Genomic DNA, 72,089 nt, shown 5'->3' with positions numbered 1-72,089 from the left:
ATGAAATAATTGTTTTGCATCTCAGCTCAGTGGTATTAGTCTTTGGTTGGGGATTTTCCCCATTCCCCCACTCACTCATCTCCTCGCTCATCTGGTTTACCTATCACCTGCCAGCTTGTACTCCTTACTGGTCTCTCGCATTCATATTTTGACTTCTTCCCCCCTTCCTTTCCTGTCTTGATGAAGGGTCTCAGCCCAAAACTTTGACTGTTTCTTCCCCTCTAAAGGTGCTGTCTGACCTGCTGAGTTCCATGGGCATTTTGTGTGTGTTCTTCGCATTTACACCTTGGTCCACAACGAGGTGAAGCTGTATCAGAGCTGTGTTCAGTCCACACACTTGTACGGGTCAGAAAGCTGGTGCGTGACTGAGAATGACCTTGCCAAGCTGCCGTCATTCCACACCTTGAGCCTCCTGACTATCCTCCATATTTTCTGGCCAAGGAAGATCTCCAACCACGCCCTACTCCTTCAGTGTCATCAAGAGGACATGGCCACAATCATCATGGGGGAAATGTTAGAGATGGATTGGGCCAGTGATGAGAAGAGGGGCCAACGCCATCATTACGACAGCACTTTATTGGACCCCTGAAGGGCGTAAGAAACATGGCAGACCAAAGACAACTTGGCATCATACCATAAAGGCAGTAAAGATGACCCTTAACCACACCTGGGGCACAATAAAGAAGATAGCCAAGGACAGGCAGAGGTGGAGGACCTTCATTATTGTTCTAAGTGCCAGCAGCATCACGGGCAGTAAGTAAATAAGTCTGGATTTTAGCATCTGCAGGATCTCTTGAGTTTATGGAAGAGTCTGCAGTTTTGATATTGACCTCCTCATTCAGCTAAGGTCACATAAAACTAGACTTCACTTGGGGGTAGTTTCTCATCAGCTTCAGAGTGCCCAGACCATGAGGTAAAGTGGAAATTCTTAATTTTGCCACTGTCGAGGTCAACCAAGCTTTCTACAAACAATCTTCTAGGGTGTTGCTTTTTTTCTAACTTACTAGAATAAATAATAACCACTAACATTGAGAAAATGGTAGGGATAAAAAATTGACATTAAAAAAAGACTTGTAAGCTTTTTCATTTAAACCACATGATGGTTAAGGCTTTGTGGCTCTTTCAGATTTCCTCAAAGTCTTTCCAAATGGAATTTAACAACATTGGCAAATGTCTACAATGGAAAGCTCTGCATCTATCAGAATTCCTCTTTAATCAGATTGATGTTGACCTGACTCTTCCATTGGTGCATTGGCATGCTTGTTCCATTTCCTCGTGGCCACCTCCTCCTTTTGGTTGAGGTACAACTTTCCCCAAGTCATAGAGTTAGAGAGTTTTACAACAACCCCTTGGTCCACTTTGTCCAAGCTAACCCCCTTTCCCATCAGCATTAATACCGTTTCTTTACCTCAGGAATGTATCTTTCTATGCCTTGCCTGTTGAACTATATGTCTAAAGACCAAATTGTCAAAAGTGAGGTGTTGATATGGCAGCTGTTCCTCAATGTAATTGCTTACATTTATATTGTTCTCTATTGTAGCTGGTGCTCTCAATGCGACCTCCTCTTCATTGGTGAGACCTGTTATAGATTGGGGGACCACTTTGTCGAGCACCGCTGCTCTATCCACCATCGGCAGGACTTTCCAGTAGCCAAACATTTTAATTCCCATTCCCAACCACATTCCAAAATGTCGGCCCATGGCCTCCTCTTGTGCCAAGATGAGGGCACCCTCAGGGTGGAGATCAACACCTTATATTCCATCTGGGATGGCATGGATTTCGGTTTCTCCTTCTGGTAAACAAATTCAACACCCCTCCCCGTCCTTTACTCCCCACTCCGACCTTTTACTTTTTCTTACCTGCCCATGACTTCCTCCTTCCCTTTCTCCTATGATCTACTCTCCTCTCCTATTAGATTCTATCATTTCCAGCTCTTGACCTTTCCCTCTCACCTGGCTTCACTTATCACCTCCAGCTAGCCCTTTCCCCTCCCCCCATCTTTTTTATTCTGGTATCTTCCTCCTTTTCTTCTCAGTCCTGAAGAAGGGTCTCATCATGAAATTTTGGCCGTTTATTCTTTTCCATAGATGCTGTCTGACCTGCTAAGTTCCTCCAGCATTTTGTGTGCATTGCTTTGGATTTCCAGCATTCCGAGACTTTGTCATGTTTATATTTATATTATAGCTTTCACACAGACAGCCATCTGAAGGTTCTTCAGAAACAGTGTCCTGACCAAAGGAGAAGAAAGAATTAAGTGGACACAGCCTAAAGGCTCTGCAGTCAAGACTGGTAAAACAAGCAAAGTTGAAAGTAGGGAGACATAAAGCAAGTTTATACAGTGTCATTGGTATCAGAGCAGAAAAGGAAGAATGATTTGATTACAAGCAGAGAGCAAGGTATGAGAATACTTCAAGAAGGAGAGGAATTTTAGGCCAAGATTGAGATGGAGACTGTAATTATACATAGGATCTTCTTGATATTTCTGTTTGATAAAGGCAAGTAACAAGGAGAAAGCTTCCTACCAAGCATCTCTTACTGATGGCAAGCAACACATAATTACAGAAGTGTCTGTTACAGAGAGATGTATCATAAGTCAAACCACTTAATTCACAAAGGTCTTTGTGGTTTTACATACTTAATAAATCACAGTGCTTTCAATTTTAAAAAGTAAGACATTTTAAGGAAGAAAAATTGTGCCATAATTGTTAACCCCAAACTTAACATGGACCAGGACATTGTTTAACTTCTGCAGTAATAATCGTTCATTGTTTCTAGAATATTCCCAATAACTGTGGTTAGGAAGGCATACAGTGTATTGGCCTTCATTAATCGTGGAATTGAATTTAGGAGCCAAGAGGTAATGTTGCAGCTAGATAGGACCCTGGTCAGACCCCACTTGCAGTACTGTGCTCAGTTCTGGTCGCCTCACTACAGGAAGGATGTGGAAGCCATAGAAAGGGTGCAGAGGAGATTTACAAGGATGTTGCCTGGATTGGGGAGCATGTCTTATGAGAATAGGTTGAGTGAACTTGGCCTTTTTTCCTTGGAGCAACGGAGGATGAAAGATGACCTGAAAGAGGTGTATAAGATGATGAGAGGCATTAATCGTGTGGATAGTCAGAGGCTTTTTCGCAGGGCTGAAATAGTTGCCACAAGAGGACACAGGTTTAAGGTGCTGGGGAGTAGGTACACAGGAGATGTCAGGGGTACTTTTTTACTCAGAGAGTGGTGAGTGCGTAGATTGGGATGCCGGCAACGGTGGTGGAGGCTGATACGATAGGGTCTTTTAAGAGACTTTTGGATAGGTACATGGAGCTTAGAAAAATAGAGGGCTATAGGTAAGCCTAGTAATTTCTAAGTTAGGGACATGTTCGGCACAACTTTGTGGGCTGAAGGGCCTGTATTGTGCTGTAGGTTTTCTATGTTTCTATGTTTCTAAGTAAAAGAAGTTAAAGAAGTAGTTTCATGGACTGTCTGGAAACATTCAGCAGGTCAGGAGGTAGCGATATCTGTGTTGTACTTAGGTTTTCTATGTTTCTATGTAACCATAAACCCAGTAATAGCAACTCCAGCTTCTCTGATGTTTCCCATCTGCTTGCCTTCACACCTTCACAGGACCTTACCACAACATCTATTTACCAATTCCCCTGCTTGCGAAGTCTGGACATTTCATTTTCTCTGCTTACTCTTAAAGCTAAGAAGTCATTGTCTTCAGCTTCCCCCCTCTGCTGTCTTCCAGAGCACATAGCATCACTGTCCTTGAGTGTGCTTGGCTAACATTAGTAAGTCCAGGCCTGAGATGTACCATTCATGGAATCCTCAGACTCTTTAAATTGTCTCCTCAAAGCTAAACAAGAGAGTCTGGTTCACGCTATCTAAATTTTGGACAGAGATGAGGAGGAACTGCTTTTCCCAAAGTGTGGTGAATCGGTGAAATTCTCTGCCCAATGACGCAGTGGACGTTATCTCAGTAAATATATTTAACGCAATGTGGGATAGATTTTTGCATAGTTGGGGTTATGGGGAAAAGGCAGGTAGGTGGAAATTAGTCCATGGTCAGATCAGCTCAGTAGGCTAGATGGCCTACTCCTGCTTCTATTTCTTATGTTCTTATGTTCCATGAACAACAGAAATCTCATTGCCATTTCAACTTCTTCCAAGCCCTACACTACTCTTTCCACCACTGTGCCATTACCCAGCTTGACTGAAATTATCTCACCTCAGACACAATGCTTGAGCTCTCACTTTGCTTCATTACGTAACGCCCTGGGAAAGGTTTCACTGCTAATGTAATGGCTTCTCTGTAGCTGCAGTGTTTGGGTTATGACTAGAGATAACGGGGGCTTTGGAATGTGCAGCGTCCAATTAGGGGAGTGTTTTTCTTTCTTGTGTGCCTGAGAGCGAGGGATTCGCAGTCTTTTGTTCGGCGGAAGATGGAGAGAGAAGATGCCAGAACAGAGAAGTTGTAAACTGCAGACGGAGTGGATGTGGAATGGGGCCGGGAGTCGACACCACCCAGGGGAAATCGATGGGGAACTAACGGATGGAAAAACCGTGAGCTGCAACGTGCACATTAGACCGTTCCATTAAAATGGGCCCTTTTCCTTTTGCTTTTCTTTACTAATCCTCTAGTCAAATTAAGAATTATAAAGCTAAATCCTTTAATTGCATATGGTGTACTGTTTGTTATTTCATGGTGCTGATTTGTAACAGGGGAAACATCACGCAGCATCCACACAAACGAGACTTCACGAGTTTGGCGGGGCCGGAGACTGTCTTTCCCTAGATTAGCGCCGCCGGCGGAACATGACGGTTACACTTACAATGATTCTGGCAATGGTACAGATCTGACACTGTGGTGAGACACAGTTAGCACAACGCTCTTACAGCTCACAGCATCGGAATTCGGAGTTCAGTTTTGGTGCCACCTGAAAGGAGTTTGTGCGTTCTCCCCATGACTGCGCGCATTTCCTCCCACATTCCGAAGACGTACCGGTTAATAGGTTAATTGGTCTTTGTAAAATTGTCCTGTGGGACAATAGATGGGCTGCTGAGTGGCACGGTTTGTTGAGCTGGAAGGGCCTGCTACATCTCTAAATAAAACAAAATAAATATAATTTAAATCAATCGCCAAGTCCAGTTCCAGGCTGGTTGTTGCTGACGATTATGGATACTCTCATTGTTGAGAGGAAGTAAAATCACTCTATTCATTGTATTCTAACTTTGAAATGGTCAACAAGGACTCTTCGCTCCAGGGCAGTGCTCACTGACATGTAGTTCTTGCTGTCTTGATGCTGTGTAACTTCTGCTTTGCTCCACATGGTGGCCTCCACAAAGACTTACACAGCGGGCACCTTTCACCCGGGATTTGCTGCCATCGTACTGTGGTGCTCGCATTACTCTGCACAAGCACAAGTGCACCTCTTGCTGGCAACCACGTGAATAATTGATAGTACAAATCCCTAGGTTTTTTAAAAAAGATACTATTACAACTCTCTTAATGTTGTGGGATGTCTGGATGTAGGGCGAAGAGAACCAAAGTATCTTTGTCACTGAAGGCGGAAGTCCAGCCCAGAGAGCTCAAATTCAAGTGCATTCTATATATACACAGGTTATAAATGTCATGAAGCTAGCTTCTTGCACAGCAGCACAGTACATCGCAAGACAAACATAAGTTCACATAAACTTACATTAGCATACATAATTTACACATGTGCAAAATATGACTATTGTACTCATGTTCAACCCAGTATGTGGATGTGCTGACGGTCCTGTTCAGCTACACTGAGGAAATTGTATCAATGCCAACAGTCGCTGTAGGATCTGGACAAGGAAACGTGAAGTCAAAGTCAAACTGAAGGTCAATGAGAAAGGAGCTATTGCCCATCTACCTTCTGTTTTCACAATCGGAGGAAATTGTGATGACATTGTTTCTGCAGGACAGCCTGTTGGTGCTGTAACTGCAGTAAACCTGGACACAGGGCATGTAAGTTGTAATGCATTCATCTGTAAAAGTTGCCAGCGGTGAAGCCATCAGATCAACCACTGCAAGGAGACTGCAGCCTGTGAGGGGAAGTAGGCCACCTCCACAGGGATTGGAACACATATTCTTGCAGATAAAAAAATAGAAGGGGGAGATGGCAACTCATCTGCTTAGCCATGGCTCCATGGAGAACATGCCCAGGGAAAAGAGTGAAGTCCAGCCACTGCAAGCTGCCTAGATCACTATCTCTGCTGAAGAGGAGCAGGATAGGAGTGTTGCATTAGCACTGTGCTTTGCAGTGCCAGCTGTAAGAGTGGGGTTCAATTCCTCTGCTGTCTATAGAAAGATGGTACCCCTGTGACCACATGGTTTTCTTCTGGGCGTTCCAGTTTTCTCCCATGTTCTGAAGACATCCGGGCTTGGAGTAGCGAGCTGTGGACGTGCTAATTTGGTGCTGGAAGTGTGGAAACACTTGCAGGCTAATCCCAAAACAATCCTCGGATGGTGTCGCTCTTAGACGCAAATGGCACATTTCACTGAGTCCTTTATTGTTTCAATATTTATGTGACACGTAAAGCTAATCTTTATTCTTTAATGCCAATTTCTACAGGTGACTCATAACTTGGGAATGCACTGCGTTGTGTGGATTTATATTTAAGCCCTCCGTTAGATAGGCTTTTGCATGGCAATGGGATTAAGGGTTGCGGGGAAACGGCAGGTAGGTGGAGCTGAGTCCATGCCAGATTAGCGATGATCTTGTTGAATGGTAGAACAGTCTCGGAAGACCAGATGGCCTGTTTCTGCTCCTGCTTCTTTCTTTATGACTTGAAGGAGATGCAAAAGGCAGGTAGAGGACAGGTGAAGTTTAATGCAGAGTGTGCTAACCAAACCTCAACAACTATCGGAGGTGGGGGTGATGATGGTCACATGGGTTATTGATAAACTTGGGAGTAATGATTGCTTTGTGACTTGCCAGGGTAGGACACATCTTGGTATGAGGAGGTGACTTCATCATCATTGAACTCAAGGAGCTGATTAATGATTCTCTCCTGGTGGCAGATTTAATGACATACTCCGCTCTGGCTAATCAATATCTGTGTGCTCTGCACCCAAGGAACAAGAGCTAGCTATCCTTCCAATGCTGCTGGCAACTTCCCCATCAACGTAGCTGGACATACAGCCCAGGGCTGATGATGATTGTTTCTATGGAGGTCACCTTTCAGAGATCTGACGGAAGTGGCAAAAAGAAATGCTAAAATGACAATAACAGAAGAGATAGGACTAAGTGTTGGAGAATGTGGCAGTACCACCTGGAAGGGGAGGTGAAAGAGAAGTTTGTTTCAGAAATTTGACGGCAGTGGGGAAGAAGCTATGCTTGAGCTGGTCATCCAGGCTGCCAAGCTCCTGTGCCTTCTCCGAGAAGGTAGAAGAGAGAAAAGTGAATGGCTAGGGTGGCAGGCATCCTTGATGATACAGTTAACCTTCCTGGTGCAACACACCATGAAGATGGATTGGATGGAAGGAAGTGATGATCCTCTGATGGACTGGGCAGAGTTTACCATTCCTTGTAGGCTCTGACAGAGCAGAACAGTTGCCATATCCGGCTGAGATGCAGCCCATCAGGATTCTTTCTATAGCATACTTCTAGACATTTGGGAGAATCCTCATGCACAAGCCAAATCTTCTCAGACACCTAAATATGTACATTTTCTCATGTGCTTTCTCAATCACGGTATCAGTATGGAGGGACCAGAGAAGGTGCTGATGGCATTGATGCCCAGGAACTTGAAGCTGTTGACTGCCTCCATAGCAGTTCCATTGATGAGAGCAGGGTTGTGCTCACCTAATAGATGGGCCAAACAGCCAGCTTCTCTGCACTGCTCGATGACTCCATGAGAAGGATATAGTCTCATCCATGGTACTGATGTGGAGCCTCTCTCCAGGTCTCCCTTGGCCATGATTCAGAGAGTTTTAGTGCCCCAATTTAAAGGTGAGAGTGGTGCAAGTGTGGAATGAGCTGCCAGTGGAAGTGGTGGATGTGGGTTTGTTTTCAACATTTAAGTACATGGATTGGAGAGGAATGGAGGGCTATGGTCTAGGTGCAGGTGGATGGTAGTAGGCAGAATAATAATTTGGCAGGGACTAGATGGGCTGAGAGGCCGGTTTCTATGCTGTAGTGCTCTATGACTTTATAACATCCTTAGGTCAACAACCAGCTCTTTCATCTAGCTGATATTAAGGGCTAAGATGTTCGGACACCATGACACAAAGTCTGCGATCACTTTATGGGTAAGGCCTGTTTGCATTCCATTGTGGGAAGGGAAGAGATAGAGGGACAGGTATTGCCTTGATTAAGACAGGAAGTGGTTGGCGAAGATGGAAGAGCAGACCTGAGCTTTTCATAGGGAGCGGTCTTGTCAAGCTGCTGAAAGAAGCAATGGAGTACACAGATGATATCTTCTTCTAGGTTCAAAATACTAGAGGGCGCACATGTGTGTGTGTGTGTGTGGGGGGGGGGGGTGTTGATAGTTTAAAGGAGATGTGTGGAGATATGTATGGTGATTGTTTTTTTATACGGAGTTTGGTGAGTGTGTGGAATCTGCTGCCCAAGGTAGTGGTGGAGTTAGATAAAATAGAAGCTCTTAGATTGGCACATGGTTATGTAGACAGCGGAAGTATGTAGAATATGTGCAGGCAGAAAGGATTAGTTTAATTGGGCCTTATTAGCTTAAGTAGCTTGGGGCACTTTGTCATGGGCTGAAAGGCCTGTTCCTGAGCTGTACTGTTCTTTGTTTGAAAAGCGGATGGTGATCAAGATTCAAGATTGTTAACATTGTGGCGCTCTGGTGAGGGCAGTGGGGTTGCACGGTCGACAGCTCTGTGGCGCTCTGGTGAGGGCAGTGGGGTTGCATGGTCGACAGCCCGCCCCGGCATGTCTAGTGACCAGTGCTATTTATTGTTCTTGTGTTAAAATGCTTTCATGGGATTATGGTGGGATGTTCAAGTTCATTTTTTGTTACATTTTAGCTCGGGATATACGGTTATTCACATGTGTGTTTGTGGGTCACCCTGACTGTAACTGCGGTGTGTGATAATCACCTCCCGCCTCTGTATGAGACTGGGCTGTTCTCTCCCCAGGTCATAGCATCTGGTCTGTTTTTGTGTTTATCACAATAAAAGGGCTTGTTGAGTTAATTGAGCTTCCTCGCTTGTCATTATGGACCAAATGCTCGCCACAATATCATTTCCAGCGCACAATTGTAAAGGAGAATGGAACATTTGTTATTCGGAATCCAATGCAGCACAAAAAAAAACACAATAAGATAAAGAACAGACTAATAATAAAACACAATAAATATAAATACATAAGATAGCTTGTATACATAAATTGATGGCATGTCCATAAAGTGACTCTAGGTGCAGAAGTGTCTGTACATGACGTAACTGGCAGGAAATGATAAAGTAGTGGTGGTTGGGGGTGTGGAGGGGTGGGTTAGAGGGTGGAGGTGTTGATCAGCCTTCCTGTTTGGGGATAGTCTTCCTGTTTTTCAGTCTGCTGGCCCTTTTCTGGCACCTTTCAGTATATATGTCCTTGACGGTGGGTAGGCTGATGCTGGTGATGCTTTGGGAGTTTTGACTACCCATTGTAAAGTCTTGCTGTCTGCTGCAGTGCAGTTTCTGTACCATGCTGTGATGCAGCTTATCAGGATACTCTCTCATACATCTGTAGAATGATGTGAGTATAGATGTGCGTAATCCAGTTCTCTTCAGCGGTGGAGGAATCTTGATGAGTTTGGTAGAAAATACAAAGGAAGATCCCCATTGAATGCAGAGGCGTGGGGATGGAAGTTAAGGATCAGGCAAACTCTGTTCTCGAGCAGTCCAGGATAGGGAGGCAGACAGCAGAAATGTAGGAAGTAGATGAGATGTGGCCAAGGGTCAAAGTCAAGGTTAGGTGAGCAAATTCTCCCTTGATAGAGATGGCCATTACTTGGCAATGTTGTGCAGTGAATGCATTTGCCACTTATCTTGCTGCCCAGATCTTGTTGCATTCAGACATGGACTGATCCATGAGATGAGGAACTTCTAACAGAATTGAACATTCAGTGAACAGACCCTCTTATTGTGGAAGGAAGGAACGTAGCTGAAAACGGGCAGCAAGTTCAGAAGCCGGAGGTGCAAAGGGACTTGGGAGTCCTTGTGCAGGATACCCTAAAGTCAACTTGCAGATTGAGTCAGTGGTAAGGAAGACAGATGCAATGTTAGCACTAATTTCAAGAGGACTAGAATGTAAAAGCAAGGATGTAATGCTGAGGTTTTATCTGGTATTGGTCAGATCACTTTTTGGAGTATTGTGAGCAGTTTTGGACCCCTTTGAGAGAAAGGATGTGCTGGCATTGGAGAGGGTCTAGAGGAGGTTCACGAGAATGATACCAGTAATGAAAAGTTATTGTATGAGGAGCATTTGATGGCTCTGGGCCTATACTCGCTGGAGTTGGAAACTATCAAATGTTGAAAGGCGTCGATAGTATGGATGACGAGAGGATGTTTCCTCTAGTATTTTTGAGCATACTTAAAGCAGAGGTTGTTAGATTCTTGATTAGTAAGGTTGTCAAAGGTAATGGAAAGAAGGCAGGAGAATGAGGTTGAGAGAGCTAATAAGTCAGTGTGAATGACCTAATTCCAATGCCTCCTATGCCTTATGGTTACATGGTCTAAGTGTGTTGAGTCCAAGGCATTGCCCTATAGATAAATCCAGGGGCTGGGATAACTTATTTCCAACCACGCCGACTATCTTTTGTAGGAGGGATGGGAGTTTTGGACTGTTCTCTGCTTGATACCCATTGATTTCAGTTTGGCCAGGGCTTCTCAATGCTGCATTTAAGGGAGTCATTCTTATCTTAACTCTGCATTTTAGCTCTTTAGCCCATGGTTAGATCTCTAGTTTAATAAAGTCTGGAAACTGAGTCACCCTGGAAAACCCAAATTGGACCTTGGTAAGTGTCTTATTGATGAGTAATTACTGTGTGTTGACAACACCTTCCATCACGTCACTGCTGATTAAGAACAGGCTAATAGGGCAGTAGGTAACCACATTTTTCCCTGCTCTTCATGAACAGAGCACGACTGAGCAGTTTTCTACATTGTCAAATGGATGCCAGTGTTGTAACGCTGGTGGAACAGTTTAGCTGGAGGTACAAGTCTTCATTACCACCAGGGCTTTCACTTCTGCAGAATGTCCCCTTACACTAGTGAAATACTTCTGTGGTCACCATAGCAATGAGAGAACCATGACAGCCAATTAGCACACAGCAAGCTTCCACACACAAAAATGTGATGACAGCCAGATAATCTAGTATTTCATTTTGTGCTTTCGATTGAGTTATATGTATTGGAGAAGAAACTGGGAATAACTCAGTGTTCTAGCCAAAATTGATTCACAGACAGATAGGACTTCATGATCATCTCACTCAAAGGACTTTTGCAATGTACCCTGAATACTGAGGTGTGAACAACATCTCTCCATAGCTATCATAGGAGTGGGCAAGAATTGAGAGCCCAGTCACCATCCACAGCACTGCTCCCGTCATTGCCTGACATTTGATTTTTGCTTTTGTGAAGCACTTTGCATTTCTACGACACCCAGAGGTGCTAAATAAATGCAGGTTGCAGTTTAGAAAGAGCAATCATCAATTCTGTGTCTTACAACTTTCCTTGGCATACAGATCAATCTTTCTGGGAATGGAAGGAGATTGTCTGCAAAATGGGAACTCTGATCTATTTTAATTGTAGAAATAATTGGATTCTAGTTAACATTGAACTGTTAAGTCAGAAAAGGAAGCTTGTATTTTACACTTTAGATTTTACTGATAAAGACTACACACTGCACTTTACAGACATAATTAACATCCTTGCACACCACAGTCTTTTCACACTTTACAACTATGAGGTAGATGTCAGTCAAATAATCATGAGGCATTGGTGGAAGTCTTAGATAGTTTCAATGTAGATAGAGTTGTTTTTGTCTTCTGTTATATTAATTTCACACATCATCTGAGTAATTTTGTTGACTATTTGTTGCAGATTCATTGTATGAAGGAACATAAACGCAGGTAATGAGATTAGTGTTTATTATTCAAATCAAATTATACGTGTAAATGTGCTGCCTGAGGCAAGTATGAGTCCTGTCAGGGAGATTTGCCTTTCTTTGGAATGAAGAACGAACTGATGGAGATGGTTGCCATGGGAACAGAGCACTCAGGGTGAGTGTGTCATGCCTGGGGAGCAACTTTGCTGGGTGCACATGGAAGTCAATAACAGCATGACTGAAATGCACTGCACCAAAACTTATCAAATAATCAGTTTTATTTTTGTTTCGTTCAACTAGAATCTAATACTCAAAGGAGAAAAGAGAAATATTTGTTGGAAGAAATGTGATTCATTCAATTCTCTTACCTAGCCATGACCAAGGAGAATAATGAGCCTACATGATTTTCTTACTCTGATTTCATCTCTTCTTCCATGTGTTTCACTCGGTCCTTATTTATGTCACCTATATTGTGTAATTATTATTGCTATATGTACTGAGGTACAGTGCAAAGCTTTGTTTGCATGCCATCCAGGCAGATCATCCCATGCATAAGTACATCAAGGTTGTACAAAAGGGAAAACAAGAACAGGTTGCAGATTTTAGTGATGCAGTTCCAGTTCCAGAGAAAAGTCAATGCAGAGTGACAAATAAGGTTCAAGGGACATGGTGAGGTAGTTTGAGAGAGCAAAAATTCACTGGTTCGATGGTTCCATTTAATATCAGAGAATGTATACAGTATACAACCTGAAATTCTTACTCTTCACAGCCATCCACAAAACAGAAGGAAACCCCAAAGAATGACTGTCAGAAAAATGTTAGAACCCCAAAGCTCCCCGTCCCCTTCCGATGTAAAAAACAGCAGCAAAGCATCAACCCTGCCCTCTACCCCCCCCATCCCACTTGTTCCAGCAGGAAGCATCAACCCACCACCCCCACCACCATCTTCAAGCAAGCAATAGCAAAGCCCCGAAAGAGACCATGAAAATGTCTATCAAAAACTACAGTCCATAACCCAGCATTTTGACATGCCACAGGCTCGCTCTCTCACTAACGAGGGAGAAAAGTTTCGCCTCTTTCACAACGAGAAGGGAGACCAACAAAGAGTTTGCGGTTTCAATGTTTGCAGCTTCACTTTATTCTGAGTTTCTCTGACTCGAGTATCGGCAGCAAACTCTCTCTCACCAGCGAGAGAGAGAGAGAGAGAAAGAGAGAGAGAGATTACTCGAGACTAGAGACCTCCAACAGCTGCACCCACTGTTTTGATGTTCTGATCTCCCATGATGCTTCAGCTGCCGACACCAGTGAGGAATCAAGTCCACAGGGGCTGCGCAAGGTCACAATCTAAAGCTTACGTCTTCTAGGCCACACCTAACAATATCATAAAATGGCCGATCGGCAAGCTCCAGGAGCTGGAACCCACCACCTTGAAGAACCACAGTTTGAGTGCAGCTGGAGATCACAAACTCTGACAGAACCCCAGCCACCTTGAAAAGGGGAAAAAGAAACAATAAAGAGAGGAATTTAAGCTGTTTTGCTGAAGAGCTCGAAGAAGTCGCCTTCTGGCATCATTTTAGCTCCTCCCAATATTTTAATGGTCTGTTCAAGAATATGATAACAGCAGTGGTGGTTGTCCATTGTGTCCGATGATGATAGGAAACCTGTACAGGAGAATTTTTAAAGTGGAAAAGCCATTGCACTGGGTCAGTTCTGGTCTCTCAAACTCAGAAGTCACAAACTGGGGCCTTCCTTGGTTGCAGTGGATAACCATGACTTTGCGCCTTTTCATCCCCTTCACACTCCATGGAGCGTTGCAGCATTGCCTTCTTGGCAGTTGGATATCATCTGCCCAAACTGCCAGGGCTTACTTCACATGCTAGGGCAGTCGTGCCCCTATCTCACCAGGCTATGAGGCCACCTGGTTTAGTCCGCCTGTTGAAGCAGTTTATCAGGGCTTGGCCACTGTCACATGCTGCTTGGAGCCACAGGTGAGGTTGAGTGTCTGGTGGGGACCAGATATGAGTGAGCTGCCCTGGCATGGACATGACAACCCCCTTCCCAGGACACTCCATTCACCCCGAAAACAGCAGTAAAATGCAATGTGAGGGGAATTTGTCAGAGAATTTCCTTGTTTGTTGGTATTTTTTCATTGATTCTGTTGTTTTTGTTCTACTGCAAATATCTGCAAGAAAATGAATCTCAGATCATATATAGACACCTCACCCTGCAAAAACTCATTTCAGGGAGGAGGTACCATCAATTTGCAGGAGACTCCCGGAACTTCTGGGAGAGGTGGGATGTCTACAATAGAGTAGCTCCTAAGCAGCTAGCCAGCTAGTTTAAATAATGTTAGCTATGCTAATGAACGAATGACACCTGTTAAACTCATCTCAACATGTCTTTTACATTTTAACTCACCACGGGCAAAAGAAAAGTCACTGTTGCAAACAGCGCAGTGAGCAACACTGTCATTATTTTTGACCCCTATTAGGCAGGGGTACACTTCAGGGTAGTCTGGGGGTGACGTACATTTTATATTTTCTTTTTTTGGAACACTCTGCCACGGCTCTCTTGCGCTCTCTCTCTCTCTCGCGCTCTCTCGCGCTCTCTCGTTGTCTCTCACGCTCTCGCTCTCGTGCTCTCTCTTGCTTTCTCTCTCTCGCTCTCGCGCTTGCTCTCAAAAAAATTGATTTCCGTGATATTGTATATATTTGCGGGCATCAGGGAAAAACTTTTAATATGCAGGAGACTCCCGGAACTTCCGGGAGAGGTGGAATGTCTGCATATATGATGACTTATATGTACTTTGAAAATAAACATACTTGGAACTTTGTTAGGTCTGCTCTTGGGTCTGGTTTAAAAAGCTTTTGTCTGCATGCCATCCAGACAGATCAGTCCATGCATACGTGTGGTAGTACCAAAGGAAAGAAAACCAGAACGCAGAATATAATGTTAAACGCAATCCAGACTGAACCAAGGTTGAGCTGATGGTTGAGCCCTGAACCTGAGTTCAGGTGCTCTTTAAATGTCCAAAACATGGACATCCATTAGCGGAGCGGGCCTGAATCCTTAACGGGACGGACCGGTTATCTATACTCCAAAGAATCGGAGTGCCTAAACCCTGGAGACTGGTGCGGTTGGGTGCATACTGTGACATTCATAGAGAAAGACAAATAAGTCTCTGGGAGAAGAGGAGGGAGGAGAAGATGGCAGCGCAGCGCGCGCGGCCGTTCCGAACGATATCGTAGCTGTGAAATAGGATGCCGTGCACAATCCTGATTTGATAGAGACGTGAAGAAGCACGGAGGAACATCTGGAGAAACTTCTGAAATGCCCGCTTCGCTGCCGCTGCTACTGTGCGATCGAGAATCTCCGGAGGGGAAGGCCCCAGATCCTCGGCTTTGCCTATTGCCTGTTGCCGGGGCTGGGAACGAAGCGCTCGGCAGAGATGGTGCTCGGTGTTTGGTGTCGAAGAGCTGGTCAGAGGCTTGGAGTTTTCAGACGGCCTCGGAGTCGGACTGTGGCCGGATGCTTCCGGGATGCTGCATCGGCAGTTTGCGGTGCTGGAGGTTTACCGTCTGCGTGAGATGATGGGACTTTCGAGAGACTTATTTTACCATGCCCATGGTCTGTTATTATCAAATTACGGTATTGCTTTGCACTGTTGTAACTATATGTTATAATTATGTGGTTTTTGTCAGTTTTTCAGTCTTGGTTTGTCATGTGATATCATTCTGGAAAAACTGTATCATTTCTTAATGCATGCATTACTAAATGACAATAAAAGAGGACTGCGTGTCCTCATAATCTAATCTAATTTAATCTAAAATTGCAAGGGCCTCAACGAGGAAGATTAAATATGTGTGTAGACCTCGAACATATGAAGGAAGTAGGTATTATTTTTTAAATTTTGTCTCCATCCGGGCATTAGTCAAACTCAGCAGTAGTGTGGACTTAGAGGGTAAAGTCCTTCAGTATGCCTTTCCTCAGCTGTACTTTAAAAAAAAATCCACGCTTATATTGGAAGAAGAGAAAGTTCTCTTGGGTAAGATATAGCATTCTTCCTCCCACCCATTAAACATGTTAATCATCGGACGATGAGAACAAGTAGACTGCTGGTTTCCCCCAGTGCAACAATGACTGCACTATTCAAATCACCCCCTGTGCTTCAATTGCATTTAGGAGCTCCAGAGGATAAAGCTGTGATGTTCCTCTTTGTCACTGATGATCCAGATGGGGCCAACAGCAGTCAGGAATGAGAACATCAGAAACTTTCTCCCACTCTCTCCTTCAGGGCCCACACAGTCAGGAAATGTGATGCTCCTGCCCATCCTTAGCCTGTTACGTCAATCATCTTCTGTGCAAAGATGGTGTGACTCTAATTGCCAATGTCTTTCCAGTCTGTCAGAAGAAACTGCATGAGTGAACTGCCAAAGAACCACAATGACTTGAAGTTGCTGCAATATCATGGAAGCAACAGACTTTACGAATGATTTCACCCTGAGCGTTCCTCTGAGGAAATCTTCACTGACGAGGAGTGAAAGCCTCTCATTGCCATTTCACACTTCAGGCTTTGTCTTTTGGAAGGCATACGTGAAAGCATCAGTGAGAGGAGCAGTACTTTCTTGGGAGCTAGGCCAGAGAGAATTATCAAATGACAAAGCTAATAAAAAAAGCAGAGAAAAGACTGATTTCTGTTTAATATGCCAGCAATCCATTATGGATTCCTCCATCTGAGGTGGGCGTTGGTAACAAGCCTAGCGTAGAAGCCATGTACCTGTTGTCTATCTGCTTTGTATTCCGTGTTGTGAGGTTTATTAAGCTTATTATGGTAACTTGGCTCATGAGCGAAGGGAATAAGTTATGTATTCTTAGCAACACACACAAAATGCTGGAGGAACTCAGCAGGCCGGGCAGCATCTACGGAAAAGAGTACAGTCGATGTTTTGGGCCGAGAGCCTTCAGCAGGACTGGAGAAAAAAAGATGAAGAGTCAAAGTTAGAAGGTGGGGGGAGGGGAGGGGAAAACAGAAGGTGAAAGGTGAATCCGGGAGGCCGAGGAGGGGTGAAGTAAAGAGCTGGGAAGTTGATTGGTGAAAGAGATACAGGGCTGAAGAAGGGGGAATCTAATAGGAGAGGACAGAAGGTCATGGAAGAAAGAAAAGGGGGAGGAGCACCAGAGGGAGGTGATGGGCAGGCAGAAAAGGTGAGAGAGAGAAAAGGGGATGGGGAATGGTAGGGGACTTATTAACAGAAGTTCGAGAAATCACTGTTTGTGCCATCAGGTTGGAGGCTACCCAGATAGAATATAAGGTATCGCTCCTCCAACCTGAGGGTGGCCTCATTGCAATGGTAGAGGAGGCCATAGATTGACATGTCGGAATGGAAATGGGAAGTGGAATTAAAATGGGTGGGCACTGGGAGATCCCGCTGTTTCTGGTGGTTGGAGTGTAGGTGCTCAGCGAAGTGGTCTTCCAATCTACATCGGGTCTCACCGATGCCACACTGGGAGCACCTGATACAGTAGGTGACCCCAACCGACTCACAGGTGAAGTGTTTTCTCACCGGGCAGGACTGTTTGGGGCCCTGAATGGTAGTGAGGGAGGAGGTGTTGGGGCAGGTGTAGCACTAATTTCACTTCCAAGGATAAGTACCAGGAGGGAGATCAGTGGGGAGTTCACCAATCAACTTCCCAGCTCTTCATTTCACCCCTGCCCCCTTCCCAGTTTCACCAATCACCTTGTGTTTCTCCCTCCTCTTCCCTCACCTTCTAACTCTGACTCCTCACCAGTCCTGCCGAAGGGTTTCAGCCTGAAATGTCGACTGTACTCTTTTCCATAGATGCTGCCTGGCCTGCTGAGTTCCTCCAGTGCTTTGTGTGTGTTGCTTAGATTTCCAGTACCTGCAGATTTTCTCTTGTTTGTGATTAAGTTACGTACTCTTGCTTGTTTTGTGGCAATTTGTGGCTTGGGTCTGGCGGAAATTATATCTTTGCTGATCACTTAATAACGCTTCAAGATTGTATGTTTGCTAGTTGCTAATAAAGGATTGAAATAAGAAATTCTTTGGAACAATCGTTTCATTGGAGCTGAGGGTGCATCATGCAAATATAACAAACCCCGTGCGGTCGCAAGCTAGCGGTCATTGTTTTGATTTTGGATTCATTGCTCGCCACTGCACCGAGCATCACTGGTTGCTTTCGAGAAGATAGTTGTGAGCTTTCTATATGAACGAGTGAAGCCTGTGTAGTGAAGCAACTCCCAGCAGTAGATAAAACATCAAGACCTGATGGCCAGGCCAGAACCAAGCCATGCCCAGAAATCTTCTTATTGTTCTTTGCTGTGTTCGTCAGCAGTTTGCTGGGAACCTGCTCCACTTAAATTGTGAATTTATGAGGTATGTTTCTGATCAAAGTGTGCATGCTGTATGCAACTCTGAGATCTGTCTTTTTGTAGGAAGCCATGAAACATGTACCAATGTATAGTGAAAAACTTGTATACTGTCCATACACATCATTTCATTACAATGGTACGTTGAAGTAGAACAAGGTTAAACAATGGCAGAATGCAGAATAAAGTGTTACCTTGAGATTCATTTAAAAAAATTTATTTTATTAGGATTTTATTGAGATACAGTGTGGAGAAAGCCCTTCTGGCCATATGAGCCACGCCACCCGCGATTTAACCCTAGTCTAATCATGGGACAATTTGCAATGACCAATTAGCCTAACAACCAGCATGTCTGTGGACTGTGGGAGGAAACCAGAGCACCTGGACAAAATCCACGCAGTCATGGGAAGAACATACAAGTTTCTTACAGGCAGCAGTGGGAAATGAACCTGGGTCGGTAATATGATACAATAGAAATCGGTAATACAATACAATACAATACAAAAGAAATACAATAGAATCCCTTCCTTGCCCTCCATCTACCATCCACACCTCCACATACCAACTTCTATCACCCCAGTCTTCACTTCCCCCAGCCCCCATCTTCCATCAACTACCCCATCATCGTGGACTCACCTTCACGACTGAGCAGGTGAGACGGGCTCTGGGGGAACTCTCAGACACCGCAGAGCATCGGGACCTGATGGTGTGAACCCCAAGGTCTAGAAGGAGTGTGCTGAGCGGTTGTGTGGAGTTCTCCTGTGCACTTTCTATCTTTGTCTCAGCCTGGACAGGGTCCCCGACTGTGTGGAAAGCATCATGTGTGGTCACAGTACCCAAGAAGGGACAACCGAAAGTCTTGAATGACTACTGTCCAGTGGCCCTGACCTCACATATGATGAAGTCTCCAGAGAGGTTGGTCCTGGTCCACCTCAGATCACCCCTCCATCCCCTGCCTACTAGGAGTATATTGGAGTCAACGATGCTGTCATCTACCTGCTGAAAAGAGCTTAGTTCCATTTGGATAAGCAGGGCAGCACTGTGAAGATCATGTTCTTTGATTTCTCCAGTGCCTTCAATACCATACAGCCCTCATTTCTGGGGGATAAACTCTTTTCAATGCAGGTTGGCACTTCCATTGTATCCATTGTATCAGACATGGCTATAAGCAGCACCGGGGCCCCACAAGGGACTGTATTGGCTCCCTTCCTGTTTACCCTGTATACCTCAGACTTCAGTTACAACACTGAGTCATGTCATGTGCAGAAATTCTCTGATGACTCAGCAATAGTTGGGTGTATAAAGGGAGGATGGGAGGATGAATACAGGCCCCTGGTGGAGGACTTTGTCAAATGGGACAAGCGGAATCTTCTGCAGCTCAACGTGAGGAAGACAAAGGAGATGGTGATAGACTTTAGGAAGACTAAGCCTGCATTGCTCCGTCACTATTGATGGTGAGGACATGGATATGGTGAGGATCTACAAGTACCTGGGGGTGCAGCTGGATGACAGACTTGAGTGGAGCACCAACACAGAGGCTGTGTACAAGCAAGGCCAGAGTCGGGCCCCTTCCTGAGGGAGACTGAGGTTCTTCAGAGTATGCAGGTCTATCCTTCACATGCTCTATCAGTCTGTTGTCGCCAGTACAATCGCCTATGTGATGGTGTGCTGGGACAATGGCATCAACACGGGTGATGCCAACAGGCTCAATAAACTGATTAGAAAGGCTGGCTCTGTTATAGGAGTCAAACTGGACACACTGGAGGCTGTGGTAGAACAAAGGACCCGACAGAAAATCCTGGCAATTCTGGACAATGTTTCTCACCCTCTGCATGCCACCTTGGCTAAACAGAAGTGCACTTTTAGTAACAGGCTAAGACAACTGCGCTACTCCAAAGAGTGCTGTATGAGGTCATTCTTACACTCGGCCATTAACTCTATAAATGAGTCAACCTGCAGCCGGGAAAATGATGACCCCCCCCCTCCTATTAGACTGTTCGTGGTAACTGATTTTTTAAAAATTCTTTCTTACCCTCTTCTAATATTTACATCAGTGCACTTGTGATGCTACCGTGACACTGTAACTTCCTCTGGGATCAATAAATTATCTATCTAAAAACCACACTCAAGAGAAGACTGACAAACAGCCTATGTGCAAAGGAAGACAAACGGTACAAATAAATAAATAAGCAAGCAAGCAAAACAAAAACTAGACAGATGGATAAATAAATAAATAATGAGAATGGACATTGTGGGCTGTGGAATCAGTACAGATTTGTTGAGAGTGCAGTTACTTAAATAAATGATTTTGAAAACTATGGGTGGTCAAATGTTTTTGCTGTTGTTCCCTCACTGACAGCTTTGGAAAATCTACCATTAAATTTTGCAGATGGCTTGAAATTGCAGTAACAATATAGCATTTCAGAAGGAGTGATAGAGTAACTGCTGAGAAGTTGTCACAAAGACAGAGGAAGGCACAGCATGGGAACAGGCTCTATGATCTACTGAGTCCATGCTAGGCATAAACATCTTTCCCACATTTCCACTGAATGTTCCAGATGTTACCACTCACTGTCATGCTTAGGGGTAACTTCCAATAGTCAACCCACTTACCAATTTGCACACCTCCGAGATTCGAACAGACCCCTAGAGAAAGTCACATTGTCTTTGGGAAAACTTCTCATGGAGAGCACTGGAGGGTAGGACTTACCATAGGTCACTGGAGGATGTGAGGTACCAGCTAGCAGCACAACTGTGTTCTGCTTTCTCTAGTTTGACAGTCCACAGCCAGAGGATGGTTAAGGAACTGGCTATTTAGGTCTTGGTTGAGGAGGAATTTATTGACATACAGAGCAAGGTGTCTTTAGAATCCTTTGCTTTCAGGAGTGAGGTCAATGGATTATTGGACATGAAAGAAATCAGAGAATCTAAGAACAAGGGAGAAAGGAAAAAAAGTTAGATGGCTGTAGCAGTTTGCATGTTCTCCCTGTGACAGTAGTAGTTTCCTCTATGGGTCGGTGGGTTAATTGACCATGATTAATTCACCTGTGTGTGTAGGTGACTTGTAGAATCTGGAGGGTGTGGATGAGAATGTGGCTACAGCAAAAATAGGATTTTTATAGGATCGGTGTAAATGGGTGTTTGATTGTTGGAACAGATGAGTTAGATTGAAGGGTCTATTTCTATGCTGTGTGCCTCCAAGATTCAATGAATGGCAAAATGGAGTCTGCCACGATTTCAGCAGACCGAGGAGGAAGCTCCAGTAACTTAACGCCCAAGCTTGTTTTTATTTCTTATTTGCTTCGTCCAATACCCAGCAGTCATTTCTCATCAGCTGGTCAAACTTAGTTTTGTATCAGAAAATAGTAGGTTCAAGCTCCACTCCTAAAATTGGACACCAGCAAGTTTGACACCACAGTAAACATGTGAGAGAGTGCTGCATTTCACCAATGCTTTTTAAAAAAATCTAGTATCATCTTGAATTCACTCTATCTATTTGACCATAAATGGTCACGCATCTCCAACTCCGCCAGTTGCTCTTCTGCCCCTGTTTCGGGTGTTGTAGTTTACTGCACCAGGCTGTTGCTTCATGAATCATTCCTGCTCACTTGGTCTCTGAAGTAGCTTGGTTCACCAAGCTAGTCAGGCAATTGGTAAATTAGTAAGTTGGTTTATTATGTTCTTATTCAAATATCCAAGATGTGTTTATTATCAAAGTGTGCATGCTGTGTGCAACCCTGAGATTTGTCGTCTCATAGACTGCCGTGAAATATGTTCCAACGTACAGTGAAAAACTTGTATGCTGTCCATACAGATCAATTCATTGCAATGGTGCGTTGAAGTAGAACAGGGTAAAACAATGACAGAACACAGAATAAAGTGTTACAGTACAGATGAATTCCAATGCAGGTGAAGGTCAGAACAAGGTAGATTGTGTGGTCAAGTGTTCATTGCATACAGCTGGGCATAGGGAAATGGCTTTGGTTTACTGTCTTTGTTACATTCAAAGTTTAGGGTATATTTATTATCAAAGCATGAATGCACTATGCAACCTTGCGATTCATCTTCTAACAGGCAGCCATGAAACAAAGAAACCCAAAAGAACTCATTAAAAAAGACCATCAAACACCACAATGTGTAGAGAAAAGGTAAAAAATAAATCAGGCAAACAATAATTGAGAACAAATAGTGTTCTGAACTGAAGTCCACAAAGAGAGTCAAAAACCCATAGTTCGGCACCAAGCCAAGTAGTTATCAGGATACAGCCTATCCCTCACCTCTGGGCCCTGAAACTTTTACTTTTTCAATCTGGCCCAGTGCCTAAATTGTTCTCTAAACATTGGGTTCAGTTGCTTTGATCTGCTCTGGGGCCAGGACCCCACCACCTCAATTTGCTCTGTACCCAGCCTCTCTGATTCGGCCCAGCATTTAAATCGATAGAACCTTAGATCTTCCTTGCTCTTGGCAAGAGGTCCACTGCGTCACTTCAGTTCTGCCACATCAGTGGACCCCAACCTCCGGGCCGCGGGCCGATACATTGCCGCAAAGAATGCAGTGGTGTAGCGGTAGTCGGAACGCACCCAGCACATCTTTAAGAAAAAAGCTGAAATAAACAATTAATTAGGTGCCGCCTGGCACGTAAATGTCGGCCCAGATCAGAGTTTGATCTATCGCTGCACCACTGCATTCTTCGCGGCAATGTATTTGTCCATGGCCCAGAGGTTGGAGACCACTGTGTCACATCAAATTGCCTTGAAGTCGAAAGGGAAGTTGTAGACTATTGCTTGCAATGATCATTTGCCAGAAAAAGGGTGACTTACAAAATAGTTAGTTATTTTCCTTGTTTTATTGGCCACCAATCGGAAGTCACTGATATTCGAAGGAGCACATACCAATCCTCATAGAAGGATCAGAAGTGGAGAGAGTGAGCAGCATCAAGTTCCTCGGTGTCAAGATCTCTGAGGATCTAACCTGGTCCCAACATATCGATGTAGTTATAAAGAAGGCAAGACAGCGGCTATACTTTATTATGAAGAGATTTGGCATGTCAACAAATACACTCAAAAACTTCTATGCTGGTACCATGGAGAGCATTCTGACAGGCTGCATCATCGTCTGGTATGGAGGGGCTACTGCACAGGACCGAAAGAAGCTGCAGAAGGTTGTAAATCTTGTCAGTTCCATCTTGGGCACTAGCCTACAAAGTATCCAGGACACCTTTAGGGAGTAGTTTCTCAGAAAGGCAGTGTGCATTATTAAGGACCTCCAGCACCCAGGGCATGCCCTTTTCTCACAGCTCGATACAGAAGCCTGAAGACACACACTCAGCGACTCAAGAACAGCTTCTTCCCCTCTGCCACCCGATTCCTACTTGGACATTGAAGCTTTGGACACTACCTCACTTTTTTTAATATACAATATTTCTGTTTTTGCACAGTTTTAAAAATCTATTCAATATGCATAATTTGATTTACTTTGTTTGTTTATTATTTTGTTTTATTTTAATTATTATTATTTTTTTCTCTCTCTCTGCTAGATTATGCATTGCATTGAACTACTGCTGCTAACAAATTTCACGTCACATGTCGGTGATTACCTGACTGGCAGACCACAGTACGTGTGCTTGCAACTCTGTATGTCAGGTAGGGTGATCAGCCGCACTGGGGCTCCACAGGGGAATGTCTTGTCTCCCTTTCTCTTCACTATTTACACCTCAGACTTCAACTACTGCACAGAGTCTTGCCATCTTCAGAAGTTTTCTGATGACTCTGCCATAGTTGGATGCATCAGAAAGGGAGGTGAGGCTGAGTACAGGGCTATGGTAGGAAACTTTGTCACATGGTGTGAGCAGAATTATCTGCAGCTTAATGTGAAAAAGATTAAGGAGCTGGTGGTGGACCTGAGGAGGGCTAAGGCACTGGTGACCCCTGTTTTCATCCAGGGGGTCAGTGTGGACATGGTGGAGGATTACAAATACCTGGCTATACAAATTGACAATAAACTGGACTGGTCAAAGAACACTGAGGCCGTCTACAAGAAGGGTCAGGGTCGTCTCTATTTCCTGAGGAGACTGAGGTCCTTTAACATCTGTCGGACAATGCTGAGGATGTTCTATGAGTCTGTGATGGCCAGTGCTATCACGTTTGCTGTTGTGTGCTGGGGCAGCAGGCTGAGGGTAGCAGACACCAACAGAATCAACAAACTCATTCGTAAGGCCAGTGATGTTGTGGGGATGGAACTGGACTCTCTGACGGTGGTGTCTGAAAAGAGGATGCTGTCCAAGTTGCATGCCATCTTGGTCAATGTCTCCCATCCACTACATAATGTACTGGGTGGGCACAGGAGTACATTCAGCCAGAGACTCATTCCACCGAGATGCAACACAGAGCGTCACAGGAAGTCATTCCTGCCTGTGACCATCAAACTTTACAACTCCTCCCTTGGAGGGTCAGACACCCTGAGCCAATAGGCTGGTCCTGGACTAATTTCTTGGCATAATTTACATATTATTATTAATTATTTATGGTTTTTATATTGCTATATCTATACTCTATTCTTGGTTGGTGCAACTGTAACGAAACCCAATTTCCCTCGGGATCAATAAAGTATGACTATAACTATGACTATGTGATAATAAACCTGATTCTGATTCTGATTCTATCTTAAACCAGATATTCATCAGATGAACTTCTATTACCAAATCAGACACCAAATTTACTTGAACCACAACTCATGAATTGAAGCTTGAGAAGGCATCTAGTGGGATGGAAGAGGCCCCTGAGATTCAACTCAAGTAACTAAATAAAAATCTGCAGATTCAAATAAAGGCAAGTCCTGTGATGTTAACCATGATGTGGTAATCCATCTGGATCACTAATATCCTTCAGGGGAAGAATCCTACTATCCTTATCCCAGTGTGGCCTACATGTGACTACAGTCCGGCCTACAGTGTGCTTAATGCTTAACTGTCTCCTCTGTTCAAGAACAATTAAGGTTGGACAATAAATTCCAGAAGCACCAGCTGTGCCCATATCCTATGAATGATTAAATAAAAAAAGACTCAGATGTGATGAAATTTGATTCAACCCCAGGGTGGATTTGATTTACATTGCTTGCTGTTTAATGTCTGTGAAGTGGAAAGGATGTTACAAAAGTTACGAGTGTATCTCCATAAAAAGGTTAAGCCACTGAGGCATCGCAACGGGTTCAGGGCCTGAATGTTGATGAGCTTTTTTTCTGTCACTTCTGCCTTGGGAGCAACGAGTCCTCACGCCCCACTAATTTATATCTCCTCCTGCCCCTTTAAGTCTTTAACGCTCCTATTTCTTTTGGGTACCCCCTTGGGCTTTTACTCTCTCTTGACTTTTTCATCTCCAATCGCCGCCTGGACATCAGCCACAAGACCATAAGACCTAGGAGCAGAATTTGGCCATTCACCCCATCAAGTTGCTCTGCCATTCCATCATGGCTGACTTATTATCCCTCTTAACTCCATTCTCCTACCTTTTCCTCATAACCTTTGACATCCTTACTAACTGTGGACCTATCAACCTCGGCTTTAAATATACTCAATGACTTGGCTTCCACAGCTGTCTGTGGTGATGAATTTCACAGATTTACCACCCTCTTGTTAAAAGATATTCCTCTTCATCTCTCTCTTAATGAGATGGCCTTGAATTCTGAAGCTGTGCCCTCAGGTCCTAGATTCCCTCACTATTCCCCCATCTTCTCCATGTCCACTCCATCTAGGTCTTTCAATATTCAATAGGTTTTAATGAGATCCCTCCTTCATTCTTCTAAACTCCAGGAAGTACAGACTCTGAGCCATCAAACACTCCTCATATGTTAACCCTTTTATTCCAAATATTATTCTCGTGAACTTCCTGTGGGCCTTCTCCAATGCCAGCACATCTTTTCTTAGATAAGGGACCCACTGGTAGATTATTAGCTCCAATCTGCTTATTAAATTTGCTGATGATACTACGTTGATTGGCCTAATCTCAAATAATAAAGAGGCAGCCTACAGAGAAAAAGTCATCACCCTGACACAGTGGTGTCAAGAAAACAGCCTCTCCCTCAATGTCACAAAAACAAAGGAGCTGGTTGTGGACTACAGGAGGAATAGAGACAGGCTAACCCCTGTTAGACATCAATGGATCTGGGGTTGAGAGGGTGAACAGCTTTAAGTTCCTCGGCAAGTACATCACCAGGGATCTCACATGATCTGTACATACTGGCTGTGTGGTGAAAAAAGCACAACAGCGCCTCTTTCACCTCAGATGGTTAACAAAGTCTGGCATGAGTCCCCAGATCCTAAGGACTTTCTACAGGGGCACAATTGAGAGCATTTTGACTGGCTGCGTCACTGTTATGGGAGCTGTACTTCCGTCAATCTCAGGACACTGCGGACAGCCCAGCACACCTGTAGATGTGAACTTCTCACTATTCAGGACACTTACAAAAACAGGTGTGTAAAAAGGGCCCGAAGGATCATTGGGGACCCGAATCACCGCAACCACAAACTGTTCCAACTGTTACCATCCAGGAAATGGTACTGCAGCATAAAAGCCAGGACCAACAGCCTCCAGGACAGCTTCTTCCACCAGGCCATCAGACTGTTTAATTCATGCTGATACAATTGTATTTCTACATTATATCGACCGTCCTGTTGTACATACTATTTATTATTATGAAGAAGTTACACATTGCACATTTAGTCGGTGACATAACGTAAAAACGTAAAGACTTTTACTCTTCATGTATATGAAGGATGTAAGTAATAAAGTCAATTCAATTCAAATTCACTACTGCTCACAATATGGCGTTCTGACCAGTACCTTATAAAGCGACCAGTACCTTATAAAGCCTCAACTTTACATTTTTGCTTTTATACTCTAGTCCTCTCGAAATGAAACACCTTGACAGCTTCACTCTCTTGGCTTATTCCAGTTTCAGCTCCTCTGAACCCTCTCTCTGACAAACGTTCTGTGAGATCATCTCTTGGTGCTCCCCTCTGTAGTGGAGACACTGATGAGCTTTTATGAAAACTTCGCATGGCCTGTCCAATTTATATTAACCTAAAGATCTCTTAATTTTCTCAACTGTTTAGGTTAAAAGCCAATCAATATTGAAGTAAAAGCTTCTGTTAACTTGCAGATCAGGGAAATATTTGTGCAGTGATTGTAAATGAGTATTTGCCGTATTTGGAAGGAAAGTGGCTAGTTCTGAATTTTCTGTCAATGCACTTTTCCACTCTGTCACACCAGCAGCTACAGCCTCACCTTCCCTTTGATCTTTTATCATCAGACTGACCAAGTAACAACTTCAACAATTATCCTTTTGATTCCTTATTAGCTGGCATACAACTGGCATCCAGTTTTCTTTCCTGCGTAGCTCAGGGATCTGACATAAATCATTTTATCTTTATCCAACAAATTTTTAGTTTATATCTGTAGCACCATAATTAAAGCACCCCCACAAATTAGCATTGTCCGCTTAATTTTATCGACATAGAAACCATTTTCACGTTTACATTAAGTGGTGGATATACTCCTGTCCATCACAGGAAAAGCCCTGCCCACCATTGAGCACATCTACAAGGAGCCCTGCCACAGAAAACAGTATCCATCATCAAGGACCGCAACCACCCAGACCATGTTGTCTTCTCGCTGCTGCCATCAGGAAAGAGGTACAGAAGACTTAGGTCCCACACCAGCAGCTTCAGCAACAGTTATTACTCTTCAACCATCAGGCTCCTGAACCAGCATGGACATCTTTACTCACCACCACACCAAACTGATTCCACAATCTATGGACTCACTTCAAGGAGTCTGCAACTCATGTTGTCAGTATTATTTATTTAGGATTTTTTTTTTGGAAATTGCACAGTTTAGCTTATTTTGCCCATCTGTTGTTTGTTACTTTTTGTGCACAGCTTTTCATTGATTATATCGTATTTCTTTGCTCCACTGTGAATGCCTGCAAAGTCATGGATCACAGCTGACAGTATGGCGACATATAAGTACTTCGATAACAAATTTATTTTGGACATTGAACTTTGAAATTCCCTCTGGTTATGCCCTTCATTACTTCAGACATTTGATGAACATCTATTATCAAGCTGTGCTCCAAATTTATCTGATTTACCCTTAGCGAGTACCTCTTGGAATCTGTCTTTTTTATTTGTAATCAGTGCTGTTTCATTGACTCTGTTTGCTTACAGATTGTTTATCAATTTTCCATTAATCTCTAACCCCTGTATTGTGTCAACCAGTGCTGCCTTTCTCCATTACTGGTAAGAGTTATATTGGTTTCAATGCATGGGAATAAAGTAAATCAGAACCTTAACCTCGTCATTCAGTCACAAGGAAGATGCAAGTAAAGCATTAAAAACATTGAACATAGAACAGTACAGAACAGGAATATGGTATTCTGCCCACAAATTTTTATTTATTTATTGAGATACAACACAGAATAGGCCCTTCAAGCTGAGCTGCTAGGCAATCCCCCAATTTAATCCTGGCCTAATTGCAGGACAATTTACAATGGTTAATTAACTGACAAATCGGTACATCTTTGGACTGTCGGAGGAAATCAGAGCACCCGGAGGAAACCCCTGCAATTTCGGGGAGAACATACAAGCTCCTTATGGACAGCGATAGGAATTGAACCCGGGTCACTGGTACTATAAAGCACTGTGCTAACCATCATGCTACCAGGCCACTCATTGTGCCAAACCAGCTAAAAAGTAAATTTTAAAAAACCCAAAAACGAATCCTTCCTCCCTACACAATGTCCACATCTCTCCACCTTCCTCATATTCATGTGCCTATCTAAATGTTTTTTAAAAACCTCAATGTATTTTCCTCTGCCACTATACTAGACAGCGCATTCCAGGCATCCACCACTCTCTGAGTAAAACCCTTACCCCTCACAATCCCTTTGAACCTATCCCCTCTCATATTCAATGCATGCCCTCTGGGTAGTTGGACAAATATTTTAACTGAAGCTGGCACTTATTTTAATGGATCAAAATTTCAAAGCTGCTCAAGTAATTAAAGATACTTAAAACAGCTTTAAGTAGAAATAAAAACTTAGAAGTATTAATATAAGTCAAGGCGACTTGGACAAATAAATGAAGTTACCTTTTCCACAGGTTGAGATGAATGGGGCCATTATTTAGACACCAGCCATAAAGTTAAGTAAGATTTGACCTCTCTTCTGAACATGTCCTGAGTGGCCAGGTGGAGATGTGTCTCTACCAAAGGAGAGGTCAGGCACTCCTTCTCACTGCTAGCCTGCATGTCACTTGTTTTGCTCTCCCCCCCAGTTCAGGGCCACATGAAGCCATGGGAGCAGGTGGTGGATGGTCGTATGAGCAGCTGGTGCATGTCACAAGTCCTGGTTATGCAACCATTGACGTCAGACAGACAATCTCTGAAGAGTGTTTATGATGGCTGGTGTCACCCGCCTCGTAAAGACACCGCCGAGGAGAAGGTAAGGGCTAACCACTTCTGTGGAAAAATTTGCCAAGAATAATCATGGTCCTAGTCCATGATCGCCCACGTCATATGCCACAGCTCATAATAATGATAGTGACCAATATGTCAGTGTCCCAACTATGTGATCACCACTGCACCCAGTATGACCTTCAGTTCTGGACTTTCATGTTTGGCTGAGAACGTGTGCAAGTCTGAGTTGGGTTGAAGTTGGACATTGATATTACGTGGTAGTCTCCTGTGGACAATAGATATCAACATAACTGCATGAGGTGTGATTAATTTGAAGAGTACATCCCATAGCTAGAGACCATGAGGAGGCAGCTTGTGAGGTCAAGAGTCCATTTTAAGAGGTCCATTCAATAGTCTTGTAACAGTGGAATAGAGTCGATCTTTGTGCCTGATGGTATGTGCATTCTGATTTTCGTACCTTCTGCCCAATGGTGGTGGGGGGGGGTAGGAATGAATGTTGGGGGTGGGGGGGAAGAATGAATATCTGGGGTGGAAATGGTCTGATTACGCTGGCTGCTTTTCCAAGACAGCAAGAAGTATAGGTAGATGCTTGTCTTTCTGAATATTTCAAACACACTCTGCTTATAAACTAAAAATAATCTAGCTGGGAAAATGAGCTATTTTGGAATTGTGTATACTGTGCAGCTTTACATCGCAAGTCTATAAAACAAGCTTAACTGAAATATAACACCCAACTGGGTTGAAGAGATAGAACACTGGAATAATGCTCCTGTGTCCTTTGAACTCCAATTATCCCTGAGGAACAGTTTGCTTTGGTGAACTGTTTTTAGTATTTTTTGAGAAGAGTTGGAGTAGTGTTTTTAACAATCTCCTTCCAACCCATTGCAAGTTAAAAATACCTCAATGCTTTGGAACGTTAGTGAAAAGAAACATGCACACAAAATCACAGTAGGGGATAACACAACATATAACTGTAATACAAAGGCACTTGGATTCACATTTAAATAGACAAATGCTATTTATAATCAAAGATCGTAATTAAATCAAAGGAAAGATGCCATTTGATTCTTTGATTTCATGTCTCATGTAGTAAACAGGTCATTCTTTATCAGTGAATATTCCAGTAGTTATAGTACAATGGTTTCTGTATTTTTCCAGAAGCTTCTTAGTTTTGAACCCACTTGAATCTGGATATTTTATAGGTTATTGTTATCATATAGATTTGTTTTCTCTAGTCTAAGATATCAGTGACTACTTTTTCTTTTTCTCTCTGTTTGTCTCGGTTCATTCTTTGTAAACACTTTGTAACACTTATTAAAATGGATGGAAGTAACAAGTTCTGTGCCTCGTTCCTGACTTACGAGGATCCCTTGGATCACAAAAACTCCTGGATCCAACATGAATTAAAATGAGAATCCACCTTCTCTCTTGGATATGTGCAGGAGATCCCTGGCACTAATTTGATGAAGAATGGATGAGTTCTGGAAGTGTCCTTGTCAACACTCATCTCCCAGTGAATGATGAGATGATCTGGAGTGCAGATACATTTAGTGGCCACTTTATTAGGTACTTCTGGTACCTAATAAAGATATCAGTGAGTGTATATTCATTGTCTTCTGTTGCTGTGGCCCATCCACATCAAGACATGTACTGTTGTGCATCCAGGGGTGCTCTTTTGCACACCTCTGTTGTAATGTTTGGCTATTTATGTTACTGTCACCTTCTTGTCAGCTTAAACAATTCTGGCCATTCTCCTCTCACCTCTTTCATTAACAAGGCATCTTCACCTACAGAACTGCTGGTCACTCGGTGGTTTTTTTTGTTTTTTTTTTGCACCATTCTCTGTAAACTCTAGAGAATGTTATGCCTGAAGATGCCAGGAGATCAGCAGTTTCTGAGATACTCAAACCACCCCATCTGGCACCAACAATCATTCCACAGTGAAAATCACTTAAATCACATTTTTTCCCTATTCTGATAGTTAGTCCGCACAAATGAACCTCCTGACCAGGTCTGCATGCTTTTATACAGATCTACTGCCATGTGATTGGCTGATTAGATATTTGCATCAATGAGTAGGTGGGCAGGTGTCCCTAATAAAGTGGACACTGAATATACTTTCATCATAAGTTTACTTTGAACTTTGAATCAGGTTTACTAACATTGTCATTTGAAATGAAATCTGTTGCATCAGCAGAGTGCAGCAGCAGTACAGGGCAAGGCTCGAAAAATTCTTAGCTATGCACACAAATTTCTGCAGGAACTCAGCAGGTCAGGCAACATCTATGAAACTCTAGAGACTGTTGATGTTGTTGAGACAGGAGATCAGCGGTTTCTGAGATACTCAAATCACCCCATCTGGCACCGACACTCATTCCACAGTCAAAATCACCTAGATCACATTTCTTCCCCACTGTGACATTTGGTTTGAACAACGACTGAACCCCTTGACCATGTCTGTATGCTTTTATTCAGGTCTACAGGTGTACCTAATAACGTGTAGAAGAACAGTTATCTTTGAGTTGCATCTATGTAAGTTAAATCCTGAGCTTGGATGTTGTTAGTAAGGACTGTGCCCATTCTCTTAGTGATTGTGGAGGCTTACTCTGTGTAGTCCAGTTTCTTCCCATATCCCAATGATATGTAGGTTCATAAATTAATTGGTTGCTGTAAATTGCTCCAAGTGTGTAGGTGACAAATGCTGGTGATGGTTTATTGAGAGAATTTAGGGGAATTTAGATTTAATGGCGTTAATGTGAATGGGAGGAGAGAGAGATTAACTTAAGTGGGGGAATTGGTGGTTGATATGGACTCCCTTTGACACGAACCTGTTTCTGCACTAGGTTATTATTACTGGAATTGCTAGTTGTGGAAACTTGTAGTATTAATGGCATAGCTAGTTGTGGCTGCTACATTTTCCTACAGTCATACAGCATGGAAACTGGCCCTTTGGCCCAACTCATCCATGCTGACCAAAATGCCCATGTTTGGACTCGTATCCTTCTAAACCTTTCCAGTCCATATGGTGGTGACCTGTGGAATTCTCCACTCACAGAGAACAGTAGAGGGTAAGTTAAGTATATTCACAAAGGAAATCGATATATTTGATGCTAAGTGTATCAGCAGATATAGGGAGAAGGTGGGAATGGGATTCTAATCAGCCATGACTATGTTGAATGATGGAACAGGTCCACAGGCTACATCGGCCCCTACACTCCTTGTTTGTGTGTTTGCATGTCTTCTGGCTGCAACTTGCTAATGTATTCCACATGACAGCAGTGCTACCTTAAACACTGGATTGAAATAATAATTGCAAGTGCGAGGAACATCAGGGAGTTTCTGCGCACACCATAGGCGCTGGAACCCTGAAGGTGGGTCATCGCAACCCTGAATGGTTTTGTGCTTTCTGTAGTCACAAATGGCTCCAAGGCAGGAAGGCTGGAATGTCAGTGGGATTCCATGCAGTCTAAATAATGTTACAAAAATAGAAAGCTGGAACACGAGAGAAAACTAGCAAATATGTTAATGACAAATGGTAAGACTGTGTAAAAAAAGATTAACTAAAATAAATATCGGTTCCTTCGGGGATGACACTGGGGAAGTATTTGTGGGAAACAGAAAAGAGATTCTAAATAATTATTTTGGATTGGTCTTCATGGTACAAAACGCTAAATGCATCTCAATAATAAGGAAACAGAATAAACAGGCACATGAATAGGCACTTAGGCTCACAACTTCTCTGAGAATGCGATGCCAAATTATACTCACCCCTTCTGCCTACACATGATTGTTATCCCAAAATTCTCTTCATATTAATGTGCTTATTTAAAGGCTTTCGAAATGTCACTGTTGTATTTCCTTCTACTATTGCACCTAATTGCCTATTCTTGACACCTGCTGAACTTGCCCTGCATATCTCCTTCAAAAATTCTCCCTTTCATCTAACTTTATAAACTTCTATTAGGCTTCCCTTCAGGCTCTACCCTATAACATAAATTCTGAGGATGGAAATTGTGAAATGCCTCTACGAGCGAGGGTGTCAAGAGTTAGGCGTCTGCAGTGTTGTGGAAGAGCCTTAGGCACAAGTATATAGCTAGGGTGTCCTGGGCTCTTGTACAGTACTGTGTTTGTCAACATGGAGTGGAGAGAAAGCTTGTGAATCTGGCTATTGGGAGGAGTGCTGTGGGAGGGGGATGCAGTCACATCCAGCCCCGAGATAGCAGGCAAGGTCATTTGATTCAAAACAATTGGTTTATTGATCATTACAGAATGTCCCTCCCTTTCCCCTCCTCTCTTCCCAACCGTGATTCCCCTCTCACTCAGAATCCCTCAGAATCCTGTTTATCTCACTCAGATTCCCTCAGAATCATGTTTATCATCATTCACATATGTCATGAATTGCTTTTTATGTGGCAGCAGTACACGTGCAATATATAAAATTACTACAATACTGTTCAAAAGCCTTTGGGACCCTAGCTATATATATATATATATATATATGTGCTTGAGACTTTTTTGCACAGTATTATACCTTCAAAATAAAGGGTCATAATTTTCAGAGAGAGATGAGGAAGAATACTTTTTTCTTTTCTCTCAAAGAGTCATAATCTTTGAAATTTTCTCCCCAAGAGAGCTGCAGGGGTAGAGGTTGAGAAGGGAGTCAAGTGGTACAGGAAGAAAGTGCAAAGTGGTGTTGCGACCGAGATTGGATCCGCCATGATTTGATTGAATGGTGGAGCTGCCTAATGGGGTCAGCTGGTGTGCTCCTGCCTCCTATGGGTGCATGAGGCAGAGAGATTTATTGAAGAGAATGTGGCAGTGAAAGACAGATTAACTGGGTCTATGATCAAATTTGAGAAGCGAAACACAATCCATTGTCAAGTGGAGACAAAAGAGACTGCAGATGCTGAAACAACATTCAAGATGCTGGGAGAACTCAGCAGGTTGGGCAGCATCAATGGAGGGAAACAGAGAGTTGACATTTCAGTTGAAATCATGTTCAGATGAAGGATCTTGACCCAAAATGTCATCAGTTTATTTCCCTCCACAGATGCTGCCTGACAAATTGAGTTCATCCTACCTTCATCCCACATCTCATAGAAACATAGAAACATTATCTCGTGTGATAATAGAAGATAAGTTGGGTAAATGGGGTTGAGAACAGTATTGTGGTGCACACTCTGGATAGAACAAAATCTGAGAGTTTTATCATCATCATCATTATCATTATATGCCATGTTGTAAGACATAGACAATCACGGTCTCTTATCCATGATTGTACTTGGCAAACTTTCTACAGGAGTGGTTTACCATTACCTTCTTCCGGGCATTGCCTTTACAAGACGGGTGACCCCAGCAGGTACCAATACTCTTCAGAGATTGTCTATCTGGTGTCAGTGGTCGCATAAACAGGATTTACAATATGCTCCAGCTGCTCATACGACCATCCAGCGCCTGTTCCCATGGCTTCAAGTGACCCTGATCAGGTGCTACACTGTCACTATTGGCAACCTGCAGGCTAGTGGAGGGAAGGAGAGCTTTACGCCTCCTTTGGTAGGTTGGTTAAGAATGAGGGTTTCCCTTCTGGAGAGCACAGTAGTGCAGTTAGCATAACATTATTACAGCGCCAGGAACCCAGGTTCGATTCCGCCGCTGTCTGTAAGAAATCTATATATTTTCCCTGTTACCGCATGAATTTCCTCTGGGTGTTCTGGTTTCCTTCTACAATCTAAAAGATGTGTTGGATCATTGGCAAAACGGTTGCAACTGGGGGCACGGTCTCATTGGGACAGAAGGGCCTGTTACCAAGCTGTATCTCTGAGAAATAGATTGACAGATATATAGAGACATAGATAGATAGAGAGGGAGATGGATAGAGAAATAGATAAATAGATAGATAGTGAGAGAGAGTGAGAGATAGAGAGATAGATTAGTTTAGATTATTAGATTATGAGGACACGCAGTCCTCTTTTATTGTCATTTAGTAATACATGCATTAAGAAATGATACAATGTTCCTCCAGTGTGATATTACAGAAACACAAGACAAACCAAGACTAAAAAACTGAAAAAAACCACATAATTATAACATACAGTTACAACAGTGCAAAGCAATACCATAATTTGATAAAGAACAGACCATGGGCACGGTAAAAAAAAGTCTCAAAGTCTCTTGAAAGTCCAATCATCTCACGCAGATGGTAGAAGGAAGAAAACTCTCCCTCCCATGAACCTCCAGCGCCGCAAACTTGCCGATGCAGCACCCTGGAAGCACCCGACCACAGCCGATTCTTGAGTCTGTCTGAAAACTTTGAGCCTCTGACCAGCCCTTCGGCACCGAGCACCGAGCATCATCTCTGCCGAGCGCTTCGACCCCGGCCCCAGCCACCAAGCAATAGGCAAAGCCGAGGATTTGGGGCCTTCCCCTCCGGAGATTCTCGATCGCACAGTAGCAGCAGCAGTGAAGCAGGCATTTCAGAAGTTTCTCCAGATGTTCCTCTGTACTTCTCACGGCTGTCTCCATCAAATCAGGATTGTGCACGGTACCTACTTAACAAATACCAATATCATTCCGGAGTGGCCGTGCACGCTGCGTTGTGCCGCCATCTTCTCCTCCCCTCGTAATGATAGATAGATAATGAGAGAGAGATAGATAGAGAGTTAGATAGATAGAGAGAGAGAGATATAGATATATATATAGAGAGAGATAGATATATGGATAGAGGTCTACACAGTTAGACAGATAGGTAGATAGAAAGCCAGATAGGTACACAGAAAGACAGATAGATAGATAGATAGACAGGTAGAATAATAGTTACATAGAAAGATTTATAGATAGCACTACCATGCAATTTGTTGTGGGTTCGCATGTGGATAATTAGTTCAATACTTGACCTAGTGAACAGTGTCTCCAATAATACAGTGTTCATTGAGTTCTGCACTGGATGCCAGTCTAAGTATATGGACTATTGAACCTTGGTGACAACCGAACCATAGTTAAGAGTCCTCACCTTCAGCACAGGAGTGAAGAAAGCTAGGTAAATAAATCATGAGCTGTTTGACTAATAAACCACAAAGAATCACAGATCTTCTCAATTTAAAATAGCAGCAGTATGCAAATATGTATGGAAGAGAAAGGGGGAATGAGTTTTGCATTTTTATGTCTTTGTAACATTGCGAAGTGCTGAATATACAGTGAACTAAATTGAACAGTGGGTAAATGTATCTGTAATGTAGCTATAACTCAAAGCATTTTTCCGAACCTGAATGCTTTTTAATGAGCACGATGCTCTGCTAAAGAGAGGGAGTATCAACAGAAATCAATTTCTGTAACGGAAGTAGGCATGTTCTTTCTGATATTTCTTTTTTTAACCATATTAATAGAACACTGGAATTCTTACTAGGCCAGTGATTCCGAGACTTGACTAACAAGCTGAGAGGATAACGCACAACACACCAGAGGAAGTCAACATAGAAAACATAGAGAACCTACAGCACAACACAGGCTCTTCGGCCCACAAGGCTGTGCCAGACATGTCCTTACCTGAGAAATTACCTAGGGTTACCCATAGCCCTCTATTTTTCTGTGCTCCATGTACCTGTCCAGGAGTCCCTTAAAAGATTCCATCGTATCCGCCTCCACCACCGTCGCCAGCAGCCCATTCCACGCACTCACCACCCTCTGCGCAAAAAAACTTACCCCTGATTCTCCTCTGTACTTACTTCCAAGCACCTTAAAACTATGCACTCTCGTGATAGCCTCTGACTATCCACATGATCAATGCCTCTCATCATCTTATACACCTCTTTCAAGTCACCTCTCATCCTCCGTCGCTCGACAGCATCTACGGAGATGGGGGTTGGAATTGGACAGTTGATGTTTTGGGCCGAGACCCTTTGTCTAGACTGGTCATGATGAAGGGTGCAAAGGAACCATTATCTGCTCCAGATGAAACAACTACAGCCAAATCATCATCTGTCCATTTCTCTCCATAGATGCTGCCCGAGCTATGGAATTCTTCCAGTGCTTCGTGTGTTGCTCCAGATTTCAGCAACTGCAATCTCTCAAGTCTCTAAAGAGCTGATGAGATTTTAAAATAATAAACAGAAACTGCTGGAAACACTCAGCAGGTCAGGCAGCATCCATGGAAACAGAAGCAAAGATAACATTGCAGCTCGAACTGAATAGTTAACTTTGTTTCTCTTTCCCCGGGAGCTGCCTGAACTACTGCTTGTTTCCTCAACCACTGCTTGTTTCCTCAACCCTCCCCTCCTGCCAGATTCATTCATCTTCAGCCCTTTACCATCTCCACCTATCACCTCTCAGCTTCTTAATTCATTCCCCCCTCCCCCACCCACCTACCTTCCCTTTTACCTGGCCTCACCTATCCCCTTCCAGTTTGTACTCTTTCTTCTCCTCCCACCTCCTTTTTCTGACTTCTTCCCCCTTCCTTTTGCAGTCCCAATGAAGGATCCTGGCCCAAAACATTGACTCTTTATTCCTCTCCGTAGGTGCTGCCTGACCTTCTGAGTTCCCCAGCATTTTGTATGTGTGTGTGTGTCACGCTGGATCTGCCCTCCAAGAGGACCACGACCTTGCCATGGTTTGGAGGTTTAGAGGCCTCAATGACTTGGAGAGCTATGCTGGCTGAAGTCAGGGCTTAATGCTTTGGCTCTTGGTAGGATCACCTGTGCCAAACAGGTCGAAGGGTCAGACTAAGGGTGGTCTACCAGTCCTCAGGTTCAGGGGGCTCAGCTCACAGATAACAAACCTGACTGGTAAAACAAGGTTGTTACAGAAACAGCAATGAAGAATCCTTCTACATCTGAGTGGCCAAGGACAGGCAGGGATGGAGGTCCTTCACTGCTGCCCTGAACACCAGTGGCAAAATGGGCAGTAAGTAGTAAGTACTCTAGATCTGCTGAAGCTCTTGTGTTTATGACTGTTTCCAGCATCTTGTGTTTTTATTTCAGGTTTGCAGTTTCCTTTTTATTTTCTCATGCAAAGATTTGTCTATTTTTTGTTCTCAAAAGAAAATTTGGGTTGACTACAAACTGCCCTCTTCAATGTCCCAGCCGTATTTAACAAAAAACTGGGATCTTGCAGCTTGCAGATGAGGCAACGGTATCTGCAATGATGTAAATCCACAGACATATTTAGGGGAAGAAACTCAGGAGACCATCAGCTTTAAAAGATGAAACTTCTGATATTTTTGTACAATGTTCATTCTTCTCCAAGCAATGTGTTTTCACCCACAGAACCTCCTGGCTTCATCTTTTGATTCCTTATTCCCAGTTGCTTACACGGGTATTGTTCCACTTGACTCCAATCCCATGGGTGTCCCACTTTAAACACCACCTCGGTGACATCAGGATTACACAAGAAAGACTCTCTTCAGCTCTTGAAGACATTTGAAGAACTCAGTGAGACTGGATACTGGTGCCAGAGGAAGACTGGAGAAATGCCAACCAGCTAGCTGTGCACTAGGCTAAGTGCAAGGGGTTTTATAAACAAAGTAATTATCAATAATTAAGCCTAATTAAATTATGACAATTAACATCAGGTTGAACTCGCAAATTTATGGAAGGTGGATTCAGACCATGGTCAAATAACCTTCACACACCCAGTGATTGTGCATGAGGCAGATTCTAAATATGTTACAAAGAATCATTCTCAATTTAATGTGGTAATGACAGTACTGTATGTTCTTTCTGATTGGTACCCTGAACTGAGTGCTCAGACTTTCCCTCTCACCAGCAGTCTTGAGGTCTCAGACTGATGTAAGGCATTCATAAAATTTTTTAAATGAATGGTTCATATCATCGTACGCCAAAATCATCATCCCTATTATGATCATTAACTAGTTTCAACCTAAGCTTTATTTTAAAATTTCACATACTTCAAAAGAATTGCTTTTCCATTATTTTATTTGTGGGTCATGAATTCTGCAATGTCCGTGGTAATTGCATTACCTCTGGCGTCTATAATTTACCTTACTGCCTGGTACACCGCTGGCATTTAGGGCAGCATTGAAGGTCCCCCATCTCTGTCCGTCCATACCATCGCACACAGATATAAAAGGATTCTTCATTCCTATTTCCGCAACAATCTTTTTGTGACCTATCAGGGTTGTTAGCCCTGAGCTGCAACCTTGAACCTGGAGGACTGGTAGACCAATCTCAGTCGGGCCTCTATCCTTTGACATGTTTGGCATGGGTGACCCTACTAAGAGCCAAAGCACAAGGCCCTGACTCCAGCCAACATAGCTGTCTGGGCCATTGAAGCACATAAACCTCGAAACCGTATGACAAGGTTGTGATCTTTTTGGAGGATTCTTGCCCTCAGTGGCTTAAAATGACCTCCAAAAGTTCCTGTTTTGCTTCACTTTCCTTCTTTAAAATGCTCCCCAAACCCTCTGTTCTAATCAAAATTTTGGTCATATGTCCTAATGCCTCATAATGCAGCAGAGCATCAAATTTACTAGTTGGGAATGGGAATGCTCTGAGAACCAGCACAGACTATGTGGATCAAGTAGCCTCATTCTATGTTGAAAGTAGATATGAAAATAAATGCAAAAATTCTGTTAAAATTATTCAATGAAGACATCTTGCCATGCTTACAGATTCACATGAAAATGTTATTGTAAGTAAGGCAAAAAAACTCTACCTTCATTGAAGAATTTATTACAGGCTGCCCCTATTAAGGAAAACTTTCACTGATATAATCCCTTTCTAATCCTTGGGATGTTCTGTGGCCCTTTGTAGCAAAGGTCCGGAGAGGCAAACTCAGCCATTGCTTCTTTGAAGACAAATTCAATTATTACTTTATGCTCAGGAAGGTTTTGAAAACAGCAATGCAATGAATAACTCACTAATCTTATTTAAGAACTCTTTGTTTTATTTTCAAAGGACTGCCATAGATTTGTTAATTAATCTGAGGAGCAGATTATGCCTCTGTTAATATTCAGTACTTGCAATGATGCAAAAGTTAAGGAGTTGAACCTACAGCCTAATTATTTGGCTGCTACCCAATGTATTGATGATGGCTGGGCTCACCCATCTTATAAAGACACTGCTCAGAGGAAGGCAATGATGAACCGTCTCCGTGGAAAAATTTGCCAAGAACAATCATGGTCATAGAAAGACCATAATCGCCCACATCAGACGACACATCACAAACTGATAGTGGCGACTACCCAATGAGGCAAGTTGACAAGTTGGCTATTTCCACTAAAGGGTTATTTTTAAAATGGAATAGAGACGCAAACATCATGCTGCTCCTGACAAGACTACTCTGATTCACTTAAGCCTTGTCAGTTGCAGTTGTACGGCTCGGTATTAGTGATGAAGTTGCAATGCTACTTTGGGACTTGTGAATAAAAGGGAAAGTAACAAGCACTCATTTATTCAAGGACTGAATACCTTTTAATTTAAATTGAATGGAGGGAAGTTTAGGGGAAATATTAGAGAGCGGTGGCAAGCCTGGGACTCCTGCTGGAGGTGGTGGTAGAGGCTGATACGTCTGGGATATTTAGGAGACTGTTAAATTTGCAAATGAATGTGGAAAAGTGGGAGGTTATGGGCTGTCTAGGAGGAAGGGGTTAGATTGATTGTGGAGTAAGCTTACGTAAGGTCAGGACAACACAGCAGGCTCAAGGTCCTGTACTGTGCTATACTTGTTCTACCTCAGAAAAAAGTGTTATATTGAGAAAATAAGAGACTTCAGATCAACACACTCAAAATGCTGGAGGAACTCAGCAGGTCAGGCAGCATCTATGGAAATGGACTTCAGATGCTAGAATTTGGAGGAAGAAAGAACTGAAGGCATAAAGAATTTGCGGGTCAAGCAGCAGCAGTGGGGGCAACAGGTGTAAGTTGACATTTCAGGTTGAGATCTGGCAACAGGACTGAGAGGGAAGAGGAAAGATTGCTAGCACAAAGCAATGGTGGTGATGGGACGGGAGGAGGTTGGGATAAAAGTTGCTGGTTGATAGGTTGAGCCTGATGGGGAGGAGAGGAAGGACATAACTGAGCAGTGAGCACTCTTCTGTTAGTAAGAAAGATGCAACTAAGTATGCAAGGACATCCCAATATCAAACCATCTATTAAGTCCCAGTATAGAGGGACAAAATACAGCCAGCGAGTCCCCTGGGAGGTTGGCCTTTAATCTTGATGAATGGGGTATGAAGGCAAGGAAGCAGATGCTTTAGTTTTATTGAGCCCTGCCCCGAATCCATCTGGAGAACTGTATTTCATTGTAACACTCTACCTCAAGCAGGATATTTTGCCCTTGCTTAGCTACAGTACAAACTCAGTTGTTCATTCCTAAGGCTTGGAAAATCATGTATTAATTTGACTTTTTGCCCACCATGCATATTTTTCCCCCAAGCAGAATAGATTCACCCATGCTGCCTCCCTGTGATTCTGCCTCCTTACTTCGAGAGCTGTCTAATAATTAGAACTGCAGCAGCATGGGACTGAAGAGTACAGAAGTGGGCCTTTCAGCCCATCGTGTCCAAACTGACCTTTTTGCTTGGTTTATGGCAACACTACTTGTCCATACGAGGTCTGTTTCCTTCTATTCTTTGCCAATTCAAACGCTGGTCTGAAAGCCTCCGAACTACGTTTATTCTGACAATGAGTTGGTGGGTCAGACACCCTGAGCCGATAGGCTGGTCCTGGACTTATTTCACAATTTACTGGCATAATTACATACTACTATTTAACTATTTATGGTTCTATTACTATTTATTATTTATGGTGCAACTGTAACGAAAACCAGTTTCCCCCGGGATCAATAAAGTTTGACTATGACTATGATTATGACTATGAGTTTCAGATATCAACTAGTCTCTGTGAGAAAAGAACTTTCTTCTCAAATCCTCCTTTAAAATTCCTTTCCCTCAGTTTAAACCAATTCCCTTTAATGTGGAGTCATAGTTTTACCAGTATCTTTACTTTCTTAGAAGGTTAAGGGGTTCAGCTTGTCACCAGTCACTCTCACGAACTTCTACAGATGAACTGTCGAGAGTAACTTGACCGGTTGCATCACAGCCTGGTACAGTAATTTGAATTTATAGAAGGTACAAAGCTGCAGAGTGTGGCGGATTCAGCCCACCACATCATGGCACGTTCCACCCTACCTTCCACAGGAAGCACTACCACAAGAAGGCAACATCCATCATCAAAAATCCCCACCATCTGGGCCATGCATCTTTTCATAGCTACCACCAGGCAGGAGGTATAGAAGCCTGATGTCCCACACCACAGTGCTCAAGAACAGTTACTTCAACCACTCAGTTCTTGAACCATCTGGGACAGCCTTAAACACTACAGTTCAGCAACACCATGACCACTTTGATCCCTTTGCATTAGAATAGACTTTATTTTATTCAGATTGTGTTTTTTCCTGTAAATATGCATATTTACCTTTTCCTTGTGAACGTTGCTTTTATGGTCCTCTGGCTCTGATCCTGCTGCAAGTATTATTTTCAATGCACCTGTGGATATATTATACTTGTGTCTGTGGCAATGAACCATGTAGACCATTGCTTCTTTTGAATATATCAAGAAAATGTTTAATTTAAAAAACTATTTATGAAAAAAACATTTCTTAGACAAATACACAGCACAGGTTGTGTATAAAAGGTCAATAATTATTTTCTGTGGGCACGTGGCCAAGTGGTTAAGGCATTCGACTAGCGATCTGAAGGTCGAGAGTTCGAGCCCCAACCGAGGCAGCGTGTTGTGTCCTTGAGCAAGGCACTTAACCACATAGAGCTCTGCGACGACACCGGCGCCAAGCTGTGTCGGCCCTTGCCCTTCCCTTGGACAACATCGGTCTCATGGAGAGGGGAGACTTGCAGCATGGGCAACTGCTGGTCTTCCATACAGCCTTGCCCAGGCCTGCGCCCTGGAGAGTAAAGACTTTCCAGGCGCAGATCCATGGTCTCGCAAGACTAACAGATGCCTTTAATTATTTTGTGTGAGGACTTTGGAAGTGAAATATTCTATTGTACATAGATCTTAAAAATCCTCCTCAATTCTCAAGCATTGAGAGGTATGCAGAGGAGTACAAGTGAGTCACAGAGATCACTTGTAGGGGAGGGTTAAGTATCAGTTGAGAGGAGACCAGTCTTGTGGATCATTAGGAAGAGATGGCTGAGTTTGACACTTAGGGTGAGACATAGTCTCAGCATCATTGAATCATAGTTTTGCATGGACCAGATGGGGCGAAGTACCTATTTTTCTATTGTACTGCCTCGTCCTACCTACCCCCACCTAGTCCAGAGCTTTCCATACCCTTCCCATCCATGTACTTATTCAAACTTCCCTTAAATTTTCATTCCAACCCACTTCCACCACTTCTGCTGACAGCTGGCTCCACACTTGCACCATCCTCTGAGTGAAGAAGTTCTCCCTCAGGTTCCTTAAATATTTCATCTTTCACCCTTAACCTATAACTTCTAGTTCTAATTTCACCCAGCCTCAGTGGAAAAAAGCCTGCTTCCATTAATTCTATCAATACCACTCATAATGTTGTAAACCTCTATCAAATATGCACTCATTCACTTGCACTGCAGGGAGTAAAGTATGGACACATTCAACTTTCCCCTATAATGCAGGTTCTCAATTCACAGCAACATCCTCGTAAATTTTCTCTGTATTCTTTCCATCTTATTGATATCTTTCCAGTAGGTAGGTGACCAAATCTAACACGATACATCAATTTGGCTTCACCAATGTATTACGAGGGGTGATTGATAAGTTTGTGGCCCATGGTAGAAGGAGTCAATTTCAGAAAACCCAGCACATTTATTTTTTAAACATAGTCCCCTCCTACATTTACACACTTAGTCCAGTGGTCGTGGAGCATACGGATCACTTCTTTGTAGAAGTCGGTGTCTTGGACCTCCAGAAAGTGGTCCACAGCAGGGGTGATTGATAAGTTCGCGGCCTAAAGTAGAAGGTGATAAGTTACACAGCTCTCGTTACATGCACGTGCAGTTCAACTCTTTGAGTGATTATGCAGAAAGTTTGAAGTTAATAACTCATCTCCTTCTACCTAGACAACAAACTTATCAATCACCCCTGCTGTGGAGCACTTTCTGGAGGTCCAAGATGCTGACGTCTGCAAAGAAGGGATCCGTTTGCTCCACGACCACTGGACTAAGTGTGTAAATGTAGGAGGGGACTATGTTGAAAAATAAATGTGCTAGGTTTTTAAAAATTGACTCCTTCTACCCTAGGCCACGAACTTATCAATCACCCCTCGTCTACAACTTCAATGTAACATCCCAACTCGTGTACTCAGTACTTTGATTTATGAAGGCCAATGTGCCAAAAGCTTTGTTTAGGACCCCTTCACCCTGTTTCATCACTTCCATGGATCAATGGATCTGCATTCCCAGATTCCTCTATTCCATCACAGTGGTCCAAATGATTATGGCCCTCGCAGCCAATTGGAACTGATTTGCCAAGATAGAGATCACAGGGAGCAGTGTGGAGGTTGGCTGCCTCCCAAGGCAACACTGCTGGGAGTGTTCAGTTGGGTTATAACTTAATGTTCACCTAGCAGAAACTGGTTCCCAGCCCCATCGTCTAAAAACTGTTAGTTTAAGCCAAAGGAATCTCATTTGTCGTGTGATTACTTGCTTCTGCATGAGTACCTCATCTGATCTGAAGGCCATGGCTTGTGACAAACACATCTATGAGGTGGCATCCCCCTGTGTGTTGCAAGCTGGTGGACATCACTGCTCTGAGCTAGGTATCGCCATGGATTCACACAGAGGACCTGGAACGAAAATGATGGATGAATGACTGCACTATAAGTGTCTGGTCACACTTTGCGGCCTGCTTTCTGAACAAGCTCTATGGCACAGTTCACGTGAATGATCAACTAAGCAATAGCATTTCAGGACCATTGTGTTTTAAAATGATGTCTGATTGCATTGGTTTGTAGGTGATTTCACATTCAGCGTTTTGAGCAGAAATATGAGGAGGTATGAATGATTTTTGAAAATTCAAGCTACTTTGATCATAATTTCAAATAATAGAGTCACTGAGATGCAGAAGATGGACACTTAGGCCACTGAGTATTCAACTGCTCTTTACACACCAGTCCAAATGGCCTTTCACCTCACGCTACCCTATAAATTACTCCCCATTGAGCACATTTACATGGAGTGCTGCCACAAAAAATCAGGATTCATCATCAAACACTCCCACCATCCAGGCCATGCATTCCTTTCCATCACTACCACCACCACTCCAGGTTCAGGAACAGTAATTACCCCACAACCAGACTCATTTTCAAGGAATCTTTACAACATATGTTCTCCGTACTGTTTTTAATTGTAGTTTGTCTTATTTTGCATATTTGTTGTTTATCTTTATCTCTGCACAGCTTTTTTGTAAAATTCTATTGTATTTCTTTTTATCCTGTAAATGCCTGCAAGGAAATGAATTTCAAGGCAGTATATGGTAGAATATGTCAACAGAAATGTACTTTGATAATAAATTTATTTTGAACTTAAAACTTCACCAATATCTTCCCTATCATTTCCACACTCTTTGCAGTGAGCTTCAGAGTAAATAAGTTTTCCTTAAATTCTTCCACCCATTATTTTAGTGTTCCCTGGGTTCGCCTTCTGAGCTCTATTAATCTTATGTTGCCTCTCAAAATCCAAATCCAAATACCTTTGCATCTCTCAAATACAAGGCAGTGCCCAGAGAGTGATCAAAAAGATTTCACCTTTCTGATAGAAATACATGGAACTCTTCTAAGTTGTCTGTTGTGTCGTACACCTGTAATGGGCTGGGTTAATCAGACCAAACTAGTCGAGTGTCCAGGAGATGTGATTTTAGTGGACAAGCACAACAACATTACTTAAGCCTAATTTATTATCATAAAACAGATAACAAAAATAAACCACACAAAATACTACATAGCAAGTATAACACCCTGGTTAAGATTTTCAGACATCAATCACGATCCCGGCCCTGATTGAAGTCCAAAGAAAGTTCAAAAAGCAGCCCAGTATATCCACAAGCCTCACAAGTACAGACCAACCACAGGGCATGCAATCTCTTTGATATTTTGTTTTTATGCCATTAGCACAGCCTGTCTTTTATTTCCCAAACACATCCTGTGTCCGTTAACACAGTTCTCATAAACCAATTAGACATTTTAATGGTCACTCTTAAGAACATAAGAAATATGAGCAGGAGTAGGCCTTTTGGCCCGTTGAGTCTGCATCATCATTCAGTAAGATCATGGTTGATCTGGCCATGGACTCATCTCCACCTACCTGCTTTTTCCCCATAACATTTAATTCCCCTACTATGCAAAACTCTTTCCACTAATCTCCCAATGTCCAGGCAGAAAACATTCCTTGGTCTTCAAAGTATATTAAGGTTTACAGAAAAAAAGCAATAAACTCAAATCCAGACAGACTTCACATTTTAATGGTTACTCATTGTTACCTTATTCACTCATTATTCATACAGGATCAGAAAGAGTGTCATTTGACCTGACAAACATTCACTCAATGTTTTACAAAATCTAATAGGCTGCAACACCATTAGTCAGAGAATGCAAGAACAACGAAGTGTAAAGCTTTGTAACAGGATAGTTTGCCACTTTACTAACTTCTTAGAAGAGGGCACATTGTAAAAGTTCCCGTCAAAGCAACGAAGTAGGCTGGACAAACGTTCGGCTGAAAAATAACATCATTCCAATCAGCACCTTGGACGGAGTTTTCAGTCTTTTGATTTTTCTGGTACTATAGGTACAATCATCAAATTGGCTCTGCAACGTAGCCCGACTGAACTCAAGCAACCACTAAATACCGAATTGTTGATGGATTCTAATTCACGTGTTGCAAAATGAAGTAAATGGGGATTAAGCAGATTATACATCAAATGTTTAGTTTATTGACCTACACTGATTCTGAAATACATCCTCATTAACTAGCCGCACCAGTGGGAGGCAGTTAAACAAGCACAAGCAAAGCGAACAAACATGAAACCACAGAAATCAAATATAAACCAATACCCAAGTAGCAGCTCTTGAAATTAGCATGACTTTTGACAGGGCCTTAGAAGCCACTTTCTATATTTTTTGTACCATTTTGTCTTACAAGAACAATTAATGATATTGCTACCAGGGAATTATTTTCGAAAATACAGTATATTAAGGTTATTTGTCGTCTCCTGAAACAAACTGTCATCCAAGCTGCAGTTTCTGAGCTCTTTGTCAGCAATTAGCATGCTCCAGGCAAAACACGGTTCATTACCAATCCACAAAACTTTGAATAGGAAACAAAACACAGCAAATGAACGTAGAAAGCAACAAATTCTGCTCATTTTAATTGCCAACACCGGCAGCAGTAAATTGACATTGATTAATATGGCATGGTTTAAAGCCATCTTGTGCACTCTGGATACGATGCCAGCACAAGCTCCTTTGCTGAATATTGGTTCAATGTGTCTGTTCCTTGGTATATTTTGAAACAGACTTCCATCAGACATCTGACAACTTCCAGTTCTTTGTGCTAGTTCCTCATCTGAGTTTAAGGGATTCAGCGAGAAACTAATTTACACAGTGCCAACTTTTCAAGTGTTGTTCAGTTAACTAAGGCCCCAATGCAAGTGTTGATAGTGTACGCACATTTTTAGCTGTAAGTACTCATGTGAAACATTGGGCAATGAAAGAAGCTTCATTAATTACATCTCTTGATCTAAGCAATTTTGGTCTTTGACATATGTGATGATATTAGTTGTAGCACCTTAAAAATTGCAAATGTTACCATCTAAGTTCGGTACCTTGCTAAACTGCCTTTTCCAAAATCCCCCTTCTGGAAAGTGTAATGGGGATATTAATAGAAAATGCAGGCAGTTCTAATCAAACTGGCAGTAACTCTCATCTGGGTACCCACTTACCCCCTCTATCGATTACCTCAGTCACTGCACTGAAAGCACTTTAATCCACTTTCTATAATGCTGTTGACGTTGTAAATACATTCTGGTATTTATGCACATTTTACTCCGCATCTGTAGGTTAACCTTCAATTTTATTTTTATATGCTCCTTTATTGCTTAGGGAAGCAGGGCGGAGATACGTCTCTAGGAAAGGAAGTGAAAGGTTCTCCTTCCCTCCACTAGCCTGCAGGTCACCCTTGGGCAAGGTGTAGCACCTGCTTAGCCTCCACAATCAGGGCCACGCGAAGCCATGGAGGCAGGTGGTGGATGGTCATATGAGCAGCTGGTGCAGATCACAAGTTCTGGTCTTGCAACAACTGGCACCAGGCAGACAATTTCTGAAGAGTTTTGGTAATTGCTGGGGTCACCTGTCTTGTAAAGCAGCTGCCCAGAAGAAGGCAACGGCAAACCACTTCTGTAGAAAAATTTGCCAAGAACAATCATATGATCGCCCACGTCATATGGCATGGCACATAATAATGATGGCGATTCTTTAAAATTGTTGAATGGTGTTGTTTTTTGCTACATGTCAGGCCCTGCACAGTATATGGTGAATAAAGTTGATCCTTGCTACAAATGTTTTAGTACAAACATGTAAACATATGATGGAAATGCTGAAACAAGGGAATGCAGATGCTGGAATTTGGGGCAACCAGCAATCTACTGGAGGAACTCAACGAGTCCAGCGGTATTTGTGGGAGGAAAGCAATTGCAACATTTCAGGTCAAAACGTTGCCTCAGTCTTGATTTTTTTAATCTTTATTTCTTCTCACAGGTGCTGCTTGACCTGCTCAGTTCCTCCAACAGATAGTTTATTGGCAGAAATGCTTCTTGTCCCATATATTCAAATGTTTAATAAAGAACTTTGTTGTGTTAAATTACCTTCCAGAATCCTAGTGAGAGCATGAGAAGGAGATACTGAGATATCTTGTCAGAAGTGCTGATTGAAGAAATTATAAAATTTAGACTCTGTATTTGAAAGTTAACACCAAATGCCAGGCAAAATCCTTCACAATTAAGGACATGAATTTGCAGCAGGAATCAGCAAGTTCTGTGATTCAGTTGTTGAGGGATGTGATGGAATAAAACAAGTTCACCAATGCCTCTGCTTCCTCTGGAGGCTAAAGAAATTTGGCATGTCCTCATCAATCCTGACCAATTTTTATCAATGCACCCATAGAAAGCATCTTTTCTGAATGCATTATGGCTTAGCATGGCCCTTCTGTACACATATCCAAAAGCAGTTGCAGAGAGTTGTGGACACAACAAAGCATGTCACGGAAACCAGCCTCTCCTCTATGGACTCTACCTATACTTCTCATGGCCTCAGTAAAGAAAGCAGCATAACCAAAGACCCTACCCATCCTAGACATTGTATCTTCTCCCCTCTCCCATCAGGCAGAAGAGGCAAAAGTCTGAAAGCATGAACCATCAAGCTGAAGGGCATTTTCTACCCTACTATTTTAAGACTATTAAATGGTTCCCTTGTATGATAGGCTTGCTCTTGAGCTCACAATCTACCTCGTTTTGTTCTTGTGGCTTATTGTTTACCCTGTACTGTATTTCTTTTTGGTATCTGTTATACTTTATTCTGCATTATTGTTTTACCTTGTTCTATGTTGATGCACTCCTCACCACATTCTACAGAGGTTGTATTGAGAGCATCCTGAGCAGCTGCATCACTGCCTGGTTCGGAAATTGCACCATCTCGGATCGCAAGACCCTGCAGCGGATAGTGAGGTCAGCTGAGAAGATCATCGGGGTCTCTCTTCCCGCCATTAGAGACATTTACACCACACGCTGCATCCGTAAAGCAAACAGCATTATGAAGAACCCCATGCACCCCCTCATATAAACTCTTCTCCCTCCTGCCATCTGGTAAAAGGCATTGAAGCATTTAGGCTCTCACGACCAGACTGTGTAACAGTTTCTTCCCCCAAGCCATCAGACTCTTCAATACGCAGAGCCTGGACTGACACCAACCTACTACCCTCTACTGTGCCTATTGTCTTGTTTATTATTTATTGTAGTGTCTGCACTGTTTTGTACACCTTATGCAGTCCTGGGTAGGTCTGTAGTCTAGTGTAGTTTTGTGTTGTTTTACGTAGTTCAGTGTAGTTTTTGTATTGTTCATGTAGCACCACAGTCCTGAAAAACATTGTCTGGTTTTTACTGTGTACTGTACCAGCAGTTATGGTAGAAATGACAATAAAACGTGACTAGACCTGACTTGACACTGTGTAATATTTGATTTGCATCAACAGTGCACAGGACAAGCTTTTCACTGTTTCTCAGCACATGTGACAATAATAAACCAATTCCTGGCTGTAATAAACCAAAATATGGCTGTACTTCTACTCCCTGAGTATAGGCAGAGACTGAAGACTGCAGCACCAGTAGGGAGGACCAAGAAGGTCTGAACAAGAGAAGCACAGGGGCGCCTACAGGACTGCTTTGAACTGGTGCACTGGACTGTATTCAGGAATTCATCTTCGAGCTTGGATGAGTATACTGCAGATGTTATCGACTTCATTAAAACCTGTGTGGATGAGTTTGCGCCTACTAAGACTTGCTGTACATTCCCAAACCAAAAGCCATGGATGAACCAGGAGGCACGTTGTCTGTGGAAGGCTAGATCTGTGGCATTCAATTCTGGCAATCCAGATCTATACCAAAAAACCAGGTATGATTTGCAGAGGGCTATTTCAAGGGCGAAGAGACAATTTCAAATGAGGTTGGAGGTGACATTGGATGTACGACAACCCTGGCAGGGGTTGCGAGACATTACTCCCTACAAAGCAAAGCCGAATAGCATGAATGGCAGTGATGCTTCACTACCAGATGAACGCAACACCTTCTATGCACGCTCTGAAATGGAGAACACAACTATAGCTATGAAGATCCCCACTGCACCTCATGCCGCTATGATCTCTGTCTCAGAGACTGATGTTAGGCTGTCTTTAAAGACAGTGAACCTTCGCAAGGTGGAATGTCCTGATGGAGTACCTGGCAAGGCTCTGAAAACTTGTGCCAACCACTGGCAGGACTATTCAAGGACATTTTCAACCTCACTGCTACAGTCAGAAGTTCCCACTTGCTTCAAAAAGGCAACAAACATACCAGTGTCTAAGAGGAAAAATATGGGCTGCCTTAATGTCACCGAGGAGGACGTTAGAAGGGCCTTCCTGAAGATAAATCCAAGGAAGGCGACGGGCCCAGATGGTGTCCCAGGACGGGTTCTCTGGGCCTGTGCAAGCGAGCTAGCTGGAGTGTTTACTGACATCTTCAACAGCTCCTTGCTTCAGTCTAAGATCCCCTCGTGTTTTAAGAAGGCAACGATAATCCCAGTGCCGAGGAAGAGCAAGGTGGCATGCCTGAATGTCTATCGACCTGTGGCTCTGACATCAATTGCTATGAAGTGCTTCGAGAGATTGGTTACAGCACACGTCAACCACAGCCTACCGGTCAAACTCGACGCTTTGCAATGCGCCTACCGGAGCAACAGGTCAATGGCAGATGCCATCTCTCTGGCCCTACATTCCTCCTTAGAACACCTGGAGAATAAAGACGCATACGTAAGGCTCCTTTTCATTGACTATAGCTCTGCCTTTAATACCATCATTCCAAATAAACTGATTCCTAAGCTCTGGAACCTGGGCCTTAGCACTCAGATCTGTAGCTGGATCTTCAACTGCCTCAAAGACAGGACCCAGGATGTAAAAATAGGGGACAAGCTCTCCTCTACAATCACGCTGAGCACTGGTGGCCCACAAGGCTGTGTACTCAGCCCCCTGCTGTACTCACTGTACACCCATGATTGTGTAGCCAAGTTTCCATCAAACTCAATATATAAGTTTGCCGATGACACAACAATTGTAGGCCGTATCTCGGGTAATGATGAGTTTGAGTACAGAGAGGAAATTAAGATCCTGGTGGCATGGTGCGAAGACAATAACCTATCCCTCAACGTCAGCAAGACGAAGGAATTGGTTGTTGGCTTCAGAAGGAGTAGCGGACCGCACAACCCAATTTCATCGGTGGTGCGGAAGTGGAACAGGTGAAAAGCTTTAAGTTCCTCGGGGTCAATATCACAAATGACCTGACTTGGTCCAACCAAGCAGAGTTCACTGTCAAGAAGGCCCACCAGCGTCTTTACTTCCTGAGAAAACTAAAGAAATTTGGCCTGTCCCCTAAAACCCTCACTAATTTTTATAGATGCACCATAGAAAGCATTCTTCTAGGCTGCTTCAGAACCTGCTATGGAAGTTGTCCTGTCCAAGACCGAAAGAAGTTGCAGAAGATTGTGAACACGGCACAGCACATCACACAAGCCAATCTTCTGTCCGTGGACCCACTTTACACCGCATGCTGTCGGAGCAGTGCTGCCAGGATAATCAAGGACACAACCCAGCCAGCCAACACACTTTTTGTCCCTCTTCCCTCCGGGAGAAGGATCAGGAGCTTGAAGACTCATACAGCCAGATTTGGGAACAGCTTCTTTCCAACTGTGATAAGACTGCTGAATGGATCCTGACCCAGATCTGTGCCATACCCTCCAAATATCCGGACCTGCCTCTTGGTTTTTTTGCACTACCTTACTTCCCATTTTTCTATTTTCTATTTATGATTTATAATTTAAATTTTTAATATTTACTAACTTTAACCATTTTAAATATTTATAATATTTAATATTTGTAATCCAGGGAATGTGAATCACAGAATCAAATATTGCTGTGATGATTGTATGTTCTAGTACCAACTGTTTGGCTACAATAAAGTATAAAGTTTAATGACTATTGCCTGGTAGCACTCACATCTACAGTGATGAAATGCTTTGAGAGGTTAGTCATGACTAGGCTGAACTCCTATCTCAGCAAGGACCTGGACCCACTGCAACTTGCCTATTGCCACAATAGGTCAATGGCAGGTGCAATCTCAATGGCTCTTCACATGGCCTTAGACCACCTGGACAACACAAACACCTATGTCAGGATGGTGTTCATCGACTATAGCTCTGCATTTAACTCCATCATTCCCACAATCCTGATTGAGAAGTTACAGAACCTTGTTCTCTGTACTTCCCTCTGCAATTGAATCCTTGACTCCTAACTGGAAGACCACAACCTGTGTGGATTGGTGATAATATTGCCTCCTTGCTGACAATCAACATTGGTCAACCTCAAGTGTGTTTTGCTTAGCCCATTGCTCTACTCTCTCTATACCCATGGCTGTGCGGCTAGGCATAGTTCAAAAAACCATCTATAAATTTGCTGACCATACATCCATTGTTGGTAGAATCTCAGGTGGAAACGAGGGGGTGTACAGGAGCGAGATATGCCAACTAGTGGAGTTGTGTCGCAGCAACAATCTGGCACTCAACGTTAGTAAGATGAAGGAGCTGATTGTGGACTTCAGGAAGGGTAAGATGTTGGAACGCATACCAATCCTCATACACGGATCAAAAGTGGAGAGAGTGAACAGCTTCAAGTTCCTGGGTGTCAAGATCTCTGAAAACCTAACCTGGTCCCAACATATCAATGTAGTTATAAAGAAGGTAAGACAGTATCTATACTTCATTAGGAGTTTGAAGAGATTTGGTATGATAACAAATACAATCAAAAACATCTGTAGATGTACCGTCGAGAGCATTCTGACAGGCTGCATCACTGCCTGGTTATGGGGTTTGGGGGGGGTGGTGGGAACTGCTGCACAGGACTGAAGGAAGCTGCAGAAGGTTGTAAATTTAGTTGGTTCCATCCTGGGTACTAGCCTACAGAGTACCCAGGACATCTTCAAGGAGCGGTCTTACAGAAAGGCAGCGTCCATTATTAAGGACCTCGAGCACCCAGGTCATGCCCTTCTCTCACTGTTACCATCAGGAAGGAGGTACAGAAGCCTGATGGCACATACTCAGTGATTCAGGAACAGCTTCTTCCCCTCTGCCATTCGATTCCTAATTGGACATTGAACTCGTAAACACTACCTCACTTTTTTAATATACATTATTTTTGCTTTTGTACGATTTTTAATCTATTCAATATCTGTATACGGTTATCGATTTATTTATTTATTTATTTATTTATTTATTTTTATTATTATTTCTTCTTCTTCTATATTATGTATTGCATTGAACTGCTGCTGCTGTATATTAAATTTCATGACACATGCCGGTGATAATAATCCTGATTCTAATTCTGATTCTGATTCCAATTGACTTCTAAATAAAATGCTTAATTTCCAGGCAAATAAAATATCTCAAAAATGAGATGCGTTTACACTGTATATTGAGCTGGCACTGGCAAATAACTTGACCTGAGAAAAGTGAAATGGAGGTATTTTGGTGTCTTATTCGGTACAAATGATAACTACTGTTCCATACCACAGTTTCATACAAAACCATGGAGAGTACATTGGAAGTGTAGCAAGCATTGTTATATACGAGGGGTAATTGAGAAGTTCATGGCCTAGGGTAGAAGGAGTCAATTTTACAAATCCTAGAACATTTATTTTTTAACATAGTCCCCTCCTACATTTACAAACTTAGTCCAGCGGTCGTGGAGCATACGGAGCTTGGACCTCCAGAAAGTATCCACAGCAGGGGTGATTGATAAGTTCGTGGCCTAAGGTAGAAGGAGAAGAGTTGTACAACTCTCGTTACATGCACATGCAGTTCAACTCTTTGAGTGATTATGCAGAAAGTTTGAGGTTAATAACTCATTTCCTTCTACCTTTTTTAATCAAAGTATGTATGCAGTATACAACCCTGAGTTTCATCTTTCCACAGACAGCCAAGAAACCACCAAACCATAACACAAAAAAAAGGACAAATCGCGCAAACAGCAAAAAAACACACAGAATGTAAGACACAAAACCACAAATCATCGAACCAGTCCAGGCATATTAAGTTCGACTCAGTTTATTTCATTCACCCTCTCCATCACCATTTTCCATCCCCTTTTCCCTCTCTCATCTTATCTCCTTGCCCACCTATCGACTCCCTCTTCTGATGCTCCTCCCTTTTTTCTTTCTTCCATGGCCTTCAGTCTCTTTCACCTGTCAACTTCCAAGCTCCTTAATTCATCACCTCCCCCCTTCAGGTTTCACTTATCACCTTGTGTTTATATCTTCCCTGCCCTCACCTTTTAAATCTACTCCTCAGCTGTTTTTCTCCAGTCCTGCCAAAGGGTCTCAGCCGGAAACATTGACAATATTCTTTTCCATGGACTGCTGCCTGGCCTGCTAAGTTCCTCCAGCATTTTGTGAGTGTTGCTTCGATTTTCAGCATCTGCAGATTTTCTCTAGTTTGTTATTTCAATCTAGCTGTGTTTCATTCATTAACTTCAGGCCACAGAGCCAGTGCCATGAATATTAAGCCCTTAGGGTGTACTGAAGAACAGAGGGAACTGTGTGTATAAGTCCAAAGATCCCTGAAGGGTGGTAGTGAAGAAGAGACAGAAACAGGTACAAATACAGAGCACAACTTGAACACAATCTACCTGACACAGAGACAGAAAGTCAGATTACATCTGTGGAGAATGATGCGTTTTGACTTGATGAACTTTCACTAAAATTCATCGGTTGACAAAAAAGATCAATAACCTGAAGCATTATCTTCATTTCTCTCACTAAAGATGCTACCCAAGTTGTTGACAATTATCAGCATTTTCTGTTTTTATTTCAGAATTCCAGCATCTGCAATTTTGTTCTGAACAACAGGATAGGTTTTGTGGAAGGAACAGCTATTCAACTCTGAGATATTGTATATAGAACAAAACCATAGGTGCAATAAGCTTAAGGAAGCCACCCAGAGCAGAGAGGAACAATTGAGATAACAAAGACAATTATTAAGAGCCAGAGGCACCATGATAACGAAGCTCGTCCTCATCCAAAAGAAGGCCCCTGCACACCCTCTCTCTCGATGGTAGTGAGAATCTGCTGGTCCTTGAGTCAGGGAAACTCGGACAAGCAATGCAACAGGTTGCAGCATCAAAATAGTGAGCTGTTGGTCTCCCCTCTCAATGTGACAGGAGTGATATATATATCTATCTCTCTCTTCGTTAGTGAGAGAGAGAGCCTGTCTGAAATATCAAAGTGTTGGGATGGACAGTAGTTTTTGTTGGACGAGATTATCGTCTCTGGGGGCTTTTCTATTGCTCGCATGGGGAGGTGGAGAGGAGAGGTTGATGCTTTTGTTGGAACAAGTGGGGAAGGGGGAGGGTGGAAGGGAAGAATTGATGTTTTTACGGCTGCTTGTGCATGGCAGGGTTAGGGGCGACTTTGGGGTTCTAACGTTTTCTGCCATTCATTCTTTGTGGATTTTCTTTCTGTTTCGTGGATGTCTGTGAAGACTGAGAATTTCAAGTTGTGTACTGTATACATTCTCTGATACTAAATTGAACTATTGAACTGATTGATACAAGGCATGATGACAGACATGAGTGACTCAGCATTAACACCCCAAGTCATACCATGTAATGATCACATCCCCAACACTCCTGAAAATGGTTTCTGACTCTTTTTTCAGTGTAGTCGATCTCACACAGTACTGTTCCACATTCCTCATGAATTAGGAATGATTTATTTGGAATTAATTGATCATAAGTGACTGTTGGACATAGGACCATATCTTAAAGGACAGCCTTCTAATCAATTAAGTGGAGCAGGCTGAAATAAAGCTCTCAGAGTTATTTTGAATATAATTTATATTTTTTGATATTTTCTAATCTTTAGAGGACAAATTATATACTTAGTGGCCACTTTATATGACACACCTGCTTGTTAATGCAAATATCTAATCAGCCAATCATGTGGCAGCAACTGAATGCATAGAAGCAGACATGGTCAAGAGGTTCAGTTGTTGTTCAAACCAAACACCAAAATGGTGAGGGAATGTGGTCTAAGTGACTTTGACTGCTGAGTAATTGCTGATGTCAGATAGGGTGGTTTGAGTGTCTTAGAAACTGCTGATCTCCTGGGATTTTCACACACGACAGTCTCTGAAGTTTACAGAGAATGGTGTGAAAAACAAAAAAAAATTCCAGTGAGCAGCAGCTCTGTGGGAGAAAATGTCTTGTTAATGAGAGAGGTTAGAGGAGAATGGCCAGGCTGGTTCAAGCTGACAGGAAGGTGTCAGTACTCAAATAACCACGTGTTAGCTCCAGTGGTGTGCAGAAGATCATTTTAGAACATACAAGACGTCAAAGCTTGAAATGGATGGACTATGGTATCTTAAAAACACAAACATACAGAAATACACTCAGGGGCCACTTCTGTACCCAATAAAGTGGTTAGTAAGTGTATACTATATAACATTGGTCAGGGCCACTTTAAGAATTGTCCCTTGTGTACAAATACCCTCTATATGTTGCTGCAAATGTTATCTGTAAGTTTCTGCAAAAGGTTGTAAGATTTCTTTCCCTGAAGGATATGAATGATTTGGCTGGCCTTTTACAGCAACCAAGTAGTTCATGGTTAACATTACTGACACTATCTTTTTATTGCAGATGCCTTGAACTAATTGAATTTAATTCTGCTAGCTGCTGTAGTAAAATTTAATCTACTTTCACTGGATTTTTAGTCCAACCACTACTTTCAGCCCATTAAAACAACTATTGTGTGATAGCACTAAAATAAGACTTGAGATGTACAACTTGGAAACAAGTTTTTAAATCACTGAGTAAATTTAAGTCACCTTTGAGCACATTTCTAGGTAGCAGCATCCATCATCAAAAACCCCCACTATCCAGGTCATGCCCTCTTCTCGCTGCTACCATTGAGCAGGAGATACAGAAGCCTTAGAACCCACATCAGCAGGTTCAGGAGCAGTTATTACCTTCTCACCACCAGATTCCTGAACCAGCCTAGATAACTTCAATCAGCAATACTCTGAATTGATTCTATGACCTACACAATCACTTTCAAGGATTCTTTACAAACTCATGTTCTGAATATATTTTTATGTCCATCGTCTGTCTTCTTTTGTACATTGGGTATTGGTCAGTTTTTGTTTATGTGTAGCTTTTTGTGAACTTCTATTGTATCTTTATCCTATATTTTCATAATAAATGTACTTTGAACCTTACTGTGACTGAGGGTGTTCAGTGAGTTGTGCGACCTTGAGGCCAAGAAGCCTGGAGACAGGGCATAAGCCCGTGATCAACTCCATTTCTCACCGATCTCGCTGAAGAAGATTGAGATCACTGGGCGAGTGCGGAAGGCGAGAGGGTGTTTGGCACCATCCACCAGTCTCTTGCTCACTGCTGTCCAAGGAAGGTGTCTGTGTCTGACAGTCCCTCTCCCCCCTTTGCTCACTGCTGAAGGAAGGCTCTTGCATTCAGATGACTTCTGTCTATCCTGCCGGAGGGTGTGAGTCTTGGGCAAGGTTTAATCGATGCGGTTTGTGGATTTGACTCTCCAGATCACGTTATCACGTGTCTCTAGTTTCTGGTTGCTTTTTTTGTTGCTATTTTGAGTGATTTTGAATTGGGTTGGCCTGAACATGTCTGGACTCTTATGTTTTATACTTTGTGTCTTTTGGTCACTTTTTTTTTAGTTGCTGTTGCAAGGGTTCCATGTTTTTCCTTGTTTTGTGGTTGTCTGTGGGGAAGATGAATCTCAGAGCTGTATACTTCATACGTGTAACGTGGAAGCAGGTTCACGGGTTTGGTGAGTGAGACAGAGACACTGATTATGAATAACCTCACAAATAAATTCTTATTGGAAATTATCTCTACTCCAGCAGATCACCTGGAGGGTATTGTGTCTACTTTAAAACACAGATTAGCCAAGAAAAGACAGTTCACAAAATGGAGGATACAGAGCAGCTTCACAAAATAGCAGCCTCCATTCCTTTGGCCTTATGGCAAAAACAAAGTCAATTTGTCTGTCTACTTCCACTGTGCTTGATTCATTCAAATTCACTGATTTGTAGATTTTTTTTTTCCTGGCCAACAGTTGTCTTTTACACAATTTGATAGATTTATTTTCCAATGAATTAAAAACAGATTTATTTGGCACTTTGTATCACTGATCATGGTGTCTAGGATGGGTTAAGTTTGGAGCCACATTGAATGTTAAAATACTGTTATTTTTTTATAAAGACATAGTGTGGAGTAGGCAGCAACCCTTTGAGCCATGCTGCCCAACAACCCACCTATTTAACCCTAGCCTAATCACGGGACGATTTACAATGACCAATTAACCTACCAACTAGATCTTTGGACCGAGGAAGGAAACCGGAACACCCAAAGGAAAACCACATAGTCATGGGGGCAACGTACAGACTTCTGACAAACAGAAGCATGAATTGAACCTGGGTCACTGGTACTTTAAAGCATTGTGCTAACTACCACACTACCATTTTATAAGAATGCCAGCACAGTAGTGTTAATGTTTTACAGCACCAGGGACTGAGTTTCAATTTCCGCCACTGTCTATAAGGAGTTTGAATGTTTTCCCCATTAATATGCGGGATTCCTTAGGGATCTCCAGTTTCCTCCCACATTCCAAAGACGGTTGATAAAGGATAATAATTTGTCGACATGCTAAGTTGGTGCTGGAAGCATGGTGACACTTGTAGGCTGGCCCCAGTGCATCCTTGGACTTCGTTGGTCATTGATGCAAATGGCACATTCCACTATGTATCGATTCAACAGGCCAGTGGTGTAGTGCCATCAGCACCGGACTTCAAGTCCTGAGTTTGAATCTGGCTGGCTCCTTGCATGCTTTCCAAGCTAGCAGCTCGGCCTCGTAAAAAAAAACAGTTAAGTGCTATGGAAACGGCAGAAATTCCACCCGATGCATCAGAAGACGTGAAAAGGATCAACAGCTATGTTTTGATGTACATGTGACAAGTAAAGCTAATTTTTCTCTTTACCTTCAAAGTCAACCTTAAAGACAGATAAAAGGACAACTTCTGTCCAGGCATTCTGGTGGTAATTGTGTGGGAAGCACTGAGCAAACATAGTACATTTTGTATTGTTTTTAGTTATCTGCTACACACACAGACTCATAAAAATTACTGTAAAATAGCTCCTGCCATCCCTTTCACAGTGTGATGTTAACTACGCTCATATATTCTCAGCACACATCGTATCACCTACCTTTTCAGTGAGAGCACTTTTCACATCAAATTGCATTGATGAAAACAATAAATTATTTTTGAACTGCAAAATATTCACCAGATGAGAGACATTTTGTTCCTGATGCAAATTACTATTCTTTCCCGAATAATAGAAACCAACTGAAACTGTTAATGCTATTGATAACTAAATTATGTAAATTGAGGCAAGTGAATGGAAAGGGAAATTGTTTCAATCACCTACCTTTATAAATCTATTAAAGCACGTCCTCTCCCTTCTTGCATGGCTGCTTTCAATGCAAGTGAAATGTTGATTAAATAAAGTGGAACAATGGAAATTTCCAGCGCCATGTGGGCAACAAAAACAGCAAGAGCGACTAGGACCAATGGTCCTCCAGTCCCTTGAGTACTCTACGCCCACGGTGTGGATATTGCAACTGGGATCTCTTCATGCCTGCAGTTCTTCACACAGTCCTGACCACTCACCAACTAATGATGACTGTGCCACAATTCTTCATAGTTTGTATCCAATAATAAAGATTTCTGCTTTTGGTTACCCCATATCCAAAGGCTTCCTAAAATTGTTTGTGTGTGTATGTGTGCATGCATGTGTCTGCAAATTGATGTCATCTGAATCCAAAGATTAGTGGCTCCAGCGCCCGCCATTTAATAGCCTTGATCCCCAAACACCAAAGGTTCAGAGGTTCATTTATTATCAAAAGCAGGAATGCAGTGTGCAACTCTGAGATTAGTCTTCTCCAGATAGCCACAAAACAAAGAAAAACATGGAGGAGAAACAGTAAACCTGCCTCCCCCCGCCCACAAATAAAGAACAGCAACATGATCATCAACCCCTAAACCCCCCTGCACAAAACTCCCTACCCCACATGAATCACAACAAGAACATCAACCCCCCCAAAGCCCCCTACCTGCACAGAAACTAACAAAACACATAAGGAACATTGACCCCCAAATCCCCCTCCCCACACAAAAAAATCTAGCAAAACTCATCAAGAACATCGACGCCCCCCCCAAGTCCCCCTCCCTCTGCACAAAAAATAGGCTGATATCCTTCAGATCAGGTATTGAAGTGAGAAGTCTCCTGCTGTATCTTGATCCCATATGAACAAAATCTAGGAAAACAGTAAAAACAAGTGGCAGATGTACCTCAAACAAAAAACACAGAATAGATAGCCCTACACTGACTTCATCAATGATAACAACAGTGCCTACATGCCCAAAGAAATGACAGATGGCTTTGGTCATTCTGAGTTAGGGAACGATTAGTGCCTACATGTTAAGAGGTGTGTGAGTGGGCAGGTACAACTTGCATGGTTAAGACCTGTGTGCCTGTAACAATATGGACAAGGTTTTACATGGGTGGGTACCTACTCCTCATTCCTGACAGGTTCTCCTCACTACGTTCTCATTTTGAAGTGAAACAATATGCCTAGTGTCTGATGGGTGGCAGGGAACAAGGCTCTGAAAGCATCAAAACATTCAGATATGCCCCAAGTGTGGGGGGGGGGGAGGTGGATGGAGAGAGATAGAGATAGTGATAGAGATAGAGAGATAGAGAGAGAGAGAGAGAGAGAGAGACTGAGAGAGAGAGAGAGAGAGAGAGAGAGAGCGAGAGAGAGAGAGAGACTGAGACTGAAGCGGGTCACTAAATTTAATGAGAACTGTTGCAGAATTTAAAGGAAATGAACAACAATAAACGCCAGGTCAACAGGGCTGTTAACTGAACCCCTCAAACTGAAAGTGAATGCCAACACTCCAACTGGAAGCATTAACTAATTCTCAATGAATATCGCTTCATGACAGCAACAATCGATATGATAGTCTTCTTTCCTGGACAAAGACGAGTATAAACAGGGAGTGTAAATGTTGCTGTGCTTTTGGGCAAGTCTCGACGGGACTGCAATGAAAAGAAGGGAGATGAATACCACCATAATGAAACAGTAATTAGCTGGAGCGTGCGTACTCACCAGCACAATTGCGAAACTGCTCCACAGCCCGATTGCATGGGTGTGCATACCAGCAGCAGAATCCACTGCTGTGACAGAAAGAATATCAGAGCAGATTTGATCAGGGTTTACCTTGTGAACAGTGCCCAACCCCTGTTGCAAAATAAGGCAAGGATGCCCTTCTCTGGACGACAAGTGCTGTAACTTGTTCATCTGATTCTGGTCTCCTGAAATGACCAGGTACCAATCCAGTAAAATGGTGGATTAGAAGGATCACTGATATATCAACATCACTGGAGTGCTGCACTAATTTTCCATGCATGTAAATTCATCTGAAGCTGCAAATTTCAAAGTAAGCACATTTATTATCGAAGTATGTGTAAATTTTACAACCTTGAGGATTGTCTCCTTACAGGCAGCCGCAAAACAAAGAAACCCAAAGTAACCCAGAGAAAAAGACTGTCAAACACCCAAAGTGCAGAGAGAAAAAACACACACTCACAGCTTATTTGTGAGAGGAGGAAAGGAGATGTGGTGAGGTGAAGGAGGAGGGAGAGAGGAAACAGACGAGATGTGAGACTGAGAGAGGGAATAGGAGGAAGGAGGCTGAGGGACACAGAACTGAAGCAGAAAGAGGATCATGGTCGAGTATATCCACTGAAGCAGGAAACTGAACAAGAGGATATGGATAAAAGTTTTTATTCAGATTCAGATTCAGAATTATTATCACATGTACATGGAAACATACAGTGAAATGTGTCCTTTGTGTAAACAATCAACACACCCGAGGATGTGCTGGGAGCAGTCCACATATATTTTGTTGCCAACATAGCATGCCCAGAATGCTTAGCAGTGTGAAGGATCTGTGAGATCTTGGGGTCCGTGTCCACAGGGCACTCAAAGCTCTCAGAGCTTCAGAGAGTGGTGGACGCGTGGAATGCACTGCCAGCAATGGTGATAGAGGTGGATATAATAGGGTCTTCTAAGTGACTCTTAGGTAGGTACATGAAGCTTAGAAAAATAGAAGGTTATGCGAAGGGAAATTCTAGGCAGTTTCTGGAGCAGGTTACATGGTCTGTGCAACATTGCCGACCAAAGGGCCTGTAGTGTGCTGTGGATTTCTATGTTTCTATGTTTCAATGTTTAACAACGCAGAGCACAACAAAACAGAACGCAACAAGCAGCAAAACAACAACCTAACGCACACATAAGAACAGGATTTCAACTCCAGGGCAAGCCTCCAGTCTCCAGGCTTCGGCGAACAAGCTTTGACTTCCGGCCTCTGAGAGGCCTTTGAGTTTCGATCTTCATTATCAATCCCTGGACTAGCCCATGATGGGGTGCTGAACTCCAGGCTCAAACTAGCTATGCGTGCATGCGTGCTCTGAATGCATCCATGCATATCTAGAGGGTGTGTACACCAGGGGTTCCAAACCTGGGGTCCACAGAGCCCTCAGTTAATGGTAAGGCTTCACGGCACAGAAAAGGTTGGGAACCCCTGGCATGTACTAAATCTGTGCAACAGAACCTGGTCTTCATCTGTTTTGGATTGTGTTTTCAATAATCTGAGTGCGATGAGAGATCGAGGCCAGGGTGGTAAGGAGCCAAGCGCTGGAGTATCCGAGACTAGACTTGAGACATGAGGCCAGAACAGGGTTCTTGACTGGATGCTAGACGAGAATCCAAACGAGATAAAAACCCAAAAGTGCAATCGCAGACTGAACTGAAGTAGCGCTGATGACTGAGCCCTGAACCTGAGTTCAGATGTTCTTTGAATATCAAAACCCTGGCGCCAAAATATGCCCGCCAATTAGCGGAACGGGCCCGAATCTTTAAAGGGGGCAGTGCCAGCTATCCATACTCTGGAGAATCAGAGTGTCTAAACCCTGGAAGCCGGTGCAATCAGGTGCTAAGACCTTGCACTGTCAAGTTTATAGTAGCCCGTGTGCAGCTGTCATGCTGTGTTAAAACAGTTTATGCACAGTCATCTCCTGACCATTAGGAATGGAGTGGAGGCAAATCACACTACACCTAAAGGCTTTGCCTAAGGAGATGAAGACATATGCCACCATGATGCTAGATTTCTTGGGGACCTTAACTTAAAAGTATGTTGACCTATTAAGTATGAACCTTGTTTGAAAATATGTATTAATGATTCCCTCCGAACCTGTTGACTGGCCATGGACGGCTTCCAGACCGTTCGGGCTGACCGGAAGTGCACTGAGAGCGGTAAGCGTAAGGGAGTTGGGTGCTTACTGTTCTGGTTAACAACAGATGGTGCAATCCGGGTCATATTACGATTGAGGAACGTGTTTGTAGACCGGATATTGAACTTTTTACTGTTCGGTATGGACTTCGGCCATATTCCACCGAGATACAACACTGGGCGGAACGGGATGTTGTTCCTGTCTGTGGCCATGGAACTTGCGCTCCTCCCGTGGAGGGTCAGACACCCTGAGCCAATAGACTGGTCCTGGACTTATTTTCCATCTGGCATAGTTTGCTTTTTGTTGTTTGATTGTTTGTGGTTTTTGTATTGCTATATTTATGCTCTATTCTTGGTTGGTGCGGCTGTAACGAAACCCAATTTCCCTCGGGATCAATAAAGTATATCTATCTATCTATCTATCTTATAAATACTGAGCATGAAACAGTTCTAACAAAGAAGTTCAAGAACCAGAGATTACAAAGACTTACTGTTCTATGCAGTGGATGGAAAAATGGATGTAGTACTTATTATCCTGCTTGCAAATTCAGCACAAATAGATTGCACTCAATCTTTAGCCAACGACACCCCAGGCGCCACAATCGAGTCTTCTAAGTACACCCTCCTGACATCTTGATTTGACTTCATTTCAGAGCTTGTCAACTAAGTTCCCAGATCTCCTCTCTAATCAGTGTTATATTACAGAAGACTGCGAAACCTGAGAGATTCTTCCCTGGAATCTCCGGCTGTACACAATACTGCTGCACTAAAAAGTTACAAAAAAAAATGGAAAATACTGGATAAGGTCATGCAGCAGCTGTGAACAGCGCAACAGAGCTAATGTTTAAACCTGATGACCTCTCATCAGAAACTTTCTCACGGGTGCCTGATTCTTTAAAAAAATAGTTGGTGTTATAAAGACCTGAGTAACTGAAAAGCCAAACAAATTGAAATTGGAAAAAAAAATATTACTTTTCTTAAAAAAAAACAATTGCACTTGATCTAGAGTGCAGCCATCTTTTCAGCTAAAGGACTGACTGACTGAACCATGTAAAAGTGTATTAGTGTTGAATTAATAAAATGTTAAGAATTACAACTGATGCTGGTTCAACCTGATGCTGCCTCCCAGACCCCGGGGATCACCTGACATTGACTGAACTTGGTGGGGGGAGGTTCAAAGACCAAGCTGATCCTGTCAGCTGGAGCCAACCCGGGACTGGGCAGAAAGCACTGACCCGGAGACTAGATTGGTACTGATTAGATCTTCTGGGCACATGATTTAGCCCCAAGTCCAATGGCGAACAGGACTGGCTTCAAACGATTACAAGATAGTTGTATTAGAATCAGGCAGGAAGTGAGAGCAAATAAAATTGTGCAAATGATTTCCTCAAAGAAGAGATTGGATAGTATTAATTCAATCTCTTTCATCTCAAAAGAGATTAATAGTGATAATTAAAAGGGAACTGGATGTAAATTTGGTAGGAAATTGTTTTGAGGCATATGATTATGAAGACACTCTTTTGTAGTCCTCTTTTATTGTCATTTAGTCATGCATGCATGGAGAAATGATACATTATTTCTTGCGGTGTGATATCACAAAACACAGGACAAACCAAGACTGAAAAAACTGACAAAACCACCTAATTATAGTTACAAACAGTGTAACAATACCAGAACTTGATGAAGAAGTCCATGAGCACAGTAAAAGTTCAAAGTCTCTCAAATGTCCCACATCTCACGCAGACGGGAGAAGGAAGAAAAACTCTCCCTGCCATGCCGACCACAATCCGACTCTGAGTCACCGAAAACTTCGAGCTCTGATCAGCTCTCCGACACCAAGTACTGAGCGCCATCTCTGTCCAAACGATTCGACCTCCTTCTCGTTTGCCAAGAGCAGGCAAGGCCGGGGATTTTGAGGCCTACCCTCCGAAAGATTCCCGACCACACAGTAACGACAGCAGTGGACAGGCGTTTCAGAAATTTCTCCAGATGTTCCTCTGTGTTTTCATGTCCATTTTCCATCAAATCAGAATTGTCCACGGCCCCTATTTAACAGATACGATATCATTTTTCACCGAAGGGCTGCGCACATGCAGGCGCACCGCCATCTTCTCCTCCCGCACATGGTGAAAGAGCAGGTGAGTGATACTAATGTGATGCAATTTCATTGAGTTTTGCATGGGCATAATGGAGAGAATGGCATCTTGTAGGTTAAGTGGTCGGCGCAACATTGTGAGCCGTAGGCCCTGTAATGTGCTGTAAGTTTCTAAGTTCTATGTTCTGTTGCTGTTGGAATATATGAGTGAAAATGAATGAGGAAGAATGGCTTTGGTTCGCTGCTGTTTCAAAATCATAATGTGACGAGAGACCTCAGTGAGGACAGTAAGGACCAATGTGCTGGAGTATCTGAGACTAGAATTGAGACACAACTTCAAGATGGAGATGAGAACAGGGTTCCTGACTAGAGACTAGACAGGAACCTGACCGGACTAGATGAGAATGCAATCGCAGACTGAACCAAAGTTGAGCACTGAACCTGATAAGGTGCTATTTCAGTATCAAAATCTTGGCGCCAAAACATAGCTGCCAATTAGGGGAGAGGGCCAGAATCTTTGAAGGGACAACACTAGCTATCCATACTCTGGGGAATCGGAGTGTCCAAACCTCAGAGGCTTGCACGGTGGCGTTTGTACTGTAACATATAAGGAGATCATCACATCCTGTTTGAAACTCCCAATAATTTCATCACCTCCTGTGAGGCAGAGTTATCTACGGTGTTTTGCCAGTATTTCTCTCTCAATAAACACCACTAGAAAATTATTATCTGGGTTTTATCACAGAATTGTTTGTGGTAGCTTGCTTTGCACAAATTGGCCATTGCCTTTCCCAAATTACAGCTGGGAGTACGCTCCAGTAATAAACTATGAAGTACTTTGGGTTATCCTTGGGCCTTTGCTTTCATTTTCCTTTTCCCACGTTCCTGTAGTTCAAAACCACTGCAAATGATGTCCTGATATTAACAAGCTAACCATTTGAGAAACATACACCAAGAAACAACACTTATTATTAATATAGAAGAAACTTCCTTCAGATAAAGAATTTTAGTGCTCCCATTAAAACAGTGATCCAAAGAAGGTTGTAAAAAAGCTTTAAAGGACTGAAATGCTGATGTCCACAGTGCAGCACACAACTGCTTAATGTGCACAGGCATTTTTGTTTTCTCAGAACAACCTGTAGACACAAAATATTTTTTATTATAGAAAAGTACCCTCAATTAAGTACACAGAAATAGATGGAGAAAGAAAAAACAAAAGTCCTGCATTTCTATAGCACCTTTCTTGATGTCAAGACCTCACCAAGCAATTTGGAGCCAATTAAGAGCTTCTAAATTTAATATTGAACTTAAAAAGTACATTCGTTTTCAAAGAATGCGTCAGTATACAATCTGGAGATTCACGTTCCCACAAGCCACGAAACAAAGAAAACACTGGAAGCTGATCGGAGAAAAACATCAGCCCACCCCCAATGCACAAAAAGAAACAAATCGTGTAAACAGCAAAAAATAAAATGAGTGAAAAACAGAATATAAAACACGAAGTCGACAGAGTCCAGGCATAATTCAGTTTAGCTCAGTTCGGTTCAATCTAGCGTTGAGTCATTCATTAGCTGTGAAGCACCTTCAATTACTTCAAAAGACTGAGGTTTGGTAAAATACTGAAAAGCTTTTATTCGCTGTACAATACGACCTCCACAGTGAGTGTCTGTCCCCAGACTGAGGGGGAGGGGCAAGGCGAACACATTTATACAGGACTCTGTGGGAGGAGCCACAGGGGCAGTCAGCAGAGGGGTGTGTCCAGACAGGTAACCGAGTTACAACATATATACATGGTTTATCACATTCACCCCTCCTTTTTTTAAAAAGAGTCCCGCGGGGTGAAGTGACTGACAATATTTACAAGAAGTATATTTACAGGTCAAGTCTATCAGGCGGTCGAGTCCATTGCTGTGATCTACGTAGCATCGGCGATGGTGGTTGTGCTGGCTCCGGCCTGACTTCAGGTGTCAGCACGTTAGGCGTCGGTAATCCCTTGTGCGTGTGCGTCGCGCCCGGTATGGGAGTGTCGTGTGGTGTCTGTATAGGGTTTGGGGTGCACGGTGTCTTGTAGGTACATACATTGGTGGGTACGGGGTCAATAGTCACCACGGAGTGTTCAGGGTAGGGGCCCGGAGCTCCTGCGGGCGCCAGGTTGCGGATGGAGACCGTGTCCTCCCGCCCATCAGGTAAAACCACGTAGGCATACTGGGGGTTTGCATGAAGTAAGTGAACCCTCTCGACTATCGGGGAGTATTTATTGCTCCTCGCATGTTTCCGGAGCAGCACTGGCCCCGGGGACGTCAGCCAAGATGGTAGGGTGGTTCCAGTGGTCGATTTTCGGGGAAAAGAAAAGAGCCGCTCATGAGGGGTGGCATTGGTGGCTGTGCATAACAGGGAGCGGATGGAGTGGAGTGCCTTGGGAAGGACCTCCTGCTAGCGGGAGACCGGCAGTCCCTTTGACCTGAGGGCTAAGAGTGTAGCTTTCCACACCGTGCCATTCTCCTTCTCTACCTGTCCATTCCCCTGGGGATTATAGCTCGTGGTCCTACTGGTTGCAATTCCCCTAGCCAGTAGATATTGGCGCAGCTCGTCACTCATAAACGAGGACCCTCTGTCACTGTGGATATAGCATGGGTATCCAAACAGAGTGAAGAGCTTGTGCAGGGCTTTTATAACTGACGTGGTAGTGGTTTCGGGGCAGGGGATGGCGTAGGGAAACCGCGAGTACTCGTCAATTACATTAAGAAAGTACACATTGCGGTCGGTGGAGGGAAGGGGGCCCTTAAAGTCAACGCTCAGTCGCTCAAAGGGGCGGGTGGCCTTGATGAGTGGTGCCTTTTCGGGTCGGCAGAAGTGCAGTTTGCACTCTGCGCAGACTTGGCAGTCCCTGGTCATCATCCTGATCTCCTCAAGGGAGTAAGGCAGGTTCCGGGCTTTCACGAAGTGGAAAAGCCGGGTGACTCCCGGGTGGCAAAGGTCTACATGTAGGGCGTATAGCCGGTCGATCTGCACGCTGGCGCATGTTCCCCGGGATAGGGCATCGGAGGGCTCATTGAGCTTCCCAGGCCTGTACATGATGTCATAGTTGTAGGTGGAGAGTTAGATTCTCCACCTCAGAATTTTATCATTTTTGATTTTGCTCCGCTGCTGATTATTAAACATGAACACAACTGAGCGCTGGTCAGTTAGCAGGGTGAACCTTTTGCCGGCAAGATAGTGCCTCCAGTGCCTTATAGCTTCCACTATGGCCTGGGCCTCTTTCTCTACCGCAGAATGCCGAATTTCAGGGCCTTGAAGGGTACGGGAGGAGAACGCTACTGGTCTTCCTGCCTGGTTGAGGGTAGCAGCCAGCGCAAAGTCGGAGGCGTCACTCTCTACTTGGAAGGGAATGGCCTCATCCACCGCATGCATTGCTGCTTTGGCAATGTCCCCTTTTATGCGGTTGAAGGCTGCGTGGGCCTCGGCAGAGATGGGGAATGTGGTGGACTTGACCGGGGGCGAGCCTTGTCTGCATAGTTAGAGACCCATTGGGCGTAATATGAAAAGAAGCCCAGGCACCTTTTGAGGGCTCTGAGAGTATTGGGAAGAGGGAGTTCCAACAAGGGGCGCATACAGTCGGGATCAGGGCCAATGACTCCATTCTCCACGACATAGCAAGGATAGCAAGTCGGGTGGTCCCAAATACACACTTGTCCTTGTTATAGGTGAGGTTAAAAGATTTGGCCGCTTGGAGAAATTTTTGGAGGTTGTTGTCGTGAGCCTGTTGGTCGTGACCGCAGATGGTGATGTTATCCAGATATGGGAACGTGGCCTTCAGTTGGCACTGGTCCACCATCCGGTCCATTGCCCTCTGGAAGACAGATACACCATTCGTGACACCAAAGGGGACGTGCAGGAATTGAAAAAGCCTGCCGTCCGCCTCGAAAGCAGTGTAAGGGCGGTCCTCCCGGCGGATGGGGAGCTGATGGTAAGCGGATTTTAGGTCTATGGTCGAGTACACCTTGTACTGTGCTATCTGATTGACCATATCCGCGATGCGGGGTAGAGGGTACGCGTCGAGCTGCGTGAACCTATTGATGGTCTGGCTATAGTCCACGACCATCCTATTCTTCTCCCCGTTCCGAACAACGACCACCTGCGCCCTCCAAGGACTTGTGCTTGCCTCAGTGACCCCCTCCCTGAGCAGCCGCTGCACCTCCGACTTAATGAAAGCTCTGTCCCCCGCGCTGTACCTCCTGCTTTTAGTTGCCACGGGTTTACAGTCGGGGGTCAGGTTGACGAACAGCGGTGGGGGAGGGATCCTGAGGGTGGAGAGGCCGCAAGTGGTGTCGGTAGTGTGGCAGTTGGCATGATGTTGGGTGGGATGCGCGGGTCGGTGTGTGTGTGTGGTCAGTAGCGGGGTACGTGACATATCTCTACAAAACAGGGGATTTATGACAGTAATTGGCGGGAGGGGCCCATCATACTTCATTGTCACGCTTTTCAGGTGGCTCTGGAAGTCCAACCCCAACAGCACAGGGGCACACAGTTGAGGCAAGACCAGTAACTTAAAGTCCCGATATTCTGTACCCTGCACCACTAGCGTCGCTGCACAACCCCCCCGGATGTCTGTTGTATGCGACCCGGAGGCCATGGTGACCCTCTGACTTACCGGCCGTATCATGAGTCCACAATGCTGCACCGTGGCCGGGTGGATAAAACTCTCTGTGCTGCCTGTGTCAAACAGGCAGCTTGTCCTGTGCCCCTCCACCAGGATGTCCATCATAGACCTTGCGAGCTGGTGGGGAGCGCTTTGGTCGAGGGTCACGGAAGCCAGGGTGGGGTCGCTGTCT

General features: G+C 43.4%; 1 long non-coding RNA gene across 1 annotated transcript; it reads right to left on the bottom strand.

The window, feature by feature from the left end:
* Positions 1–21,252: 21,252 nt before the first annotated feature.
* On the bottom strand, positions 21,253–45,631 carry LOC134350280 (uncharacterized). Its single transcript, XR_010018861.1, has 3 exons — positions 45,598–45,631; positions 43,358–43,428; positions 21,253–21,386 (listed from the first exon to the last, which is right to left on the bottom strand). It is a non-coding gene; the product is annotated as an uncharacterized LOC134350280 (long non-coding RNA).
* Between the last annotated feature and the right edge of the window lie 26,458 nt (positions 45,632–72,089).

This window comes from Mobula hypostoma, chromosome 8 (assembly GCF_963921235.1).
Source record: "Mobula hypostoma chromosome 8, sMobHyp1.1, whole genome shotgun sequence".
NCBI classification, from domain to species: Eukaryota; Metazoa; Chordata; class Chondrichthyes; order Myliobatiformes; family Myliobatidae; genus Mobula; species Mobula hypostoma.
The sequence above is the reverse complement of the archived record's forward strand: the minus strand, read 5'-3'. Positions and strand labels throughout refer to the sequence as shown.